Source organism: Lutra lutra, chromosome 2, assembly GCF_902655055.1.
Source record: "Lutra lutra chromosome 2, mLutLut1.2, whole genome shotgun sequence".
Taxonomy (NCBI): domain Eukaryota; kingdom Metazoa; phylum Chordata; class Mammalia; order Carnivora; family Mustelidae; genus Lutra; species Lutra lutra.
The window spans coordinates 35,394,419-35,464,977 of record NC_062279.1 but is presented as its reverse complement, the minus strand read 5'-3'; the positions used below and the strand labels follow the sequence as shown (position 1 = coordinate 35,464,977).

At 45.5% G+C, this 70,559-nt stretch overlaps 2 protein-coding genes across 11 annotated transcripts; both read left to right on the top strand.

The window, feature by feature from the left end:
• Window positions 1–27,754: 27,754 nt before the first annotated feature.
• ADRB3 (adrenoceptor beta 3) lies at window positions 27,755–45,540 on the top strand. Of its 7 annotated transcripts, none has more exons than XM_047717086.1 (4): window positions 27,755–29,134; window positions 35,296–35,421; window positions 41,533–41,769; window positions 45,186–45,540. In XM_047717086.1, the coding sequence occupies exons 1-2, from the start codon at window positions 27,945–27,947 to the stop codon at window positions 35,378–35,380; spliced, it is 1,275 nt and encodes a 424-aa protein (XP_047573042.1). In that variant the 5' UTR covers window positions 27,755–27,944; the 3' UTR covers window positions 35,381–35,421; window positions 41,533–41,769; window positions 45,186–45,540. The 7 variants fall into 7 exon arrangements, 6 of the variants coding, with proteins under 6 accessions (XP_047573042.1, XP_047573041.1, XP_047573039.1 ...); XM_047717085.1 differs by lacking the exon at window positions 45,186–45,540 and adding an exon at window positions 35,994–36,772 and having other exon boundaries at window positions 41,533–41,595; XM_047717083.1 differs by lacking the exon at window positions 45,186–45,540 and having other exon boundaries at window positions 41,533–43,609.
• Window positions 45,541–45,726: 186 nt separating this feature from the next.
• Window positions 45,727–53,513, top strand: GOT1L1 (glutamic-oxaloacetic transaminase 1 like 1). Of its 4 annotated transcripts, XM_047717082.1 has the most exons (9): window positions 45,727–47,127; window positions 47,857–48,038; window positions 48,346–48,457; window positions 48,704–48,813; window positions 49,033–49,125; window positions 49,219–49,369; window positions 50,055–50,220; window positions 50,726–50,868; window positions 51,104–51,406. In XM_047717082.1, the coding sequence occupies exons 1-9, from the start codon at window positions 47,013–47,015 to the stop codon at window positions 51,250–51,252; spliced, it is 1,221 nt and encodes a 406-aa protein (XP_047573038.1). In that variant the 5' UTR covers window positions 45,727–47,012; the 3' UTR covers window positions 51,253–51,406. The 4 variants fall into 4 exon arrangements, with proteins under 4 accessions (XP_047573038.1, XP_047573037.1, XP_047573036.1 ...); XM_047717081.1 differs by lacking the exon at window positions 51,104–51,406 and adding an exon at window positions 52,932–53,513 and having other exon boundaries at window positions 48,346–48,813; XM_047717080.1 differs by having other exon boundaries at window positions 48,346–48,813.
• Window positions 53,514–70,559: the final 17,046 nt, after the last annotated feature.

Sequence of the window (70,559 nt, the reverse complement as noted above, 5' to 3'; positions counted from 1 at the left end):
ATAGCCCAACCTCCTGGGGCATAGAGCAGGACAGAAGAGTGGAGATTGAATCTACAGCACAGTGGAGTAGAGAACACAGCAGGAGGGGAGTGCTGTGTGGAGCGATCCAGGGCAAATCCTAGTCTGGCAAATGCGTGTGCACGTGCCGGAAGCGTGCTGAGTCTCACAACGCACTCTTGTTTTGGGGTGATGGCAATGACCCGTGCCTACCATCCCCTTGTGTACAAGGTGAGACGTCAAGGTCCTTCGTCCCCAAATGTTCCTGCAAACCCCCAAGCGTCTTCTCCACTCACAGACTGGTGTTTGAACTTCTTCCATTTTAGCTTTTATCTTTGAGCTGAAGGTTCTGCTAAATGTAAACTGTCCTTGACAGTCATGACGCCACAAGTAAGGAAAAAAGGAAGCGAACATTTCCTGAGTTTCTACTCTGTGCATACACCCAATGCAAGAAGTTTGACATTGACAAAATCAATAAATCACACAACAACCTCAGAAGGCAAGTATTATCCACATGGCAGGCACAAGAGCAAGGGGAAGGGGCAAACGGAGAGGGAGCAGGGAGCCTGACTTGGCCCCGGACCCTGGGATTGGGGCCTGACCAGGAGGTAGCCGCTTAACCAACTGAGCCATGCAGGTGCCCCTCTCCCCTCTTACAAGGGCACCAGTCTCACCAAGGGAGCCCTACCTCATGACCTCATCTAAACCTGATTACCTCCCAAAGGCCCCACCTCCAAATACCATCCCACTGGGGCTTGCCATCACTTGTGGATTTGGAGGCTGACACAAACATTCAGCCCTTAAACAGTTAGAAATCTTTTCTTTTTTTCTTTTTCTTTTTTAAAAGATATTATTTATTTATTTGACAGAGATCATTGGAAGGCAGAGAGGCAGGCAGAAAGAGAGGAGGGAAGCAGGCTCCCTGCTGAGCAGAGAGCCCAGATGCAGGGACTCAAATCCAGGACCCTGGGATAATGACCTGAGCTGAAGGCAGAGGCTTTAACCCAATGAGCCACCCAGGCGCGCCAAACAGATTGAAATCTTGAGGACTTTTGCCTAGAGGAGGTCCACCCTGGTCTTCTGGGTGGTGACAGTGCCCTTGCCCAACCTGTCCAGGAAGGGCTCCAGTATAACAATCTTTTCTTTCCTTTCCCTGACTCTAGTTGAAGGCCCAATTTCAGTCTTCTAATCTCACTGGATCTCACAGAAAGCAATGCTCACGGTAGTACCATGTTTGAACTCAAAACCGATGCTATGGTGTTAATTCCATGGGTTTGTAGACAAAGCATCCTGGGTTCAAAACCCACTTGTAATCCTGTGACCTTTTCCAACCACTCCGAAATTCAGTTTTCTCATCCGCAAAATGGAGGTAACACTACCTGTCACGCAAAGATTACAGCACAATGTTTGGCACAATGTTACAGCACAATGTTGAACTTCTAGTGAATAGAGTTGTCTGGAAACCCGCCTCCTGATTCCCAGGTCTGGGCTTCTGCCTCTGACTCTCCATTTCCCTTCTTTGAAGCACGAACTGTGACATTTATTAAGTGTTCTAGCATGTCGGGGGCGGGGGGGTGGCTCGCACTGCTGGTAGATAGCCTGTGATCCTAACATCTGCGCCAGAGAGCTTGTCTGGTACACATGAGAAAACGTACAGAAAAATAAAAAAGAAAGAAAGAACTGGGAGTATGATGGGAAGGGGGTGGTGATGGCTTGGCTTTACTCTTTTATAGCCACCCTAGGGCGTGGGAAGTGCTAGGGAAACCCGAGAATTCTCTCAAGGGGGAGAACAGTTAAGCCTGCCGCAAGTCACCCAGTCTGTGAGCTAGCTGCTGGGCTGGAGCGCCCTCCGGTGGCCATTCCGCTGAGCCTTGAGGATCGGCTTTGTAAATTTTTCTTCTTTTTCTTAAGTCCAGTTTCTTGGACAGTCTGCCCCTCCTTTCATTCACTCAACAAATTTTTACTGAGAATGTTCCTTGCCAGGGGATAGTCTAGGCACTGGGAATATAGTGGTGAACAAAACAACCAAATCTTAGCAGTGTTCTTTCTCTAAACTAACTTGATATAGGCTTAGTAACTTCCATTTAGATCCCTGAAGCCTATTTTTTAAAGATTTTGTTTATTTATTTGAGAGAGAGAGAGCGCACACGGGGTTGGGGCAGGGAGGGGCAAAGAGAGGGAGAGGGAGACTCCCCGCGGAACAGAGACCCCCCCCCCCCCCAATGCTGGACTTGATTCCAGGACCCTGGGATCGTGATCTGAGCCAAAGGCAGACACTTAACAGACTGGCGCCCGGGCGCCCCTGGATCCTTGAAGCCTATTATTCACTCCTTCTTTTATATTGCCAAAAGTGATTTTGTAAAAAACTGGCACACATACAGCTTAAATAAAGGGAAATGTAATATTGGTGTAAATTTGAGGAGTGAGGTTTTTGGCTCAATTTTAAGTGACTTGGCAAAGTATCTTAGTGCTTCCTTCCTTTATTACAGATTATGCTTCTGACTTTCATGTGCTTTTCAGGTTTGTTCTTGAGAGCATTTACAGGGGTTTTTCTAGGTCTGTGCTGTCCAATACAGTAGCTGCTAGTCACACATAGCAAAGATTAAATTAATTAAGATTAAAGTTTCATTTTTTTTTAGTTTCACTAGTCACATTTCCAGGGCTTAATACCCACATATGACTAGTGGCCATCTTACTGGACAGGGCAGATATAGAATGTTTTAACTCATTTTATGAGGTCAGACAAAAACAATACCAAAAAATAGAAAATACCAAAAATAAAAATACCAAAAAATAGAAAACTATAAGCCAATATCTGTATAGTACTGGAATTCCTAGCCACTGCAATAAGGAAGAAAAAGAATAAAAGGCATACAGAGTGGAAAGGAAGAAATAAAACTGTCCTTATTTGCAAATGATATGATTGTCCTTAAAGAAAGTCCCCAAATAATCTACCAAAAAAAAAAAAAATTCCTTTAACTGCTGTATGAGTTCTGCAAAGATGCAGGATAAAAGATCAACACAAAAAATCAACCACAGTTCTGTATACTAAAAACAATCATGTAGAAACTGTAATTTAACGTAATTTACCATTGGGGTGCCTGGTCGGCTGAGTGGGTTAAGCCTCTGCCTTTGGCTCAGGTCATGATCTCAGGGTCCTGGGATCGAGCCCCGAATTTGGGCTCTCTGCTCAGCAGGGAGTCTGCTTCCTCCTCTCTCTGCCTGCCTCTCTGCCTGCTTGCAATCTCTGTCTGTCAAATAAATAAATAAAATCTTAAAATAATTTACAATTTATAATTGTCCCAAGGAAAATGAAATATTTAGGTATAAACTTAACAAAACATGCATAGGATCTATATGCTGAAAACTACAAAATGCTAATGAAGTAATCAAAGAAGACCTAAATAAATGGATATACCGTGGTCATAGATTGGAAGACTCGACATAGTAGAGATGTCAATTCTCCCCAAGTTCATCTATAGGTTTAATGTAGTTCCTTCAAAATCCTAGCAAGGAAGCAAAATAAGTCAGTCAGAAAGAGACAAATACCATATGATTTCATTCGTAGGTGGAACTTAAGTGAAAAAACAATTAAAGAAAAAGAGACCAAAAAACCCCCAACCCAGACTCTTTTTTTTTTAAAGATTTTATTTATTTATTTGACAGAGAGAAATCACAAGTAGGCAGAGAGGTAGGCAGAGAGAGAGGAGGAAGCAGGCTCCCTGCTGAGCAGAAAGCCCGACGTGGGGCTCGAACCCAGGACCCGGGATCATGACCTGAGCCGAAGGCAGCGGCTTAACCCACTGAGCCACCCAGGCGCCCCAGACTCTTAACTATAGAGAACACACTGCTGGTTACCGGAGGGGAGGTGGGGGGGGATGGGTGAAATGGGTGAAAGGGATCAAGAACACACTTATCCTGATGAGCACTGAGTAATGTATTGAGTTGAATCACTATATTGTACACCTGAAACTAATAATAATATCGTATGTTAATTACACGGGAATTTAAAATTTTTAAAAAGACTTTATTTATTTGAAAGAGATCACGAGCAGTGGGGAGGGGCAGAGGGACAAGGAGAAACAGTCCCGATGCAGGGCTCCATCCCAGGACCCTGGGTCATTACTTGAGCCCAAGGCAGATGCTTAACAACGGAGTCACCCAGGTGCCCCCCCCCCAACCCAACTAGGATCTAAAAAAAAAAAAATCCTAGCAAGGTATTTTGTATATATAGATAAGGTTATTCTAACATTTAGATATAAAGCACGGGCCCTAGAATAACTAAAACAATCTCGGGGTGGGGAAAGGAATAAAGAGGAATTTCTCTACCCCATATAAGACAAAACATACTGGGAAGCTCAGAATGAAAGGGAAGGAGGACCAAACCCTGGCCAGCCCTTCCCCTAAAGATCACAGGGGCCCTGGAAGGTCGCAGGGGACACAGGAAGTCCTATTTCCCAGAGAAAATTCCCCATCCTCTTTGAACTCCTTCATGAATGGCATGGACTTTCTCCATGATGCTTGGGAGGGAGAATCTGAAATGCTGCTGTTTCCTGAGTGTGCCTCATGGGGAGTCATATGTTCTCCTTTCCTCAAGTGCACCCATAATTTATTCATTTTATTTTTTAAAAAGATTTTCTTTATTTATTTGAGAGCAAGAGAGAGTGAGAGAGAATGAGAAAGCACAAGCAGGGTGAGCGACAGGCAGAGGGAGAAGCAGCAGCAAACTCCCCGCTGAGCAGGAAGCCCAATGCTGGCTTGGATCCCAGGACCCGCAGATCATGACCTGAGCCTAAGGCAGATGCTTAACCGACTGAGCCACCCAGGCGCCCAGCACCCATAATTTGAAGGTAAACTGGTATCTTCTCGTTCCTAGTTAATAGTTGTGTGCTAGACATGATTCTGAATATATCATTTGCTCTTTGCCTTCTGTGAACTCTCATTTTAAAAGGAGAAGAGAGTGGTGCAGTCCCTTTCAAATTTAGGTTAAGAGGCAGGATTGAAATTGGGGCTCCTTAGAACAAGTCACACACACAGGTGAAATCAGGAATCTTGGTGATTGTTTATTTCTAGTTTTCTATTTGATTCTTTTCCAAATCTGTTAGTCCTTTTCTAAAAAATATCCTGTTTTCTTCATTACAGGCTGTATTCTGTTATCTCTTTGATAACTTTAATCTCTCTTGTTGTATAGTGTCTTTCAGATTATTGTTTCTAATTCTTGGGATGCTAATTCTCCTATTACCTGTGTCTACTGAATAATCTTCAGGTGGTTCACTTCTTGTGGTTTCTAAATTGTTACTATATATTTAGCTTCTGCCAGGACTCTTTTACTTTGAGTGAGAATGTTCTAGAAGTAGAGCTGTTTTGCATCCCCTTTTGCTAGAGCCCTGGAGTTAAACAGAGCCTGGGTGAACTTTAGTGTTAATTTCTTGGCCTAGAATTCTCATATCATGGGACAGGTAGTGCAAATTTAGATCCACACAACATAGATTTGGGTTGGTAACTTTTTTTTTTCTTTTAAGATTTTATTTATTTGACACAGAAAGAGAGCCCACGTGGAAACACAAGCAGGGAGAGCTGCAGGGAAGGGGAGAGGGAGAAGCAGGCTGCTTGTGGAGCAGCCAGACCAATGCAGGGTTCATCTCAACACCCTGGGATCATGACTTGAGCTGAAGGCAGCCGCTTAACCAACTGAGGTACGCTGGCGCCCCTTATGTAATTTCTTCTAAGAGTGTATTTCCGTTTTTATCTTGAGCTCTGAGACACAGCAATCTTGCTTTCTGCTTCTTTGGAGTGGTGGGAAGAAATTTTCAAGTCCCATTTGTGCTGCTTTATGCAAGGGTCTCCGTTCCAGCCCGCAGGCTGGCCCAGCCCCCACCGGCTTCTTGCCCACCACATCAGACTCACGTGACTGCTCTCTTTAGCTGTGAGTTTCAGAACTTGGGGATTTCCCTCCCCCACCCCCCCCTTTTTTTTTTTTTTTTGACAGAGAGAGATCACAAGCAGACAGAGAGAGAGAGAGAGAGAGGAAAGCAGCTCCCTGCCGAGCAGAGAGCCCGATGCGGGACTCAATCCCAGGACCCCGAGACCACGACCCGAGCCTATGGCAGCGGCTTAACCCACTGAGCCACCCAGGCGCCCCAGCCGCCACCCTTTTTTTTTCCCCTTTCCTTTTTCTTTCTTTCTTTCTTTCTTTCTTTCTTTTTTTTTTTTTTTTTACCTTGGTTATATATATAATGAGAGTGTGTGTGTGTGATGTGTGTGATGGTTTATCCAGCACATTTATATGGTTTAGGTATTTGATGGGTCAGGGGACCTGTTGCCATTAACCCATTCCTACATGTTATGGGAACTTCTTCTGAGTAATTTATTTAACAAAATAACTTCTAGGGTATCCAAAATATATCTTGGCATAAATATAAAACCCTCCTGGGATTCTAAATAAGCATGATCTTATATTTATTAGAGTAAGAAAGAATTTGTAAACACACATTGTTATAAAAAAAAGAATTTTGGGGACCTGGGTGGTTCAGTTGGTTAAGCGGGTGCCTTTGGGTCAGGTCATGATCCCAGGATCCTGGGATCGAGTCTCGCATCGTGCTCCTTGCTCATCAGGGAGCCTGCTTCTCTCTCTGTCTCTGCCTGCCACTCTGCCTGCTTGTGTGCTCTCTCTCTCTCTGACAAATAAATAAATAAATCTTTTTTTAAAAGATTTTATTTATTTATTTGAGAGAGAGAGATCACAAGTAGGCAGAGAGGCAGGCAGAGAGAGAGGAAGGGAAGCAGGCTCCCTGCTGAGCAGAGAGCCCGATGCGGGACTCGATCCCAGGACCCTGAGATCATGACCTGAGCCGAAGGCAGCAGCTTAACCCACTGAGCCACCCAGGCACCCTAAATAAATAAATCTTTAAAAAAAAAGAATTTGATTAACTAGAACATTCTATTACACCAACAATTGCAATTAATTACAATCAGTCTTCCATCAGTTCAACCCTGGCATTTATTGCTGCAAAAGAATATCTTTGGTTTTAAAATTTTTCTCTTGTGTTCTTCCTTCTCTAAATCCTTTTTTCTTTGCAGGAATATAACACATTACTTTTAATCCTCAACTTCGTATATATACCTTTGCCCCCTCATCCATCAAGAAAAAATTCAAAATTGAAAACTCACCTCCCCAAACCTCCTGGCTTAGCTCCGACACTCCTTAATGTGCCCCTGCTCATATCCTTACTTGAATTGCATCAAATGACTTTGCCTTTGTTAGCATGAGGGTTAGTGACTATTCCTAATTTTTTTTAGATGTGTCTTCAATCATCTACAATAACATGGTGAGGGCATTGTTGCATCTTCTACTTATTCGCATATGTCACTAGGCTCAGGAAGGTGTTCTGTACCCAGTGGGTGTTTGGTTATTTTGCAGCTAGAATAGCCTGAGACGAATATTCTCACCCTACTCTTCTCAGGGCCTCTTGGTCCCCACCAGGTATCCTGTCTCCAGAGGCCATCAGCAGCCCAAGGTCCCAGCTTGAGACCTCAGAGGTTTCATCTCTTCTCTGTCCCAGCCCCCAGAGCTGGACAGGAAGAGCCTCTTGAATAATGATGACATCAGGACAATCCCCCTTCCCCAAGGCAAACTCTGCTTTGGAGCCAGTGAGATGACCAGTCTCCCCATTGGGCTGGAATTTCCTCTTCTGGTACTCAATGGCTTATTAAGGGGTGGGGTCGGGAGGAGGGCAAGAGAAATGGGAACAGTAGCTGAATGAAAGACAGTGGCCAGTGACCCTTTGGTCTCCATGCTGGATATATTTATGGAGAGGCAGCGTTTCATTGTGATATTGGGGAGATGGAAGAGGTCATGCAGGATTGCATTATCAAATTTCTGTAGCCTACAGAGAGGATCCCAACACTAGAATTGGCTAAAAAGATAATTCCCTAGCCCATGGAGTAAAGGGCTCCTATTCCATGGGCTCCACTGTGTTTCCCTGTTGATTACAGAGGGTGTCTGAGTGCTCTTTCCACTCCCCACAAGCCTCAAAATTCCTGACTCCCACCACACTGTCCTCCAATGACTTTCTCTCTCTTAGGGCTGCTGCCTTTGGTCCCAAATGGCATCCCAACACTGGGATCACTTACTAATCTGAGGCAGATGTGAACTCAGGAATGGGAGTGGAACATAAGGTAAACCAAACCAAGCAAAGAAGCCTGAGTAAGATATGAGCCCTAAGTGACACCTAATTGGTCAAGCAAGACCTGGGCTGATTTGGTGGCTGCCGTGGCCCAGTGCGACACGGAACTGACTGCGCCACCTCATCACGTGCTTCCCCTTGGCCTGTGTTTTTCATGACCCTGCTCCCTGCTTCACCCAGGGAAGGCTTCCAATCAAAGAGACAGCAGTATCTGGCATTGGAGGCCACTGTCCCTTTGGCTTGCCAGCTTTCTCCCAGCCCTCACTCGGAGGTCCAGAAGGGGGCCAGTCCAGCTCACACCCCCAAGCCGCCACCCTCTTTCCACTCTCAAGACAACTCACCCTCAGGGAAGCTGAGGGGACAGAAGGACCGTCCCTGGAGAAGACCTTCCCAGTAGGGCAGAGGTTGGACAGTTTTCTGCCAGCATGAAATTTGGGAGGCAGTGGGGACAGGCAGCTGGGCTGTCAGAAAGAAAGTTTCTGGTACTTGCCTCCTCCTCCTCCTCTCCTCCTCCTCCTCCTCCTCCTCCTCCTTCTTCTTCTTCTTCCTCCTCCTCCTCCCCCTTCTTCTTCTTCTTCTTCCTCCTCCTCCTCCCCCTCCCCCTTCTTCCTCCTCCTCCTCCTCCTCCTCCCCCTCCTCCTCCTCCTCCTCCTCCTCCTCCTCCTTTTTAAATGTAGATAGGGCACTGGGGGAAAATGTGGGGGTAGGGTACAGACAGGAAGGAGGGGGTATGGAAGTAAGTCAAAACCCAGCAACCACCCATCTGACTTGCTGCATTCCTAAGGATAGACTCATTCTACTCTGCTTGCAATAGCAAAGGACAGATACGGGCATTGCAGGCTGCCTCCGAGATTGCAGATAGACTGTGCAGACCTGGGTGTCCCAGGGGTCCTGGTTGCAATGGCCCTGAGGAGCTTAGGCAAACCGCCTCATTACACAAACCCAGAAACTCCTCGGGAGGTCCCCACTTGACTTAAATTTCCCCGGAGGGCTGGTCAACTCTAAAAGAGTCCCCCACTGGTCTACAATTGGAGTTTGGCCTATAAGCACCAATGGAGCTGTTAAAGGTTTAATATTCTGTTATTATTTGTTATTATTATTAATATTAACAACCCTGAATTAGCAGGTTACTCTTATAGATCCAGATCAGTCTTGGGATTCTCCAAGCCTTACAAGGCTGTTTGGTGGCAGATTTTTCCTTGGACTCCACTGCTGTGTCATGAACCCCGTGAGCACGGGTGTGGCTGTGTTTCAACCAGACTTTTTGTAGGGACGCTTAAATTGGATTTCATATAATTTTCATGTGTCACGAAATACCCTTTTGACTTTTTTTATTGTGGTTAAAAACACTTAACATGAAATCTATCGTTTTAATAAATTTTAAGTGTACAGTATATATTTTTTTGGCTATAGGTCTTTTGATTGTGTTTCAACTCATAAAAAGTTTAAGAACTCCTTTAGCTTTCAAGTCATACAAAAAAAATGGATGGTGGCCCAGAATTGGCTCCTGGGCTGTTGTTTGCCAGCCCCTGGTCTAGAAAACCTGGGTAAGGAAGCCAACTTTGAAGATTCTGTTTCAGCATCACTATTGAAAAGCAAGGACAACAAAATTTGTGTTTTGTGAACCCGAGGGCCACTAGTGAAGAATCCCTAATTGCTTCTGTTACTTCTCTCTGTGTCGATGAACCTTCAAAAAAAATTTTTTTAAGTTTCACATAGGAAGAGTCAATGAAGTTTCATTTTTGCTTTGTATAAGAAAAGAGTGTACATGTACCAGCAATTTTATTACAGGTAGAGCAACAGCAAAACAACAGACATGGAACCAACGGTCTTGAAGCTCTTCAAGGATAAAGGTAGGGTCCTCTCACTCTGCAGAATTCAGCTTCTCGATCTGTCATGGTGCTCACTGAGGCAGGCAGATGGGTCCTCATTCAGAACAAGGACCTGGGTCTTGGTTTTCATACTTCTGCCAGACCTTTAGGAAGTAAGAGAATTGGAGGAATACTCTTGTATAGTCATTCCCATCACACCTGCCCCATGCAGACACTAGTGGTTTCTAACATGGCACCATGAACCTTTAGCTCCTTTTTGGTACATGTGTTTCCTGACTTCAGTGCCTTGATTCCTTTTCTATTTTCTTCAAGGAGATCAGTCCATGTGTGGCTATCACAGAAGCAGATTTGAAATGGAAATCTCTCTGTATCTTCTCTACCATGATCCGGTGGCTTCTCATTTCCCACTGGTTTTAGAGGCTGGAATCTTCAAAATAGACCAACTAAGCTGGTCAGTGCTTTGAGCAGATTTGCATCCCTGGGTTCAGCTCCACATCAAGGATATTAGTAGAAGTCTCTTTAGAAAGGGTTGGCTGGTCAGTGGCCGCTCAATTGCTCTAATGCCCAGTATTTTTCAGGACACTAAGCATTACTTATGGGCCTATGCAGAGAATCCTACCTGGTAGTCGGGTGGGATTAAGTCCATGAGTGTCAGGGGCTGAGCTCTCTGCAACCCTCTTGGATGCTCTTCAATGTTGAGGAACAGGTTTTCTTGTGGGGAAGAACTTTGCCTCTCAGTTCAGTTTGTTTGTTCCCTTAAGGATTTTCCAGGCATGCCCAGAACAACTGTAACACAGCCACTTACCCTCCAAAACAAACCAAACTAAACCAAACCAAAATCTAAAAAACTCCCAAACTCTTAAGACTATCTTTACTATTTCTACACTCAGCAATACTGAACAAATAGCTCTCTTAATCCACCAACTTCTTCATGCCCCCGGATCTCAGCTTATGCAGTTCCAGACTGTTCCCTTTACCTAGAATGGCCTATTTCCTTTCATCTGGCTAACAGCATCCTTTCCCACAGAAAGCCTTCCCTTACCCCTGCATCAGAACATACACCCTTCTCTCCACCCCCCATTTCCTCTACATATCTGAATTTGTACATTTCTCTTACCCTAGAACAAGTCCTTCATCAGCCACATGACAAGAAAAAACAAAAACAAAACCACCATAATCTGACTCCAGTCTGGACCAAAAAAAAGCAAAAATAATTAAGAAGAATACTTGAAATAGGTTTCACATCCTCTAAACTTAATGATGTACTTCTCTGTAGGTGTAGAGCTGAACTTAAAAGGGTAACTACAAATAGTTTGAGGCCACGGTGCATGGTCTGACATTTGAAACCCTTGCTTTGGGAACATTTTATTCATAACATCTTGTTAGCAGGTACAAACTAACTTTTGAATTATGACAGATAAATAAAATCTTAAAATATTGTTTATATTTTTCTCATTCTTTTTCTAAAAGATTTTATTTTTATTTATTTGAGAGAGAGGAGAGAGAGAGCAGAAGGGCAGAGGGAGAGGGAGAAGCAGGCTCCCTGCTCAGGCTTCCTGCTGAGCAGGGAGCCAGGACATGATGTGGGACTCCATTGCAGTACCCAAGGATCACAACCTGAGCCAAGGGCAGACGCTTAACCGACTGAGCTTCCCCGGTACCCCTGTTTATCTCATTCTTATAAGATCTCAATTTTTGTGTCTTTTTTACAATGTAGTAATACATGTAGAGCACTTAGAATGGCTAGCAGGTTTGTTATCACTTTTTATTATGGAATATTTTGAACAAACACAAAAGTATGAGAGATACTATTTCCCCTCCCATCTACCCATTGCCCAGCTTCCAGAACTGTCAATACATGGTCAGACTTGTTTCGTCTATATACTCACTTGATCATTTTTTTTTAAAGATTTTTATTTATTTATTTGAGAGAGAGAGAAAGTATGAGAAGGGGGAGGGTCAGAGGGAGAAGCAGACTCCCCGCCAAGCAGGGAGCCCGATGCGGGACTCGATCCCAGGACTCCAGGATCACGACCTGAGCCGAAGGCAGTCACCCAACCAACTGAGCCACCCAGGCGCCCCACTTGATCATTTTGAAGTGAAACTCAGTGATCCTACCATTTCACATATAATTATACAGTATTGCTAAAAGAGAAGGGCTTTTTATTAAAGAAACATAACCACAAGGACATCATCATACCTAAAAAAATCAGTAACTAATATCATCAAATACCCTTTCAGTGTTCAAATTTCTTGGATTCGCTCATATTTTTATTCAATTTTTTTAGATTTTTAAAATTTTTAAAATCTAAATTGTAGTAAAACATATATAACATAAGATTTACTATTGTAACCACTGTTAGATGGACAACTCAGTGACACTGATTACATTAGTAATATTGTGTAATCGTTACCATGATTTTTTATTTTTTTCATCACCCCAAACATAAATTCTGTACCTATTACACATTAACTCTCCCCTTCTTGTCCCCTCAGCCCCTGGTAATTTCTTTCTTTCTTTTTTTTTTTTTTTTTTAGATTTTATTTATTTATTTGAGAGAGAATGAGAGAGAAAGAGAGAGAGAGCGTGAGAGGGGGAGGGTAAGAGGGAGAAGCAGACTCCCCACTGAGCAGAGAGCCCTGGGCGGAGAGCCCGATGTGGGACTCGATCCTGGGACTCCAGGATCATGACCTGAGCCAAAGGCAGTTGCTCAACCAACTGAGCCACCTAGGTGCACCACCCCCTGATAATTTCTTTCTTTCTTTCTTTCTTTCTTTCTTTCTTTCTTTCTTTCTTTCTTTCTTTTTTTTTTTTTTAGATTTCATTTATTCATTTGACAGATCACAAGTAGGCAGAGAGGCAGGCAGAAAGAGAGGAAGGGAAGCAGGCTCCCCGCTGAGCAGAGAGCCCGATGTGGGACTCAATCCCAGGACCCTGAGATCATGACCTGAGCCGAAGGCAGAGGCTTTAACCCACTGAGCCACCCAGGCGCCACCCACCCCCCCCAGTAATTTCTAATTTACTTCCTGTCTCTACGACTTTACCTATTCTAGATATTTCATGTAAGGGCAATCATAGCATATTTATCCCCTGGTGTCTGGCTTATTCTGCTTAGCACAATGTTTTGAAGTTTCATCCATGTTTTAGCATGTGTCAGAACTTTATTCCTTTTTAAGGCTGAATAATATTCCATTGCACATATATATGTATATACTGCATTTTGTTATCCATTCATCCGTCAATGGATGCTCGGATTGCTGACAGCTTTGTGAATAATGCTGCTATGAACATTGGTGTACAAGTACCTATTTGAGTCCATGCTTTCCGTCCTTTTGTGTGCATACCTAGGAGTGGAATTGCTGAGTCATCTGATAATTCCGTGTTAAACTTTTTTTTTAAAAGTTTTATTTTATTTATTTGACAGACAGAGATCACAAGCAGGCAGAGAGGCAGGCAGAGAGAGAGGAGGAAGCAGGCTCCCCGCCGAGCAGAGAGCCTGATGCGGGGCTCGATCCCAGGACCCTGAGATCATGACCTGAGCCGAAGGCAGAGGCTTTAACCCACTGAGCCACCCAGGCGCCCTCCGTGTTTAACTTCTGAGCAATGGCCAAACTCTTTTTCACAGTGGCTGCACCATTTTACATTCCCACCAGCAAGCAGAGGGTTTCAATTTCTCCGGACCCTCTTCAGCACTAGTTATTCTCCATTTTCAAAAATTACAGCCATTTTAGTGGATATGAAGTTCTGTCTCATTGTGGGTTTGATATAAATTTCCCTGATGACTTACGATAGAGAACATCTTTTCCTGTGCTTATTGACTATTTGTAAGTCTTCTTTGGACAAATATCTATTCAAGTCCTTCGCCCATTTTAATTTTTTTTTTAATTTTTTTAAAAGATTTTCATTTATTTATCTGACCGACAGAGATCACAAGTAGGCAGAGAGGCAGGCAGAGAGAGAGAGAGAGGAGGAAGCAGGCTCCCTGCCGAGCAGAGAGCCAGATTCGGGGCTCGATCCCAGGACCTTGAGATCATGACCTAAGCTGAAGACAGAGGCTTTAACCCACTGAGCCACCCAGGTGCCCCTTTGCCCATTTTTAAATTGGATTGTTTGTCTTTTTGTTGTCGAGTTGCAGAAGCTCTTTATAGATTCTGTATGTTAAACCTTTAACAGATGTATGATTTACAAATATTTTCTCCTACACTGAAGATTGTGACTTCTTTCTTTTTTAAAGGTTTTATTATTTATTTGACAGAGATAGAGAGCACAAGCTGGGACAGTGGCAGGCAGAGGGAGAAGCCGGCTCAATGGTGAGCAGGGAGCCCGATGTGGGGCTCGATCCCAGGACACTGGGATCATGACCTGAGCCAAAGGCAGGTGCTTAACTCACTGAGCCACCCAGGCACCCCTGTTATTTCACTCTCTTTATAGTGTTCTTTGATGCACAAAAATTTTTAATTCTAACAAAGTCCAATGTATCTATTTCTCCTGATGCCTGTGCTCTTAGTGTTATATTTAAGAAACTGCCAAATCTAAGGTCATAAAGATTTTCCCCTGTGTGCGTTTTTTTTTTAAGTTTTACAAATTTACTTCTTAAATTTAGGTCTTTGATTCACTTTTAGTTAATTTTTGTATATAGTGTGTCAACGTTCAGAAATAGCAGAAGTAAAACCAATGAATCACCAAAGAAGTAATTAGTAGAAGTTTACTGTCCACCCACAAAGAGGATACTTCGTGAACTGGGAGCATTCAAACCAAACATGCAATGAGATTCAGAGGTATATTGTTATGAAGCAGCTTATATAGTGAGAGGGCAGGGACTGTTACTCTTCTCAGTGATTGGTTACAATGTTAGAAAGTTTTTAAATCATAGGGAGTTGGTTAGTGGTTACCTCATATCAATTTTGGGGAAGGGTTTTAAGTTTTGCTTATGTTTTTCAGAGGCATAAGCAAGAAGTGACTCCGGTCAATTTAGTCTCACTTGTCTTGCAAAATAAGCTAAAGTAAGCTTTGCTTGTATGATTTAACTGGTTTTGTCTGCTCAGGGAATTTTCAAGTTTGGTCTCTATTTGTGTTTGATTTTAACAATTGTAATGTAAAGATCCAAGTTCATTATTTTATATGTGCATACCCAGATTCCCTAGCATCATTTGTTGAAGAGACTGTTCTTTTTTTATTGAATGGTTGTGCCCCCTTCTTAACAACCCATGGACCATGTAAGGGTTCATTTTTGGGCTCTCAATTCCATTCCATTGGTCTGCATATTTATCTTTATGCCAGTACCACACTGTTTTGATTACTGTTGCTTCATATTGAGTTTTGAAATCAAGAAGTATGAAGCCTCCACTTTGTTCTTTTCAAGTTTGTTTTGGCTCTCTGTAGTTTCTTTAGATGTCATATGAATTTTATTTATTTTATTTTAAATTTTATTTTTATTTAATTTTTTGAGGGGGAGGGGCAGAGAGAGAGAGGGAAAAAATCTCAAGCAGGCTCCACGCTCAGTGCAGAGCCTGACACAGGGCTCAATCTCATGACCCTGAGATCATGACCTGCACCAAAATCAAGAGTTGGATGCTTAACTGACGGAGCCACCCAGTCACCCCTACTATGAAAAAAGCATCATTGGGATTTTTTCCATTGGGTTTTGTTTTTGTTTTTTGGTACTCTACCCACCCAGTGTGGGGCTCAGACTCACAACCGCAAGATCAAGATTCACATCCTCTTCACATCTTCACATCCTCACATGCTCTTCCGCTGAGCCAGCCACACACCTCTCCGTTGGGATTTTGGTATGGATTGCCTTGAATCTGTAGATTGCTTCAGGCAGTATTGTCATCTTAGCAATAGTGAGTCTCCCAATCCAGGAACATTGGATTTTTTCCATTTTTTAAGGCTTTCCTGATTTCTTTCAGCAATTTTTTATAACTTTCAGTGTACAGGTCTTTTGCTTCCTTGGTTAATTTTATTCCAAAATATTTAATTCTTTCTGATGCTATTGTAAATGAAATTATTTTCTCCATTTCTTTTTTGGATTGTTCAGGGGTAGTGTATAGAAATACAATGAATTTTTGCATGCTGATTTAGTATTCTACAACTTTGCTGAATTCATATATTAGCACTAACAATTTTTTTTGTGTGGATACTTTAGTGTTTTCTACATGTAAGCTCATGTTATTTGTGAATAGAGATAGTTTACCTTTTCACTTAGAATGCCTTTTATTTCATTTTCTTGCCTAATTGCTCTGGCTAGAACTTCTAGCAATATGTTGAATAGAAATGGTAAAGTGGGCATTCTTTTTTTTTTTTAAAGATTTTACTTATTTATTTGAGATAGAGATCACAAGTAGGCAGAGAAGCAGGCAGAGAGAGAGAGGAGGAGGCAGGTTCCCTGCTGAGCAGAGAGCCCGATGTAGGGCTCGATCCCAGGACACTGGGACCATGACCTCAGCCGAAGGAAGAGGCTTTAACCCACTGAGCCACCCAGGCGCCCCTAAAGTGGGCATTCTTATCTTGTTCCTGATTTTAGGGGAAAAGCTTTCAATCTTTTATCATGTTGAGGAAATTCCTTTTTATCTTTAGTTTATTGAGGGTTCTTATTTTTTAAAATATTTTTATTTTTTAATTTGAGATAGAGAGTGAGAGAGAGAGAGAGCATGAATTGGGGGAGGGGCAGAAGGAGAGGGAGAAGTAGGCTCCCCACAGAGCAAGGAGCCTGATGTGGGATTTGATCCCAGGACCCTGAGATCATGACCCGAGCCAAAGGCTGACCCTTAACCAACTGAGCCACCTAGGTGCCCCTGAGGGTTGTTACTATGAAAAAGTTATGGATTTTGTCAACATCAATCTTTTTCTGCATCAATTGAGATGGCCATATGGTTTTTTTTCTTCATTCTATTAATGTCATATATAACATTGATTTCAAATGTTGCATTCCTGGAATAAATCTTACCTATTCATGGTATATCATCCTCTTAATATGTTGCTAAACTTGGTTTGCTAGTATTTTGTTGAGGAATTTTGCATCTATATTCACAAGGGACATTATTCTATAGTTTTCTTTTCTTGTAATCTTTATCTAGCTTTGGTATCAGGATAATGCTGGCCTCATAGGATGAGTTAGGAAGTGTTCCCTTCTCTACAAATCTTTGGAAGAATTTGAGAAGCATTAGGATTAATTCTGCTTTAAACCTTTGGTAGAATTCACTAGTGAAGCCGTAAGATTTTGTTTTGTTTTTTCTTTGCTGGGAAGGGTTTTTTTTTCCCCTTTCATTAAGTTTTTACTTAGTGGTAGAGCATTTGACTGCATTAAGTTTTTACTTAAATACCAGCTAGTTGATATGCAGTGTAATATTAGTTTCAGGTGTAGAATTTTTTTTTTCAGGTGTAGAGTTTAGTGATTCATAACTTCTATAGAAGACCCAGTGCTCATGACAAAAGTGCCCTTCTTAATTCCCATCACTTATTTAACCCATCCCTCCACCCTGTTGGGAGGTTTTGGTTACTGATTCAGTCTCCTTGTTATAGATCTATCCAAATTTTCTATTTCTTCTTAAGTCAGTTTGGTAGAGATTTGCGTTTCTAGGAATTTGCCCATTTCGTCTATATTCCACTTTGTTGGTATGTAGTTCATATAATCCTTTATAATCCTTTTTATTTTTGTAAAGTTGGTAGTAATGTCCCTTCTTCCATTTCTGATTTTAGTAACTTAAGTCTTCTCTCTCTCTTTTTTTTCCTTAGTCAAGGTGCTATGCACTTCTATCACATTACATTGGGAGGAATGTAAAATCTGGCTGTCTCTCTTTTGGCAATTAAACTTGATTATTGGGTTTGGGTATTGTCAGTCCAATTGGCTCATTATAAAGCTCTCCTTCAGCTCTCACTAATGGTTTTGTCAGCTTTTGACAATCATTACCTACATCCATATTTCATAAGAGAATGCTGAAGTTTCAAAGAAGAACATATTTTAATGAACTCAAATATGCCAAGACAGAATGAAAGATATATTTTCAAAGTCCATTTTTCTGGTTCTGAAACTCAGTGTGGTAGAAAGCAAACACATCCAAGAGTGAAGAACCTGGAGACCAGCCACATGCTGTAAGATCTTAGATAAATCACTTGCCTCTTAAGCTTCAATCTGTAAAAGTAGGGCATTGACCAGGATGACCCGTCAAAGCACCTCACAACTTTGACTCTCCAGAGGTCTATTATTTTAATTTTACATGTAATCATAGTTATGACCAGTTAGTCTAGTGTTCAGAATGCTGAACCCTTAGTTCCTCCACCTTATTTTACCCAGACTTTTGTTTTAAGTAGTCTCCGTGCCCAACATGGCACTTGAACTCACCACCCTGAGATCAAGAGTGTCATGCTCTACCAACTGAGCCAACCAGATGTCCCCCCAAGAATGTTTCTTGATTCAAATTTTCATTGAAGATTATGGTTCAGGGCACCTGGGTGACTCAGATGGTTGGGCATCTGCCTTCGGCTCAGATCATGATCTCCAGGTCCTGGGATCAGGTCCCACATTGGGCCCCCTGGCTGTTTCAGCAGGGAGTCTGCTTCTCCCCCTCCCTCTCTCCCTGCTTGTGTGCTCTCTCTCTAAAATGAATAAATAAAATCTTAAAAAAAATAAGATTATGGTTCATTCTGCTGCACTTCCATGGTTATGCTTATCACATGAGACATCACTTCAGACAAGCTATTCAAAGACAAGGGACTATCTCACCCCTTTATCAAAATGCTCATTCCCCCCAAACACTGCCCACACTTGGGCCATGCAGAAAGAAATTTCTCCCCTTGTTCCTAAGATTGTCAAATATCTTCACATGTTCTACCTACCCCTTGGGCAAATTCTTGTCAGGAAAGCATCTTGTAAAATCATTCACCCCAAAGTATAACCGACCCAGGGACTTTCCCTTTCAGAGTCTTTTCATTTTAATACAAGCTTCAGTAAAAAGTATACACTTATAATGATGGAATTTTAAGAAGATTTTTTTCCTTGAAGGAAGGCAACTTTCTATCTTCCTGAAATCATGTTATATCATCCTTAAAACAGGAGGATTGACAATGGTTCTAACAACAATTCTTTTCTTTTTTTAATTAAAAAATTTTTTATTTATTTAAATAATCTCCATACCCATCATGGGGCTGGAACTCATGACCTCAAGATCAAGAGCCACACACTCTTCTGAGTCAGACAAGCTCCTCATCCAACAACATTTTTTGATCCATTGTTCTTCCTGGTGTGCTACAGTATCTTGGAAGCTGAATCCAGGAAAGATCCCCCTTGGGAACTTCTCCAGAGGGGATTCTTCACCATCCTCTTAGGCTAGTGAAACAGGCAAGAAAGCTACCCTTGGAGGAGGTGATAGTGGATGAAGAGGGCAAGTCAGTCATGGAAAGAGTGTTCAAGAAAAACTGGTGGGATATCTAGCCTTGGGAATGAGGAAGCTTTTCAACAGGAAGGTATTACCTTTTGCCAAGTTCAAAGTGAGAGCAGAGAACCAAAACTCAATGAGTGTCATATCTGTAAGTTTGAATGTAACTAGGGATGAATGGATAAGGGTAAGGCATCCAGGATTGAGGCTGAGAACAGTGAATAAATGTCAGTGTTTTGTGTGCCTGGTGTATTAACCAAGGCAGGCAAGGCAGCTTAAAGAAGCCACACCAATCCAGAATGTTTGCTTATGCCAGTCCTACCATCTGGGATGCCATTTTTCCTTTTCCATGCCTTTCTCTGTCTCAATAAGCTGCTGAACACTCAACTCCAATTCCCATCTTCGTGAAGTTTTTTCCTGACCACCCCCATCTGGAAGCAATTTCTTCTTCCTCAGAATCTGGCTATCACTGATGTCCACTTCCACCCTTCTGTCCTCATCACGTGGCTGTTATTCTCTTGTGTGTAAGTCTTACCTTCCAGAATGGAACCTGTTTGAAGGGCACTCCCATGTCTGATAGCTCTTGGCATCTCCCAGCACCTAGCCTGGTGCCCAGCGAATGGCTGTGGGACGTAAGGGCTGACAGATGGATGGATAATCAACGCAATGGGGCAGGCATTCTTTCTAAGACATCTTCCAAAAAAAGGACTTGCCTGCGGAATTTCCCTGGGACCGATGACAATGAAATGGGGAGAGCTGGCTAGTCAGTGACTGGTTCCTTCTGAGCAAGCAGGGCTGGGGCTGGGTTTAATTTAGCCTGCGCTGCCTTTCATGCTTTAAAAGGACTTTCCCACGACAGACTCGGGACCTGGAGTTCTTGCTGTTAGCACCACTGCGGAGAGATGAGTGGGGAGAGACGCAGCCAAGTGTGCTGGCCTCTGACCTGGTTCTGCTTCTGCGCTCGGCAGGAGCTTCTTGTAGCCCTGTGGTTTGCAGCTTCATTCCCAGCCCGCCAGATGGAGGGTGCCCATGTGCACACTCCGGGCTTTGGTGTGGGGGTGCGGGTTTACATCTGTGGGTGGTGGACTTCAGCCAGGCGCACTTGAGTCTGCATATGGCTGTGACGACTCTCTTTGGTGTACATCTGAGTATTTGCGTTTTTGTAGATTGTGTGTACGGATCTCTGAGTGTGCGTGCCTCTGAAGGTGGGGTGTGCTTATGGGCACATGCGTGTGTGTGTGTGTGTGTGTGTGTGTGCCTGTGACACCTGTAGCCATCCAAAGTGAAGGTAAGCAGCTCTCCAACTGGTTTGCAAGAATAATGGCTCCTTTTTGTCCTCAGACCCAAACCGTGGTACCACAGGAAACAGATTCCAATTGGGCCATTGGCTCCTCCTCCTCCTTCCTGAGAGGGGAATGAAGGAATGGAGGGGGCCCACCATGTCCCTAGCAAGGACTCTTTTCCTTCCTAATGCCATTTTTTCTTGGTACTCTGTGGTTCTGAGAGGGCCCCGGGACCCACAGGAGCCCTGGGCTTTGAGTGTCCCTGGCATCATTTGGAATATTTTAATGGGGTCCAGATGCCAAAAGGGAAGACCCTTTTAAAAAATCCAGGGCTGTCTTCCACTGCCCCCACCTCCCAGGAGAGAACAGACATTCTTAGCACTGTTTACATTTTTTTCCTCCTTGCCTCTCTGTTACCCACCCCTTCCAGGACCTTCTCACTTTGGGCTTGGAGATAAACTGTACCCCTATAAACAAAGCCCTCCTTCCTGGTCTGGAGGAGCACAGCCCCACCCCGACCCAGAGCAGCTCAGAATCCCACCCTTCCTTTACCCATTCTTCTTCTACACACTTCTTCGCCACTGCATTAACTCCTTCATCTCCTTGGGGGTGGTTTCAGGGGGCAATTCCAATTCCAGGAAGCAGAGGAGATCAATGTTAATGACCTTGCTTCTGGTCTCCAGCCCTCTCTGCACCTCCACTCCCCTACTCTAAACCCCAACTGTTCTCCAGCAGAGAACATGGAACAAGCCACCAGCCAAGGCCAGAGGCTGGAGATCCAGGACAACTGGCTTTGCTTTCCAGCTTCATCGTGCCGTTTCCTTTGCAACCCCGAATAATTTCCTCACTTGGTCTGTATATCACAGTTTGTAAAAGATACTTGATCATCTGGCCTCCTCTCACTAATATCCCAGCTACCTCTCTGCTAATATCTTGTGGAGCGTCCAAGAAGCAACACCTGTGCAGAAGCCCAGGACTCCTGGGGACAAGCTCAGGCATGTGAGAGTTGACAAGGGTGACCCAGGCTTGAGTGCCGAGGGTTAAATTCTAGCTATCTCACCAGCAGTGGGAAAGGGCCTGTCTGTTCCTGGGCAGCTGGGTAAAATGTACAGCAGGTTCCCTTCTAAGATGTCACCTTGGTATCCCCAAGAGAGGCCCTCCTTTCTTTCTTTTTCTTTTTTCTATCATGGGATAAAGCCACCCTATCCAAGGCCTATGCCCAAAGCTGCCTACCACAGCACTGGAGGAATAAAGTGAAACCCAGCTCCTTCTTTGGGGCTTGGAGCTTTCTACCTGAGTAGAAAGGGTCCTAGTCACCTGACTCCCCCTGGGGACTGGCACAAGAGAAAGTATGCAGAGCTGTGACTGAGAGGCTGAGAGACCCAGGCTGCCACACCTCCACCCACGAGGTCCAGCCTGATGAATCAGGCTGAATGGAGAGCCTGAGGATGTCTCCTCCTCCTCCTCCTGTTGCCCATTTATCATGAGAGGGGAAAACAGTCCCCTCCTGCCTCCTGTTGCCCATTTATCATGAGAGGGGAAGACAGTCCCCTCCTGCCTAGAAGCAAAATGTCTTGCCTTCTCTTGGGATTAAAAAAAAAAAAAATGGCCTTTCCCCACCCATGACTTCTTCAAAAACAGGAAACACTTTCCTCTTTCCCCTGCCACAGCCTTTCGCCTGGCATCTGGATCTTAGCTACCCCCAGACTTAATTTTCCCCTGATGGGTTCATGGGGCTTGGCTTCCTTACTCTTTCTAGCCCGCATGACTCCTTGTTCCAGGCTCTGCTGGACGGGTCAGATCTTGTGAGGCATTGGTTTCTTTGTCGGAGGAGAAACCATCCTGGTTGTTCTGCTCCCTTTCCTTCCCAAGCACAGCCACCCTCGCCTCAGGATCTGCTTCCTTGGGGGAAAGGATGGGTTGATGTGAGAGAAGCAGCTGGAACACGTTCAGCTTGAGGACCAGGCTCCTGAGCCAGACCAGCTCCAGCCTTGTCTGAGCTTTCCTTCCCAGGGAAGGATAAGGAGGGAGATCACAGATCCAAGAGGTGTGGTGGATCTGCCCTCTTCCAAGCAGAATCTTTCTCTGGATCAAAGAAAGGAGGTGCAAAGAAATCAGCCAAAGCAGTATGCCTGGAAGGCCAGGAGAGAAACTTATCTGTGGGTGGGTGGGTACACCCTCTCATGCTCTCTCCCTCCCATAATGGATTGATTTCTCCCCTACCTCCCTGGAAGATGGTGCCTTACTGAACTCCAAAGAAGTCTTGTCTGGGCTGCAGGTAGGGTGTGTGACCTTTCCCAGTCCATGGGGAGCAGCTTCTCCTAGAGTCAAGGACCTTAATGATGACTCAGTGGGGCACCTGGGTGGCTCAGTTGGTTAAGCGTCTGCCTTCAGCTCAGGTCACGATCCCAGGGTCCTGGGATCGAGTCCCGCATCGGGCTCCCTGCTCAGTGGGCAGTCTGGTTCCCCTCTCCCTCTGCCTCTGTGCATGGTATCTCTTTCTCTCTCTCTCAAATACATAAATAAAATCTTAAAACAAAACAAAACAAAACAAAACCAAGAGACTAGAACAAGGATGTCTTTTTCTCCTTCAAGAGTGAAGGAAATATTTCCTGGTCTCTTCTTCCATTGATGGCCAGAAACAAACAGAAAAGACATTGCTAGAAAATCCTAAATGTGCACTCTCTCTCTGCCTGTATAAAGTCTGTCCCAGGGTAGCACTGAGGCACCAGAGGACCTTTTGTGTCCCAAGAATGGAGGCCCTTTCTCTGCCTCCCTTCAAGTTCCTTTCCTTGGGAAACATCAGATGTGTGTAGAATTGGCCATGCCGTGTTACAGAACACAAGGAAAGTCTTAGGTTAGGAGCTTCCTTTCGGTTCCAGAGGCAGGGCAGTGGTCTATTCCAGGGCCCAGCTGAGAGCGGGGCTGGGGAGTTGGGGGGCTGGGGGAGTACTTACGGAGAGGTGCTCTGGAAAAGGATCCAGCTCCTTGGATGCCTGTGCATCTGATAGGAATGCTTTACTGTGGGATCATGGCCAAGACTCAGTTTCCCCTCTGGGCCTTGGCCTTTTAATTCTATAAAATGTTGTGTTGGATTTGATCTTTAAGACCCCTTTATCTCCGATTCTACGTCACTACCATCTTATCTCCCTGGACTAATTGGAGGAGATAGGCAGGGTAAAGAAAGGGAAGAAATTTCCTCCATGAACTCATGGTCTCTTTTAACAACTTTAAAGCAAAATGGAGAGATTACAAATCATAGACCATAACACCTCTAACACATGAACACCTCTAATATATGTAGTCTTGGAGGAGATATAAGCCTCAGTCATCTGAACTCCCCACACTTTTTTATACCCTATCACACACACACACACACACACACACACACACACACACACCCAGCTGTGATGTGCATTAAGACTGACCACAAGCTACTCAAGCAAGGAAGGGACAGCCACCCCCCTTCCTTACCCCTACAACCCTGTTATCAGAACTTCTACCCATCAGGCAGCCTCTGCCTCTTCCAGTTCTACTGACCACGTATTCTAAATCACAGATCATCACACAACTGCCCTCTTACACTACAGGATTCTTTGCATGCCTGGAACCCCCAACACATCAACAGTCCGGGGGGCCTGAATTTGGCAGCTTCAGAGGCCCCCATTCACTGTCTGCTTCCAAGGGCACAGAACAAAGGTCATCTGGGGCCCAGGGCCAGGGTAAAGCTCTCCCTGGGCAATGTGTGCTTCTGTCCAGAGCTGGATGACCTTTACAGACTAGGCAGCACTAAGTCCCCTGGGGCCAGTCATTTGGACAACCTCCCAGAGCAGCAGGTCACTTGCCTCCACTCTCCATCTGGCCATGGCCAGAGTATACATGGGTACATTTTCTGGGGAGGGTAATTAGGCAATAAATCTTAAATTGCAAATATATGTGCCTTATGCTACAGCAATTCTATCTTTAGGAATGTATTCTACAAATACAGTTATACACATGTGAAAGGACACATTTCAGGTGATTCAGTGCAACATCATTTATGAGTAGAAATTGGAAATGAATTGGATATCCCCTAGTGACCAACTGGTTTCATAGGGTATGGTATAACTATGCAATGAAATATTAAAAATGGGATGCTATTGTGTATTGTATGGAAGGATTCCTGATATACATTAAGTGAAAATAAGCAAGGTGCAGGAGAGTGGGCATAATTTACTACCATCTGTGTAGAAAGGAGAGAATGAAAACACATATATTCATATTGACTTGTTTACATATAACATATTACTGGAAGAGAAAACAAGAGACCAAGGGTGATTACGCATAAGGGAGTTGAAAACTCCTTAAGAAAGGCAACTTTCTTTCTTTCTTTTTTTTAAAGATTTTATTTATTTATTTGACAGAGAGAGAGATCATAGTCAGGTAGAGAGGCAGGCAGAGATAGAGGGGGAAGCAGGCTCCCCGCTGAGCAGAAAGCCCGATGCGGGGCTCGATCCCAGGACCCTGAGATCAGGACCCTGAGATCAGGACCTGAGCTGAAGGCAGAGGCTTAACCCACTGAGCCACCCAGGTGCCCCTGAAGGCAACTTTCTATCACATGCATTTTGATGGCAGAATAACATGAATGCATTAACCTATTCAAAAGATTGAGTGAAAATAACACAAAAGTCCAGAAAAGAGAGAACAAAGTGGCAAAGGAGGGAGCCCTTCTCCCTGGCAGCCGCTTGGGCAGGGGGAGGCCAGACTAGAAATGGGAGCAGGAACTGGGGGGTGAGCAGAGGGAAGCACACCAGGTGCTTAAGCATTTCTCTGCTTGCTCATAAAACCCTTCTCTAACAGGGGCTTGGAATTCCTCTACTCATGCTCTCCTTTGGTTACTGGCCTAATCAGTCCCAAAACTCAAGCATACTCATGTGGCTTGGGAAATCTTGTCTTTTTTGAAAATGTAAACATTTTTAGACCCTTGGTCAAAATATCGAGGTCACCCGCTAAAGCAATGACATCCTTTTAAGTTGCTTGACTTCCTTGCCCACTTATCCAACTCTGATGTCCTGGAAAAAAAAAATTGCGGAATGACATGTATTTGTTTTAGAGATTATTCTTTAAGAATCTTATGACACCCCTTTGAGATAACTGGCAACACTCTGGGGTGTTGCAAAACCCAACTGGGGAGTGATTGCCCTGATGACCTGCAGGAGGCCATAGCCAAGACTCAAGGCCAAGTGGGGCCTGCATCACTTGGGGGCAGAGGCTAGGCTCTGGACCTCTACTCATTGGGAGCTCCATGGATCCAAAGACCTGCATGGATGTGGAAGGCATTGGTGTGGGGGCCAAGGACAAACCCTGCTTGTGGGTGAGCTGCTGGGTCCCTGGGAGACAAAACTGGTTCTTTCTCCTCAGGGATAATTTTAGGTCCTCACGTCCCCTCCCAACCCCTGGCTCAGCCTCCCAGAGGGATTGCTTACACCAGTGACTATAGAGTGTTCTTTTGAAATATAGAGCTGTTCAAATGAGACATGTGAGGGTATGGCCCTGGAGGCATTTTCCATGATAATTTTTCCCCTTTTGTCCCATTGTTACAGGCGGGGAAGCAAGACAGCTCCAGGATCAGGTTCTCTGATAGAACTTAATAAAGGTATTAAGTCTTCCTGCCTCTCACCTTGAACCCAGGGGCTTCCTTTGCAGCCTCACCTCCCCACACCTTGCTTGACAGCAACTGGCTTAGAGATTGGGAGAGCTTGGCTGGCAGAAACAGCCTGAAGTCTGGGGGAGAGAGAGTTTTAGGCTTGTCAGGTGAGGGAGGCTCTGATGGGGCTGTTGGAAAAACTTCAAGAGGCCTTAAAATACCAGGCCTGGGGTGCCTGGATGGCTCAGTTAATTAAGCCTCTGCCTTTGGCTTAGGTTATGATCCCAGGGTCCTGGGATCAAGCCCTGCATCAGGCTCCCTGCTTAGCAGAAAGCCTGCCTCTCCCTCTCCTCCCTGCTCATGCTCTCTCCACTATCTCTGTTTCTCTCAAATAAATAAAATCTTAAAAAAAAAACCCCACCACAACAAACCAGGCCTATCCTTCCACACAACAGAAGATGCAACATGTGAATTCCTCAGCTGAACATCTTCTAATTTTTGAAAGTTCATAAATAAAACCTTCAAGGAAGTAGAGTGAATATTTTACTATCGGGAGGGTAGTGATGGAAGATTTGTGGGTGGCTGGGTGGTGACGGTAGATAGGCTTCATGCCTCAACCTCACACCCGTCCATTCACTTTCAACATGTCTTTGAAGAATTTTTAAATGGAAAATTTTGAAATTTAAAAATTTTAAAGAATTTTAAAATAAGGGACTGCCTAGAAATTGTCTAGGTGGAAAAGTGTGCGGAAGGGACCATGTGCAATGGGGAAGATGCAGAAGTTGAAACTCTCAGCATTCGGGACTACATGAAGCCAAATCAAAATTTACATGAGTAGGCAATGCTAAAGACTCCTGGAAAATGTCGAATTTCTCCAGTAACTGCAAAGAACAAGAACAGCAAAAAGACAACAGAAAACCGGAGGGGCAGGGAGGGTAAAGGAAATAAGAGAAGGGAAGGGGCCCAAATCTCACCGGAATCGAGGTCTTGGGAGAAGAGAGAAGACACTACTGCCCTCTTTTACTTACAATATTTTAGAGAAGGACACTCAGGTGGATGAGATGCTACTGTGGATCATTTTGCTTGCCCTGGGAGGGTTACCTTTTCCTCTAACAAGATAAGGTGGTGGCCGCACTGGTATGGAGGGAGCGGTCTTCGTTACCCATCAGCCGATGTCGCTGCTGGATCTTCCCGGGAAACTGGTGCAGAGTTCCAGGAAATCAGGGCTGAAGGAGTGCTGCGCTGGATGCGTGCGGTGGTATGGCAGGAGTGGGCACAATGTGGCAGAGAAGTCCAGGTGTCGGAGCTCTAGACATAGTCAAAGGAAAACTCAGGCATCCATCTGTCTTCCCTCCCCTCCCTCCAATTCCCTTCCTGACGCCCGGCACGCATCGAGACTACTGGCCGCTGCCCCTTTAAGGGCCTCCACTCCTCCCCCCACTACCCCACCCCAAGCGGTGGCATCAAGCGGGTGGGGTGGGGGGGAGGCTGAGCATTCTCGCCCGGTCAACTAGGGAAGATGGCCCAGGCCGAGGAAATCGCTCCCACGCCCCGCTGTCCCCTCCCCTGAGCTGGGGGAAGGGACCCATCTAGAAGGGAGACCCTCTCTCTCTTTCCTTCCCGGCCCACGTACGCCCTGGGAATGTCTCCGTGGTCTCACCGGAACAGCTCTCTGGCCTCGTGGCCTGCTGACCCCACCCCGACGCCCAATACTGCCAACGCGAGTGGGCTGCCAGGGGTGCCGTGGGCGGTGGCCTTGGCGGGGGCGCTGTTGGCGCTGGAGGTGCTGGTCACCGTGGGAGGCAACCTGCTGGTAATCGTGGCCATCGCTCGGACGCCGAGACTCCAGACCATGACCAACGTGTTCGTGACTTCGCTGGCCACAGCAGACCTGGTGGTGGGACTGCTGGTAGTGCCGCCGGGGGCCACCTTGGCCCTGACCGGCCACTGGCCCCTGGGAGCCACTGGTTGCGAGCTGTGGACTTCAGTGGACGTGCTGTGTGTGACAGCCAGCATCGAAACCCTGTGCGCCCTAGCCGTGGACCGTTACCTGGCAGTGACCAACCCGCTGCGCTACGGTGCGCTGGTCACCAAACGGCGCGCCCGGGCAGCAGTGGTGCTGGTGTGGGTCGTGTCCGCCGCGGTGTCGTTTGCCCCCATCATGAGCAAATGGTGGCGCGTGGGAGCCGACGCCGAGGCACAGCGTTGCCACTCCAATCCCCACTGCTGCGCTTTCGCCTCCAACATACCCTACGCGCTGCTCTCCTCCTCCGTCTCCTTCTACCTCCCGCTTCTGGTGATGCTCTTCGTCTACGCGCGCGTTTTCCTCGTGGCTACGCGCCAACTGCGCCTGCTGCGCGGGGAGCTGGGCCGCTTCCCGCCCGAGGAGTCTCCGCCGACTGCGTCGCGCTTTGTGTCCCCGGCTGGGCCGTACGCTTCGCCCGCAGGGGTGCCCTCTTACGGTCGGCGGCCCGCGCGCCTTCTGCCTCTCCGGGAACACCGGGCCCTGCGCACCTTGGGTCTCATCATGGGTACCTTCACTCTCTGCTGGTTGCCCTTCTTTGTGGCCAACGTGATGCGCGCTCTCGGGGGCCCCTCTCTGGTTCCCAGCCCGGCTTTCCTGGCCCTTAACTGGCTAGGCTATGCCAACTCCGCCTTCAACCCGCTCATCTACTGCCGCAGCCCAGACTTTCGCAGCGCCTACCGCCGTCTCCTGTGCCGCTGCCAGCGTGAGGAACACCAGGCCGCCGCCTCCCCGCCTGGCGACCCATCGGGCGCCCCTGCCGCACTGGCCAGCCCCGTGGGGTCCAGGCAGTGCCCACCGCTCAACGGGTAGGTAACCGAGGCGAGATGGTCATTTCGAATTTGGCGTTCGGTAGGATGAGGTGGGTTTGGAGAGGTCTCTACAGCGAAAGAAGGGGAGGCATGGAGTAGGGAACCAAAATGGGACCCAGGACCTTTTCTTTTCCCGCATCCGACCCACCTGCCCCCGGGCTGAAGCAAAGGAGGGCAGCGGATTGTTCAACCCAGGACCCAACCAGTGTGCGCCAGGAAGTGCGGCTGTCTCCTGAGCCTGCCTGGTCAGCTCTAGATTTTCTAGCTCAGTTGTTTGGCCTCCCCGATTTCTTGCCACCAGTTGGGCCGGCTTTGACTTGCAGAGAAGACTAGAGGCCTTCCCAAACTCTCAGTCTCAGCTCTGGTTTCTTTGAAAAGTTTGGTAGCTATGGAGGGATAGTGAGAAACCACTTGGGTATGAAGGATAAACAGGAGTGGGGGAACCCGTGAGTGAGTTTCGGTTCTCCCTGGAAGGAGCAGGGCTGGTTTAGGGTTGGGGGTGGGTTTTTGTGGCTGGGTGGAGCCCAGCCCGGATGCTCTTTGTGTGATTACATACTTATGCTTTTCAGGGTCCCTGACCTTTACTCCTTTCCTCTAGTGCCCCTGTCCCCACCCTGTGCCCCTCATCCCAAGATATGTTATCTCCCTTTTCCAGGGCTTCCTGGGGGAATTTCTTAGGTCCTGAGCGATGAGGAGAAAGAACTCTGTTGATCCAGAACTTTTGGAAAGCCTCTGGCCCCTGTTTAGAATGAGCCCTGTGGAGTGCCTCAGCTGGAAATCTCTGACTTCCAGAAACTGATGACTTGGCTTTGGGATGGGGAGGGGGGGCGTATGGGGGAGGGGAAATCCTTACCAAGTAGGTTTTCATCAGCCTCTTGTCTCTCTGAGTTTTCTAAACCCCATCCCTGAACTTCACCACTACCCCAGCAGCCTGAGCTCAGCTGCCCGCGGAGCTCAGGACTAGCTTTAGAGGTGCACCTATGACCTTGCTCACTTCCATGCTGTGTGCTTAAGGCAAAGAGAGCACTCCTCCTTCCACTCCTTCTGCTGCCTGGACCTGAGGGACCAGGCAGTGTTCTTCAGGTTCGGGGGCCTACCTAGGCTGGGAGCAGAAAGCTAGAAAAGTTCCGGGTTTGGGGTTTTGTACCTGACTCCATCACTAGGGATGTCTAAGCACTAGCTTCCCCACTTTGGTGCCAGAAGGACTTCTTCAGGGTTTTGGGGGGGGAGGCGGGGAGGGGCTGGAGGGCAAACCATTAGAACGGATCCCTTCTCTTCCTTGGAAAATCAAATTAATAAATATTACCAAATGTGGTTCATCCCCTGCCTTCTTTTCTCCATTTCTTTCCCCCATAATCCCCTTACTCCCTTCTTAGAGCTGGCTTGTGGCAGACACAATAAATTAGGACTAACCCCTGCCCCCTTCTTCCTAATCCGGGTGAAAGAAAAGATGAAAAGTCTGTTTGGGTGAAAGGGAGTGAGCTTGAGCCTTTGCCGCTCCTATATCCCCATCTTTCCAAAATTCATGGAATCCACTTGCAAGTGGGGAGCAAAGCCACGCTGCCCATGGGCTTGAGGGCAGTGCTCCTAGGAGGACACAGTTTGCTGTGCTCAGGATCAGGGCACCTGGGGTGTATGTCAGCCCCCATGCTATAAGCCAGGGGTGCATTTGTAAGATCCCATTGCCATGGGGAACCAGTTTTGTCTAGTGTTGCGTGTGTGTGTGTGTGTGTGTGTGTCTGGAGGCACAGAGCATTGTTTGTGTTGGGCAAATGTCTTTGGTTATAAATATATTCTGATGTTTCCCATCCTTTCTACAACCTCTCCCTTTCCTGGGCTGCAGAAATCGAAGTTATCCTTTTGAAGTAAAGCCGGAATTACAAGTTTGAGTCAGCTGATAATTTTTCCCCCTTATTCCAATTCTTAAGAACCTTATCAGGCAGTTTTTTTTTTTTTTAAAGATTTTATTTATTTATTTGTCAGGGACAGAGGGAGAGAGAGAGAGAGCGAGCACAGGCAGACAGAGAGGCAGGCAGAGGCAGAGGGAGAAGCAGGTTCCCTGCCCAGCAAGGAGCCCAATGTGGGACTCGATCCCAGGACGCTGGGATCACGACCTGAGCCAAAGGCAGCCGCTTAACCAACTGAGCCACCCAGGCGTCCCTATCAGGCAGTTTTCTATGGAAAGAAAATTTCTGTGGAAATCACTGAATCGTTTTTTGAGTTCTTATTTAAACTCTATAAGCAGAGAGCATTGTCCTAGCTGATTTACAGGGTGGCTAGTAAATCATCAAATGTTTACTGTGTGACAGCGAGGGGCAATGCACCGGCTAGGTTCCGGGGCTCCAGAGTTACAAAGTTTCGATCTGTCTTGAGGATAAGCTCAGTGGATTTCCACATATGGGTGTTCCCTGTGGATTGGACCTGGCCTCTGCAGCTCCTTTTTTCCAGGAGCCCAGGTTTTATATCTTCGGATGTTTGCATGCCAAAGATGACTTTCTCCTTCTCAATCCAGAACTGTCTGAGATCTCTGGTGTCTGCGGTGCTGGAGGTTTCTTGGCAAGGCCTTCATTTTTGAATCCTTAGTGGAGAAGGAAGTCTTGCTTTGGCCGGGGAATAAGTACCAGGGCTCATCTCTCCATCTCTGGGTATTTTTCCAACATTACCAAGGAAAGTTGTCCAGTCAGTCCTAGGCAGGGAAGAAGGATGATTTGGGGAGTGGGGGGGAGGAGTGGGGCTCTGGTTTATAGAAATGTCCTTGAACCTTATCCAAGAGCTCATACTGCCCAAGTCTTGCTTGACACACACCCATGTGCCAGCTGTCAGGCCCTTTTAGAGTGTTTAGACTTGCACGGGGCTGTGGACTCTGTCTGCAAATTGTCACCAGGGCATCTGACAGATGGGGAGTCAGCCATTCTGGTCATCCCTCCAGCAACTTGTGGCCAGGTGTCAGGGAGAGGGCGATTTACATCTTGGATGCTGAGCAGGCTGCTTTTGTTAGCACAGGGCCTGAGCACTTGAACTCTGAAAGACAAACAACCATCCTTCGAACCTAGAGAAGTGAAGACTTACAGACCAGTGATAAGGAAAGAGCCCATGGAACCTTGGCCTTCCCAGAGGCTGTTAACAGGGGTTGGTGTGGGCAGAAATGACTGGGTGAAGGGGGCGGAGCTCAGTGGAGAAGGAATGAGTGACTGGGTTTTCCAGAGGTGACTTACCTTCTGCATTAGGTCATCAGGTGGAACCGCTAAGGAGCAGGCAGAATTAGGGTAAGGAGGAGGTTGAGAACAGGCTTTTCCTAGGACTGTCCCTATGGTAGATTCTTCTGGAGGACGGTGGTAGTTGCGGACTGTGGGTCTCATGGGTAGTCATAGGGCTACCATCCCACACCAGCTTCATTCTTCAGCTCTTAGAAAGTAGGGGCACCTTCTCCCCTTTCATTCTAGGGGCACAGGTGAAGGCCATGGGAATAGTGCTCCTTTAGGTTTTGATCCTGAAAGCCAATCCTCTGTCCCGACCCCCCCCACCCCCATGCTTCCAGGCTGCTGATCTGTATTTGTGTTTGCATGTCTCTCCAGAAGTGGGGGCCTGCAATGGGGAGGGGGTACAGCTGATGCTCTCCCCCGCCCCATGCAAAAAGCCCTGGATGTGGTCCACCGCAGGCCAATTAGTTGAAACATAATATGCACCTCAGTTAGATTAGCAGAAACTCCAGGAGGCAATCTAATTATGACATTAAGGAAATTCAAGACGCTTTCCTCAGCGTCCTCATCTATGAAGTAAAGGGAGAAAGGTTGACTTTCTTCCTCTCTTGCCTTTAGAGGGGGAATGAGTGTGTCTGGGATAGCTGGCTCGCCTAAATCTCTGCGAGGCAGTCCGCAGTCCAAGGAAGAGACAGCTTTGCGGCTTCCGGCTTTGCTCCCCGCGCCCCAACCGGCCCCCGCTACGGGAATAAGCGGTGCTGGGCGCCCCCTGATGGTGATAGGAGGTACAACATGTGTGGGTTTGGCCGTGTCGGTCTCGAGAGGGGCAGCAGGAAATGCGTTTTCTTAAGGGACTCTCAGAGCTGGGAGAGATCATAGAAATGATTTAGTCCAGTCCTTTGGTAAAGTAGACGAAGAAACTGGCCTCTAGGGAGGTGAGTAGCCAAGATTACTTTAGTCAGAGAAAGGCAACACTGGTAGCATAGAGAGCACCAAATTTGAGGCTGGAGAAGCAAGGAAAGGAGAAGGAAGGAAATAGCCATTGATTGAGCACCAGTCCGCATGCCGATACTGTAAGAGGGGATCTGCAAATGTTATGTTGAAGTGATAATAAATAGTAGAGCCTCACAGAAATCACATAGCTTCTAACTCAGTCTACCGGGCTCTAAAGTTCATCCCTACCCCCCACCCCAAACACACACACTGATAATCAGTTATGTGACACTGAGCAGGTTACTTGGCCTCTCTGACATTTTGTTTGCCTGTGAATCAAATAGAGATTCTATTATTGTTCTACTCAGCTCACCCAGACGGGTTTTGAAGACCAGATGAGAGACCGCATATAGAGTGTGGAAATGGATAGGGTTCCTCTGGTGTAAACAGTGTCATCAGAGTAGGGAGCAAGGATTCATCTCAAGCCTCCTGGTTTTAATCTATGGGTAGTCCTGCTCCCACTGACAGCCTAGATCTTGGACTTGTCTTTGGCCTGGGTGGGTATATCCTGCCTGGTCTTTCTTCTGCAGGTTCATCCCTGCCTCAGACAGATGCCCCTGGTTTCATATCCACGTCACTGCGCATGCACACACACGGCTCTTTTTTCACGTTCAGACTCTGGTCTGGCCTCTGCCTGACATGTTAGTCCTGGTTTGGCTTACCCTTTGTTTCCCACACAGCAGTTGTGATGAGCTAAATCTTAAGTATGGATGGAAGTTTAGGACACAAGACACTTCCGGATGTCAGGGCTTTATGGCACATTATAGGAAAGATGATTAGAATGGGGCCCTAATGAACCAGAAAATAAGATGGCCCCTTAGTTTGCTAGGGTTGGTGTAACAAATTCCTTTTCTCATAGTTCTAGAGGCTGGAAGTAAAAAAATCAAGGTGTTTGCAGGATCACACTCTCTCTCTCGAAGGCTCTAGAGGAGGACTCCTTGGTTGGCTCTTGTAGCTTCTCATGGTTGCAGGCAATTCTTGGCATTGCTTCTCTTGTAGCTGCATCATTATAACTTTTGTCTCCATCTTCACACGGCCATCTCCCCCTGTGTGTCTGTGTCCGCATTTTCCCTCTTCTTATAAGGACACCAGTAATTGGATTAGGGCCCGACTTAATTCAGTATGAGCTCATTTTAACTTGATTATATCAGCAAAGACCCTATTTCCAAATAAGGTCATGTTCTCAGGTTCTGAGGGTTAGGACTTCAATGTATCTTTAAGGGGTATCAGAAGGTATCATGGGGAAGGAGGAATACTATCCTTCTAGCTTTTCTGTGTTCATATTATTCCTGCTGTTTTATTATTTTTTAAAAGTCTTTTTAAAAAGATTTTGTTTGTTTATTTGACACACAGAGAGAGATCACAAGTAGGCAGAGAAGCAGGCAGAGAGAGAGGGGAAGCAGGCTCCCCGCTGAGCAGAGAGTCCGATGTGGGTCTAGCTTATGGGGGCCTCGATCCCCAGACCCTGAGATCATGACTTAACCCACTGAGCCACCCAGGTGCCCCATTCCTGCTGTTTTAAACCCACATTTTCAAGGTTCTGCTTCATCCTGTACTCAGAAGTGCAGTAGGGTTGCTATCTATTCATGGATTTCCACTTCTGGATCTTTCTTCCCTTCTCCCTGGGCCCCAGATTTGAGAAGCCACTGAGCAAGTCAGAACTGTGTTTGTTGTCTCCTATGGACAGAAGTTGCTCTCCATTCTTCCCTCCTTCCTTTAGTGATAGAACCCCTAAGTTTTAGCTGGGCACATGGTCTTGCTAAGACATTGCAGCCTCCTGGCAGACATAGGTGTGACTATGTAAGTTCTAGCTGACTGAGGTGTAGAGCTTCCAGGTCTGCCATTAAAGGGAAAAGGCATATCCTCCATATCCAATCCTCCCCTTTGCACTGGCTGGAATGCAGGTGTGATGGTAGGAACTGAAGCAGCCACCTTAGGTCATGAGATGGCAACTATGTTTTACAGGTGGAAGAAGAACCAGATAGGAGGAGGAGCCTGGGTGTTCAACAGTGTGGAGTCACCATGTCCACCATGGATTGCTTCTGTTTAAGACTCTTACATGGAAGAAAAATAAATTCCTATCTTATTTAAGTGAGAGTTATTTTAGTCTTTTTTTTTTTTTTAAATAGCAGCCGAATCAAACAAATTCATCAATGAAGGGATAATAAAAGGGTATAAATGAATGGGAATCTGCTGACCTTCTGTGATGAATGTAGCTTGGGTGACAAAGCTGCCTTGCTTTAGTACCTCTTAGGGCATCCCTGATCTCTGGGAATTGGTATCTCTATAGAGTCGGAGTTCACGTGGCACTCGACACCACCAAGTCTGTCTCTTTGATGTTGATTCGCACGGGAACAATTATCAATGAGTGTATTCATTTTCCAAGGCTGCTGAAACAAGTTGCCACTATCTTTGTGGCTTAAAACAACAGAAATTTATTCTCTCATGATTTTGGAAGCCAGAAGTCTGAAAGCGAGGTATCAACAGAACAGGCTCCTTCCGGAGGCTCTGAGGAGGAGTCTGTCCCATGCCTCTTTCCTAGCTTCTGGTGGCTCTGGAAATTTTTAGCATTCCTTGGCTTGGAGACATATCTCACTCCAATCTCTACCTCTGTCCTCACTTTCTTCCTGTGTCCATGTGTGTCTCTTTTCTGTCTCTTATAGGGACACACGTCATTGGATTTGGAGCCTATCCTAATCCAGGATAACGTCATCTCAAGACCCTTAATTGTATCTGCAAAGAACATTAATCCAAATAAGGCCACATTCTGAGATTCCAGGTTAACATATATTTGGGGACTACCATTTGACCCAATATAGTGAGAGACACTTGTAAATCCTTTAACTGAGAGTTCTGGTCTTGAAGATTATCATCCACTCTAGTCACCCCTCAGGAAAGGGCTGTGTTCTCCAGAAGCTCTTAGACTCTGTGGGAGGCAGAATTCTGAGAACTCCCAAGGACCCCTGTCCTTGTCTAATTCCCTCTGCTTAAATGTGGGTGGGACCTATAATTTGCTTCTAAGAAATAATAATATGGCAAAGGTGATGGGATATCACTCCTGTGATTAGGTTGTATTACATGGCAGAGGTGAAAGGACTTTAAAGATGTAATTAAGGTCTTTAATCAATTGATTTAGGTTAATTAAAAGGCAGATTATCCTGGGTGGGCCTGACCTAATCAGGCAAGCCCTTTAAAAGAAGGTCAGAGGTCAGAGATGGAAGACATCAGAAAGATACTCTGGCTGTCCTCAAGGAAGCTAGCCACCTGAGTTCCACAAGCACAAGGAAGTGGATCCTGCCAACAACCACGTGAATTGGAAGAGGACACTGAGCATCAGAGGAGACTGTGGCCCTGGCTGACATCTTCACGATAGCCCGGTGAGACCCTGAACGGAAGATCCAGCTCCCCCATACACAGACTCTTGAGACATGGAAGCTGTGAGGTAATAAATATATGTTGTTCTAAGCTGTTAAGTTTGTAGTAGTTTATTACACAACAATAGAAAACAAATGCAGATTCACTGCACAATTCTGCCCAAGGCTGTTCTTTCTAATAGTCCTTCTCTGGTGGTGTTTTGTTTCATTTCTTTATTTACTTAAGCAGTCTCTACCTGCAACAAGGAGCTCAAACTCATGACCCTGAGATCAACAGCTGCACACTCCACTGACTGAGCCAGCCAGGTGCCCTTCTCTGGTGGTGTTTTTAAAGGTTTCCCATCAGAAACCAAAATCCAGTGGAACCACAAGCTCAGGAAAGATCCCATGACCAGATATGGTTTACTATTCTTCCAAAGGACTTTTGGAGACTCTTGCTTGGGTGTCTGAGGAACAAGGTCCTTTAGATTTTGTGTTTGATGAAGCCCTGAGGGAACAACCAGTCATTCTATGATTCCTTGGCCCACACATACCTTTTTAAGAAAATGAGGAGCTAAAAGTTCAAAAGCGATTTATTTCTGAGTTGCTAGTGAGGAGCCACCCTTTTTAACCACAAAAACACAGCAAACATAGTTCCCCAAATCTCTTCAGCAAGAACCAAGAAATGTTGCTTCCGCTGTTGGTATTCCCAGAAGGGAGAAGGGATGGGTCACTCCTTCCCAGGGAAGAGAGAAGTGGGAACAGGAGAGCTTTGCAGCAACTCCGTGCCACCCACAGTGTCTCTGGTTTCTCACCAGTCACTGGACCACATGAGTGAACCCTTCCTTCCAGGCCTCCCCTGGGCCCAAGTCTGAACCTAACTGATGTTGGAACATTCTCCCAGAACCACAAGGAGGGAGACTGGGGAACTAAGGGAAGACGCTTAGGCAGCTGCTTTTCCAATGGAGAAATTCCTACCATTCTTGGGGAAGAAGAAACATATAGAGCTGATGGTGAATTTTACTGCTCCAACAACCTCAAGATCCTGAACCTAGCTGAGTGATGGCTTCCTCCCATTTTTGAGGGAGGAACTAGTTTTTGTTTTTTTTTTTTTTAAGATTTATTTATGAGCGGAAGCAAGAGAGTGTGCTTGAGCAGGGGAGGGGCAGAGGGTGAGGGAGAGAGAGAATCTCAAGCAGAATCCCCATTGAGTGTGGAGCCCAATGGACAGACAGATGGACGGACAGATGGATAGGACACAAGGCTCGATTGTAGGACCCCGAGATCATGACTTGAGCTGAGATCAAGAGTCAGATGCTTAACTGACTGAGCCACCTAGATGCCCCGGGAAGAACTAGTCCTAAGAACAAACTAGTTCTTACTCCTAGTCCACTCTCATGCTCATCTCCTTGGTAGGGTTGCTGGCTAGCTGGTATCAACCTGGTTGGTCTGCCATTGGACTTCTGACCTCGTGAAATGAAAAACATATTTAAACTTTGCTTTTGATGTCCTTTAACATTTTTTGCAAGTTGTTGTATTGAAAAATTCTTTAAAAAGCAAGAGATAGAAAAGTGTCACAAAAATAAGTGGAACTTATTACTGATGCATAAGATATTGTTTAAATTAAGTGGATATTTTTCAGGATTGCCCTTGCTTGCTAGCATCTCCCTTAATGCTTGGTCTGTTCCTGGTATTTTTAGGGGGGACATGTGGCAAGTCTACCCATTAGCCACTGCCATAGCTCAGGTCCTCATCCCTTCTTAACCAAATGAACTAAAGTAGTTTCCACTTGGCCTGCCGAGTTCTGGCTATCCTCCAATTCATCCTCCATAAGACCCCAGAGAGATTCTTCTAAAATATAAATCTGACAATGTTATTCCCTTTCTTAAAATCATTCAATGGCTTTCTAAAGCATTTGGGGTGAGATTTGGAGCCCTCCATACAGAGTGTGGCATTAAATGGACAGTGCCTACCTTCCTTACTGATTTCTCACCACTCTCCTCCTCCATACACTATTATTCCAATCACACTTATATTTACTAATGAACTCATTTTCTTCTTTATCTTTGTGTCTTCACACAGACTGTATCTCTGTCCTCCATCTAAACACAGATTGTACACTGTTTTCATCCACTCATCCATCCATCTCAGCAGTAATAGTGAGAAGAGTCTCTAGAGATATTACAAGATAAAAAGGATATAGTTTGCCAAGGAGTTGAATGTAGGGTATAAGAGAAAAAGAAAGATGTCAGGGATGAGACCAAGATTTTTGGCCTGACCACCTGGCAGAATGGACTTGCCATTGACCAAAATGGGGGTAGGACAAGGGAAGGAAGTGAGATATGAAACTATGAGTTAGTTTTTGGACACAATAAATTTGAAAAGTCTATTAATTATTTGTTGGAACATCAATAGGCATGTGGATTTCCAAATCTGTAGGTTAGGAGGAAAGTTGGATCTGGATATATAAATTTGACAGATGGATATTTAAGCTCATGGAAGTGGAATGAGCTCACGGGCATGGTGACCATAGACAGAGAAGAGAAAAATTCAGAGTGTATTAAATCAATACCTTAAACTTACACAATGTTGGCTATATGTCAGTTAGATCTCAATAAAGTTGGAAAAAATAAAACAACTTCAGGCATTAAAAAAAAAAGAATACTGAGGATCAAGTCCTGGAGCATTCTAACATTTAGAGGTCAGAAATAGAAGGGACCAGAAAAGGCAACTGAGGAGCAGCAGCAGTGGGGTGAAAGGAGAAGCCACAGTAAGTAGCATCCTGGATGCCGTGGGAAGAAAGTGTTTCAAGGAGTAAGAGTCCTGTTGTGTCATACGCTGCTGACATCTCAAATAGGAGGACGAAGAATGCACCATTGTCATGTTTGACCTTGATGAGAGCTGCTTTGATGGCGTGGAGGTGATGGAATGGGCGCAAGAGAACTTGGGAGATGAAGAAGTGGAGATAGAAAATATAAAACAGTCTCTCCACAGCTGCTGTTCTGAAGAGGATCAGAGAAATGTGGTGGGTGGATGATCTCCTTGTCATCTTAATTAATCTGGGCACCTGTTTCCCAGAATTCTTGTTAGATTCTGGGTTAGAGTTGACTAAAAGAGGAGAAACCTGCCAAAGATGTGAGAGGCAGAAGAGAAGTGGCTCCCACTTAATACCGCAGGGACTTCAGAGTGAGAATAGAAAGCACACGTGTTGGGGTGGGCTGCTTGTCTTCAGACTCTCCTCCATCCCAGGCCCAGAGCAGGTGCTCTGCTTCCAGAGTGTGGGCTCTGCCGACTGTGGGATGCCACACCACTGGGGACTTGGCTGCACGACCCGCAGATGTGGGAGCTGTGCAGAAGCCCTATTTCCCATAGACCCCTCCACGCATTACACCTTCTGAGTCCCAATTCTGCAAATGATGTGTCTGGCTTCTCAGATTTCCCTGTAGGCTCTGATTTGTCCACCAGGGGGGTTTCAGGCAGCCTGACAAAGGATTTTTCTTTAAATCTCCAACTCCCTTCTGGGGACCTTCCTTTCCCTGGGTCCTCTTGCAATTGTGTGAAGTCTAATTCCCACAATACCCACATCGCTCACAGCAGTTCTGCTTCTCTGGTTGAACCCTAACTGGCTCATGGGGTAACAGCTGGAGAGGGGAGGGGAGGTCACCAGAGCGGTGTTTATTTTTAAGACGGGAGTTTCGCTGCCTGTTTGTACGCCCGAGAGAATGTTCTAGGGAAGAGGGGTGATTGGCGATGGAGAAGAAGGACAACTGCAGAACAGTGTAGCCAGGACCCAGGCAACAAAGGCAGAGGGTGGACTGAGATGGGGCCCAGAAGAGGGGGGCTCAAGCACCCTAGTAAGAGAAAAGAGAGTAGGTGGGTACTTACATCAGTAGATGGGGAGCTGTGATGGGCGCCCATGAAACCCTTTTTTTTTTTTTTAAGATTTTATTTATTTATTTGACAGACAGAGATCACAAGTAGGCAGAGAGAGAGGAGGAAGCAGGCTCCCCGCTGAGCAGAGAGCCCAATGCGGGGCTCGATCCCAAGACCCTGGGATCATGACCTGAGCCGAAAGCAGAGGCTTTAACCCACTGAGCCACCCAGGCACCCCTGAAACCCTCTTCTGATAGCTTTTCCTGTCTCTGTGAAATAAGTACCCTCAGTAGTGTGGGAGGAAGTATAGGGGTGTTGGAGAAGAAAGGGAAAGGGGTGATAAAATTGTGAAAATTTGTCTTTTTTGGATGCCCAGCCTGTGTACCTCTTTCTAGAAGAAAGTCTTCCTTTTCTGACTCTCGTTGGAAGGAAGCGCCCACCTGCCCTAACTGAAGCTGTAATCAGACCGGCTCTCCTCCCACCCCTCAGCTAGAGCTTTGGGGGCGGGGCACGGGATCACGTGAGTGGGCTCAGCCAATCAGGCACGGACTTCCTGGTCCGTGGGCCTTCGGAGATGCGAGTTGCGACGGAACTACCGTGGAGGGTCCTGATCTACAGCAGTAGCTGTGGCAGCCAAGACCCATGTCTGGGACCTGCAGTGGCAGCCGGCCTTCTGGTGGCCAAGCAGAGGACTGTGAAGGTGGGGCCAGTCACTGCGTCGTCTGCTGTTCAGCAGTAGGATCCCCACCTGCTTCCTTTCGTGGTCTGATGGTGGCCGTGCTTTCTGCTCCCAAATCTCCAGCCTCCCTATCGCTTACGCGAGCTACCATAGATCTTTTCTATAAATTCCTCTTATACACGAACCAGCTAGAGTCCATTTCTGTTGCTTGCCACCAAGACCCTAAACGGATACTGACCGGAATCAGAGACTTGAGCCAACTAACAGACATTCTTCTTTTCCGATTTCTTTTCGCAGGCAGTTGACTTCATTTTGGGGGTTTCCTACGTGGCGGGGCCAGTAGCTTCTGAGAGCTTTAGGATCGTTTGCATACAGCTCTATGACTAGAGAGTAACGGACAGCTCTTCTCTGCCAGCTCCAGTAGGACTCCAGGAGCCCAGGCTTGAGCCACGTGCCTCTTCTCCCAGGAAGCGCTGTCACTCAGGATTCAAGGACCAAACCTGCGGAGAGGGCTGGGGCCTGCTATCAGAAAGAGTAGGAAAAGGGTTTCTGGATGGACTTAGAGAAAAATCACTACCTTCCACCTTTTGGAAGCTCATCAGCCGATATTTTTCTCCAAACATGTAATTTTAAGAATGGTCAAAACTAACAGAAGGCAGTGTTTCTGCATGCAAGTAAAAACTTGCTCTCTCCTCCCAAAAGGAACAACCCAAACTCACATCCAACATCCAGCACAGAGTTAGGATCTCTGGGTGAGGTGAATTTTCCTCATCTGAAAGCGGCTACCCATAATACTGCAGCTTATGGACTGAAACAGAATTTAACTATTCCCTAATATATCCAGTGTTCAGTGCTGGGAGGGAAATGGCTATGAAGGCCATCTAGAAAAGCAGGGAAGGGGAGCAACACACAGTGATCACTGGTCCAGAGCACATACCACGTTTATGTGGACAGGGACATAAGGAGAAACCATTTGTTTGATCCGCGTTCCTAGCAATGGAATGAGCTCTTTGGATCAGTTATAAGGACACCCCTCTCTCCCAGCCCATTATGATTTTTCTTTACCCTTTGTCCTCCTTGACTGAGCCTGAGGGGTCTATGGGGAAATTTCCCCATGAGGATTACTCCACTTTAGCAGCCAACTTCTGTGACCATGGTTACTAGAACCTGAAGATTGGGGTCTTGCAATTTCCTGTGGGGGGGGGGACCCTTTAAAAACTAGTCTGTTCAAATGTTAGTTTGAACTTCCCAATACTTTGTGTTATAAACTCTAGACTCAAAACTTCCTTGGATATTGATATGGTGGTTTCTGTCTCTTGGTAGCCTGAGGGGCATGCTCTTTTCCATAATAAACCTCACACAATTCTATAATATTCGTTGATCCCCATTTAAAAATGCATAGGGGCTCCTAGGTGGCACAGTCAGTTAAACATTGGACTCTTGGTTTTGGCTCAGGTTGTGATCTCAAGGTCATGAGGTTGAAGCCCATGTTGGGCTCATGCACACACTCATGCTCTCTTTCTATCTCTCAAAATAAATAAATAAATCTTAAATAAAATGCATACACTGAGGTGGAGAGAGTTTAAACCACTTACCTAAGGGTATATAAGTATTAAAGGGGAAAGCTGAGATGGAAAGCTAGATCTGCCTAGCTCTTCTGTCCACTCTACTATGAGGCCCTAGTTGACAGTCGGGGGGGCAGGGTTGGCGGGTCTTATGTCTGAGTGCTGTGGCCAAGAGGGAAAGTAGGTAAGAGCTGAAGGAACTATTTCCAGGGGACTCTGAGGGTTACAGACATGTACTGACTGCTCTGGTAGGTGAGAGTTTATGGCTTTGGAAGCTTTAGGAGAATGGGTCCTCGGCGTTCACACTGGTGTCCTGTAGTTGTCAGAGTGGTCACTGGTCACTGTGGCAATAAGGAAATGCTGGACCCAAGTGATGTCCTACGAAACAGATGTGGATGAGGGGTATGACTGCACTGGATGAATGTGAAAGAACGTTCCCCAAGTCACACAAGAACACCCTGAGAATGGTCAGGAACAATTGGGGAAGATTAAGATCAGCTAGTGGTCCATACTGTGTAGGAAAAGGCAGATTATTCTAATTCGTTGAACCATGTCTGTACCTGGGCTGCTGAGAGAAGCGAACATGGGGCCATAAACACTCCACTCCAGTTCTCAGCTCCCAGACAGAGCCTCTGGCATGAGCCAGCCAACTCCTCCATGGTGACTGCCCTCCTGCTGTCACACTCCATAGCCTTGGGGTCATCCAGAGAGCACCTTCCCTGCATCCCATAGCTGCTGAGACAGCAACGGAGACCCTGGAAGTTTAACAGATTTAGAAGTACAAGGACAACACATATAAAAATAGGCATTAAAACTGGTGGTTTTTTTTTTAAAGATTTTATTTATTTATTTGACAGACAGAAATCACAAGCAGGCAGAGAGGCAGGCAGAGAGAGAGAGAGGGGGAAGCAGGCTCCCTGCCAAGCAGAAAGCCTGATGCGGGGCTCAATCCCAGGACCCTGGGATCATGACCCGAGCCGAAGGCAGAGGCTTTAACCCACTCAGCCACCCAGGCGCCCCAAAACTGGCGGTTTTTAAGACTTCAGAATGGATTATGCAGTGAACCCTTGCTGACTGCTTTCCTAGTGTCCCTTCCCCGCCCATTCCCATTTTTAAGAACACTGGAGATCTCTTTTAAGGAAACCTTCTGTCCCCTCTCTCTGGTGTGGTCTGGAAGGGATCCACCTCAGCTCCAGCTCTAGGCAGTTGGTTTAAACCCACTAGAGTATCCCATCCTCCCCCATGATCAGGTCAGAGATGGGCCAGTGACTCAATGCAGCCAAGAGAAGGGAAAAAGGAGACTGGGGGCTTCAGGGAAGGAAACGTTCTTATTCCTCCAGGGACTTAAGAGAAGAGGTGCTCTCCCTTCCTCTGGATTATAAGGATATAATGTCTGGAAAGGCTGCGGCCATTTTTAAAAACATAAACACAGTATTTGAATGGGAGATCTATGTGTTTGGTTTAACATTTCCCAAGTACAAAATGGTGTACAATGAAAAGCAGGTTAGTCTTCCTCCCTGTCCTTATCCATCAACCAGCCATTTCTACTCTCCAGAGGCAGTCATAGTTACCTGCTACTGGTATGTATCCTTCCAGAGATTTTCCATGCATATACATGCAAATGTATTTTTTATTCTCCCCACACCCTCCCCCCAAATGTTCCTCCACTTTGCTCTCTATTCTGTACCTCCCTGGTTTTTACTTAAGGTGGTATCTTGGAGATTTTTCCACAAAGGTACACAGAGGGCTACTTTTAAAAAAAATTTTTTTTTAATTTTTAAAATTTCTTTTCAGTGTACCAGAATTCATTGTTTATGCATCACACCCAGCGCTCCATGCAATACATGCCCTCCATAATACCCACCACCAGGCTCACCCAACTTCCCACCCCCCACCCCTTCAAAACCCTCAGATTGTTTTTCAGAATCCATAGTCTCTCATGGTTCATCTCCCCCTCCAATTTCCCTCAACTCCCTTCTCCTCTCCATCCCCCCATGTCAGAGGGCTACTTTTAACAGCTGCATAGAATTTTATTATATGGATGTTCCATTATTTTTTTTAAAGATTTTATTTATTTATTTGACACAGAGAGAGAGATCACAAGTAGGCAGAGAGGTAGACGGAGAGAGAGAGGGAAGCAGGCTCCTCGCTGAGCAGAGAGCCTGATGTGGGGCTTGATCTCAGGACCCTGAGACCATAACCTGGGTGGAAGGCAGAGGCTTAACCCACTGAGCCACCCAGGCACCCCTATGGATGTCCCATTATTAATTCAAACATGCCTTTAGTAATTGGCATTGTTTCTTTACAAATAGAACTGCTCTGTAAACTTCTTTCAAATGTGTATCATATTGTACTTGCTACATTCACTTTTGCTCCTGTGCCCAGAGTTGGCTGGAGAACCAAACTGAAGCAGAGTCAAGGAAATCACAGGGAATGAAGCTGGAGCCCTGGCGACACACTGACACTCTGGACTGAACTGTGGTCGAAGTCAGATGTACGGTGGGCTGCCCGGTTACAGAGCAAATAAGTGATCTCTCTTGCTCAGGCTAGTTTGGGTTGGGTTTTTCATTACTTGCAACGGAAACAGTTCTGTTTGGCACACATGTTAGAATTCTCACAACTGAAATGTGAAATGAAAACTGTGTGATGACAATGACATGTACATTTTGATTTCAATTGTCTTAAAATATAAACATCACAGAAGAGAAACTGGAAGAGGGTAACACCAAAATGTTAAGTGTGGTTGTAGATTGTTTGTAGCAAATCAATGTTCTTCATTATAGTTGTTTCTTTTTAAAAATATTTTATTTATTTATTTGACAGAGAGAGAGAATGCAAGCAGGGGGAGCAGGCAGAGGGAGAGGGAGAAGCAGGCTCCCCACGGAGCAGGGAGCCTGACGCCTGGCTCAATCCCAGGACCCTGGGATCATGATCTGAGACAAAGGCGGACGCTTAACCGACTGAGCCACCCAGGCGCCTCTTCATTATAGTTTCTTGAGGTTTTAAAATTTTCTACAATAATGGGGATGATTTTCATAATCATTTGTTGCAAGGCAGGTTCCCTGGAGGCACAGCCTGAGATAGGGATTTGGGGTTCATGATTTGCAGAGGGAGCACACTGTAGGAGGAGACTGTAAGAAGTAGCATTGTGAAGGGGAAATGGGCTTTTCAAAGATGTGGTTCCAAGTCAAGTCTAGCCTTGAGCTGATTTGGGGGGTGGGCCGTGGAGTGCAAATTGAGCCAAGAGATACCCCAAGACAAAAGGCCTGGCCTTTTGCATGCCTGGGTTAGAGAGTCATTGGCTGCCCCCCGTTGGTGAGGACGTAAACTGCAGGTGGTTTTTGGGTGAGCAAGTCCCTGTCAGCAGAGGGCTACTTTTCAGAGAACTGGATCTGGAAGAGGAGCCTTATCTGCCAGCAGGGCAGGTAAAGGATATCTGCGTGAGACACCAGCAGTGTCTACAACAATCACTTACAAAGTTATTTTTAAGAAATAAAAAAAGAAAGCAAATCGTAAGACTGATCCTCCAGAGGTTGGCTCTTTGCGCCCTTGGTTTCTGCCATCTACACTTGCTGCTGGGCCTGATGAAATGGTTAACCAATATAGAAGTCTTGGCTCTAGATCTGAGAGAAAATAGGATTGGCCTACGGAATTGCAGATTATCCTGTTTCTAAACATAGGAGTCTTTATTTAAAATAACTATGGAAGGAAACAGTGCTTTCTTTCTATTCCTTTTAAAATCCGGGATCCTTAGCAAAACAAAAGTAGGAGCTATTTAAATGTATCCCTCAACTTGGATTGTTGCTGGGTCTGAGGTTTTCACTTCTGCACCTGCCTTCTGGGCAGCCTGCCTTGCCCTGTCTTCCAAGGGCTGCCTTGCTACTTTGGTCTGGGCAACAGGGGGGCCAGAGAAGGCAGTGAGTTAGAGGTGCTTGGGAATTCCAGGTCCACCCCTCTCCTCTCCCATCTCTGTGCGCTCTCTCAGGGAATGGTCCTCAACTTCCATGGAATATTCCCATAGCCTTGGGGACCGCCACCACAGAGACTGGGAATTGTAGCGTTCTGTTGCTCTGGTGACCAGTTGTCCAGAGCTTCTGCATTGGATCTGCCAGGGTTCTGGAAAGAGGCAGGTCTGGCTGGGCCAGGCTTGGAGGAAGGCTTTGGAGCAGGAGCCCAGAACAGCCTAGGCTTGGCTGTACTTGTGTTTCAGTGATGACTACCCTTTCGGTGTTCATGGATGTGCCCCTAGCCCAGAAGCTAGAAGGCAGCTTGTTAAAGACCTACAAGCAAGACATTTGTCCTAACAAGATTTTCCTGGCTTTTAGAGGTAGATGCCTTGTGGTTTGGGAGTGTTATAAGACTTAGTACTCATATCCTGATTGCCTCTAGGAGGACAGTCTGCCCCTGCTGCAGAGGAACCTGGAGATGGTCACGCCTCCACAAGAGGAGAGCTCTGTTTTTGTTAACAGAATTGCCCTGTGGGAAAAGTACAAAAAATGCTCTGGGTCATTCTGTGCCCTTTAACCTTAGCTGGGGGCTTCCAGGGGTTTGGTAAGAGCTACGTCTTCTCCTCCAGCTCCATGCTTCGGGGTCTGCATGGGCACTATACTTTCTTCAGCCTCTTCCTTCTCCCCTTTCCTCCCCTTTTCTGTTCCTGAACTAAGAAGGGCACCCCAAAATGACTCTTCTGAAATGCAGCCAGCCCTTGCCACTGTGAAAGTCAGGGTTACCTTTGTTTAGTCTCATGGGTCTAGAACTCCCACGTGATATGTCATATTTGCCCTTTAAAATGGCACAGGCTTAAAAAAAAAAAAAAAAAAAAAAAACATGGCTTCAGCTGTCTACTTTAAAAAGACAAAAATTAGACATTCACTCCCAGCACATTGTTTTTATAAAGGGGAAGGAAAAAAAAGAAAGAAAGTTGTCTTTTCCTAGGCAACTTTCCAAAGCCCCAATAAAGCCAGGACCGATGAGTTGTTTGTGGGCTGTCTGCAGAGCCCAGACTCGGAGGCCCTGAGGTCGGCCATCCAGAGCGCCCCTGTGGCTTCCCTCACAGTCTGCCAGACCAGCAAAGGCCATCCCTGGGTGTCTTCTGTGGTGCCCAAGATGCGCCTGCAGATCGCCCAGGATCCATCTCTGAACTACGAGTACCTACCGGTGAATGGCATGAAGTCATTCACTGAGGCGGCCTTGAAACTCCTTTTTGGAAAGCACAACCAAGTCATTGTGGAGAACAGGGTGAGAAGAAGGGCCCCTTGCTTACTTATCCAGACACAGGGAGTGGAGCTCTGGGGTTACACAGTCCTTAACCAGAAAGGGGTGCCTTGGAGGGCTCCCAGGCATTGACAGAGGGGGCCCTGAGACTCAGAGTCCGGAGACTTAATAAGTGGAGGACGGAGTCAGGATCCAAACCTGAAGCCACCATTCTTTGCATCACTCTGCTGATGTCCAAGCTCTTTCCAGAAAGGAATCACTTGGGTCTGAGGCAGGACTTCATCATTATTACTCTTTTAAAGAGTTATTTCTGTTTATTTTCTGCTGGCAGGTAGGGGGTGTGCACACTGTTGGTGACAATGGTGCCTTCCAACTTGGGGCCCAGTTCCTCAAAATCTGGTGTAAAGATTCTCAGATAGTTTACATTATTTCTTCTAAAAAAGGTGAGTTATTATGCAAAATGGGGGTGACAGAAGATCCTTCCCTCCTGTTCCCGAGTACCACCCCATTTGCCATCTTCACTGTTGCCCTTCTCACTCTCTGTCATGAGCAAGATGGCGGACAAGCCAAGTATGCTTGTCCTTTTCCTGTTATCGTCCCACCTTCTACCAGTGACCCTCAGACCCATTCCCTGACACGTTTGCCTCCATTTCCTCAGTACCAGCTGGAGGGGGGCTGTGTTCCCACAGAACCCTATGGACTCGTCTTCCAGGACATGGGCTTTACAGTTCGTGAATACTCCTTCTGGGACTCCAAGCAGCTGTGCATGGACGCCAACGTGCTCCTCAATGTGGCGGAGGTAGAGAGGCCCCACTCAGAAACTTCTCCTCAGACCTGATTACAGTTTTATTTGCCTTTTGTCCCCACTGACCCTGTTGTCATGAAAGGCCTTTCCTAGGCTTGAATTTGCCTGGCCCTTTAGTGGGAACCAACATGGAGGACGACTTCTCCTCCACATGCCCTGGTGCCACTCCCACTTGGTGGGGGAAGTGCCTGATGAGACGGTGTCTACCTGCAGCAGGCCCCGCATGGCTGTATCTTTGTGATTGGGAACATTTGTGACTGCAACTTGACACAAAGTCAGTGGGCAATGTTGATGGCTAGCTTGAAGGTGAGCCTAACATCTGCCCAACTTTCTTCCCTTATGCTGTCTGTCATCTCTTCCATCAACCTCATTCTTTTCCCATTCTCCTTTCTCCTACAGAGCAAGCAGATATTCCTATTTTTTGACATTTCCAGTCAAGGTTTATCCACCGGGGACCTGGAAAAAGATACTGGATTCTTACAGTACTTTGTGTCTCAAGGCTTTGAGTTCTTCTGCAGCCAGTCTCTGTCCAAGACTTTTGGCATCTATGGTACAGAATGGGCAGAAAGGAAAGGAAAGGCCTTATGCTGAAGTGGTGACTTAGCCATGGCACAAATGATGTGCTTGGTAACTCCTATGCTCTGGAGAGAGCCAAGGACTCCAGAGAGAGCACCATGGAGGCAGAAGGGAAGAGCATTGAGCTACAAGTCAGGTTTTGTGGTATCATCTCAGCTCAATTCCTAAAACTGGCTACTAAAACTGACCCTACTTCTTTTTTTACATTTTATTTATTTGTTTGTTTATTTGCTTAGAGAAGGGGGAGAGGGAGAGAAAGAGAGAGAGAGAAACTCAAGGGGCTTGATCTCATGACCCTGAGATCATGACCTGAACTGAAATCAAGAGTCAGACATTTAACTGACTGAGCCACCAACGTACCCCAAGACTGACTCCAGTTAAATCATTTTGCCCCTTTGGGCCTCTGTTTCCTCATCTATAAGATGAGGGGGAGGGCTTAGTGATCTTTCAAGTGTTTTCCATCTTTGAGGCTCTTACTTATAGCTACTTTTTCTGGAAGAAGAGCCTCTGGCCACTTCCTGGGGTCTGGATACAGGCTTGGCTGGGAAGCGGGGGGGCCCAGTGGTTCAACCCTCTCTTCTGCAAGGTTGGATGTAAAGTCATAAGAGAAGGCTCTGGTAACAGAGGACACTGAGGGGCTGTCTGTCCCAATGCTACAGATGAAGGAGTAGGGATCCTGGTTGTGGTGGCACTCAACAACGAGCTCCTGCTCTGCGTCCTCTCCCAGCTGATGAAACTCACCCAGGCCCTGTGGCTAAACCCTCCTACTACTGGTGCTCGCATTATCACCTCCATCCTCTGTAACCCTGCTCTTCAGGAAGAATGGTAAGAGTAAAGTATAGGGTGGGAAAGGATGGCAGAGCCTCTAGACGTATGTACAGACTTGCCCATTCACAAGATTCTTCCTGCTTAGTTGCCTTGAGGAGGCAATTTGCTTTGACTCCATTCATTCACCAACATTTGCTGAGGACTCATTGTCTATCAGCAGCAGGGGCTGTGCCCAAGGTTGCCTTACCTTGGGGGAGTGGGCCATGGGACGTTCTTTTCGGACACAGTCCAATGAATTATTTGAACTCTTCCAGGTGGAGAAGATTAGGCAGCCTCAAGGACTTGCGACTCTGGCAAAATCTGCCTATGAGCCTGCTTGGCTTGCTTAAATTAATATGGGCTGAAACTCCTCTCCCACTTGTAACAAGATCCCGGGCTCCACTAGGACACCCTCAGGCACTGTGGTTGGGACTTTGGAAGGCAAGAAGAGTACAATGGCAATGAGGAGTTTAACAGCAGGGAAACCTCATACTTTAATTTCCTGCTGTCTTTTCTTTGGCAGGAAGCAGAGTCTGAAAGGGCTTGTAGAGAACATCATGCTGATCAAGGAAAAGGTAAAGGAGAAGCTCCGACTCCTGGGAACGCCTGGCTCCTGGGATCACATCACAGACCAGAATGGGTCCCATAGCTATCTCGGACTCAATGGTAAGTGTCTAGGAGAGGGTAGCTCCCTCTTTTCTGACCTTGGGATTGTGTTTGAGCATTAAACTTCACTGACTGGGTGACCAGTCCCTAGCTTCACCTCAGAGTTTGATTGGCAGGAAGATGAGTTGCTTTAAAGACCCTTCTGGATCCCCAGAAATGCTGACACTTCCTATCCCCTGTCATGCCCCCTGGGTTAGAGGGGAGTTAGTATCTCAGACCCTGGGATTATCACCAGTCCAGCAGGTGGAATACCTGGTCAAGAAAAAGCATATCTACCTCCCCAAGAACAGTCGGATCAACTTCACCTGTATCAATGCCCACAACATAGATTTTATCACTCAGAGCATCAACGAGGCTGTCCTCTCCACCAAGGGCTTGGACTAATGTCTTCAGAAAATTGATGAGCCTTGGTTGGAATAAAAAGCTTTAGTCTTCGCAAAAATTCTTTGCTGATTATTCATTGCTGCAGTTCATTTCTCTCTTCCCACCTGTTTATGAAGCATTGGTCTGGCCTCAGCAAAGAGAGGTTAAAAAGGCCCAGAGAAGAAGGGAATGTCTATCTTCAATGACCATCTCATATTTATTGAACACTATATTAAGGTCCTGATCAGGTGCCTTAGTTTGTTTGGGCTGCTATACCAAAATACCAACCATTCAGTGTCTGGTGAAGGCCCTCCTCCTGGTTCATAAACAGCGTCTTCTAACTAGAACATCACATGGTGGAAGAAGGAGGGGGTCTCCCTAGGGCTGCTTTCATAAGGGCACTAATACTATTCATGAGGGCTCTGCCTCCATGATCTAACCACATCCAAACACCATCACATTGGAGATTAGGGTTCAAAATATGACTTCTGAGAGAACACAAACATTTAGATCATAGCATCTGGGCATCAAAGGGAGGGCAAAAAAAAAAACAAACAGGTACAATCCAGTGCTTTTTCTCCAGAAGCTTATAGTTTAATTGAGAGATGAGCCTTAGTCCTATGAAAGTTAAGCAACATTTCAAGGTTGAATATAATAAAAAGCCACGTAGATTATATGAACAGTAAATATGTCAAGAATTTAGAGAAGAATAACCTTAATGTCGGCAAGAACAGTTGGGAAAGATCTCACAAGGAACTACAAACTGTTTTGGGTATTGATGGATGGCTAGGAGTAGTGATAATAGGTAGAAGGGAGCTAGAAGTATATCCCAGGCAGAGAGCAACCTGAGCAAGGGTCACTGGCATGATCGTAGAATCTGATTATTTATTTGGCATCTGCTAATATGTAATCAAGCCACCAAGGTACTAAAAAGTATGACAGTTGTTGTTCTTATGGTGCCCTCCACCCTAACTGGGGAGACTCAGCTTACGTGGTGAAAATGTAGTTAAGAATAAAAGGTAACATGGGACACCTGGGTGGCTCAGTGGTTTAAGCACCTGCCTTTGGCTCAGGTCATAATCTCAGGGTCCTGGTATGGAGCCCTGTGTTGGGCTCCCTGCTTCATGGAGAGTCTGCATCTCCCTCTCCCTCCCCCCCCCCCCCAGAATTCCTGCTCTCTTTCTCTCTCTCTCTCTCTCTCTCTCTCTCTCTCTCTGGTTCTATCTCTCTCTCAAATAAATAAATAAACAAAATCTTTAAAAAATAAGAAGTGACATGTCATATGTGTTAGATGAGTATGAGTAAATGGTTAACTCAGCAGGACTTGCTTGCTCAAGCTGTGTACAACTGAAAGGTCTTTGGGACCAGCCCTTGACTGGTTCCTGGGAAATGAACTCTGAGCCCTTGGAGTATCCTGCTTGATAAAAGAGGCTTTGCATGCCAAAGATCTTGAGACATGTTTGACCTCTGGGGGCCAGAGACTGAGTGCTTAAGGTCAGTTACACGGGCACTGCATACCTATGTGATTGACCCCCAATAAAACTTTGGATCCCAGAGTTTTGGTATCCCTGATTGGCAACACTTTATACACATATCACACATTGGTGCTGAATGGGGCTCTGTCTGTGCTGGGTTTAGCACAAGGATTTGGGCAAATACAATGCAAGCTTTCTTGTATTCCGTGAAGACTGTTCTTACAGGGCATGCAGAAGTGATCAGCCTCATGGGGCTGGGCTTCAGATCCCAAAGCCTGTCTGGCAAGACTAATGGGTTCCTGCCTGGGAGGTAAATAGCAGCTTTCCCATAGATTGTGATTCTTAGGCCAGGAGGTGGGGCCTCTGTCTACAGGTCTCATAATCGAGGAGAATTGCAAGCAAGTTCGTGGAGCAAGTAGAGCGAGCTTACAGATGGATTTATCTTGAGTCCCTGTGTTTCCTCACCGATGGATGAAGATAGAATTTATTCATCCAGGTTTTCTCAATCTCTAGGACTCTTGCTTTTGGAACCCAAGCCACTGATCTGTGGACAATCCAAGCAGGCTCACTGAGAGTCATGTGTGGGTATTTTGGCCCTGGTCCTAGTCGAGATCCCACTGACAGCCAGTATCAACAGTTAGACATGTGTTGATTCCAGCCTCCAACCTTCAAGCCATCCCAGCTGACTGAATGAAGCAGAGATAGAGATAAACCATCCTGCTGAGCCCTTTCCTTATTACCAATCTAAGAGCAAATGAAATGTTGTTATTGCTAAGACATGATGTTTTAGAGTGATTTATTACACAAATATAGCTATGTGGAACAAATATTTTGTCTTTTAATTCTGTATAGTTTCTTCTTCCATGTTTTTTTTTCCCCTAGTCTTGTGATTTTTTAAAATTGAAGAACTGGGTCTTTTGTCCTGTAGGGTTTCCCACAGACCGAGTTTTGCTGATTCCATCCCATTACTATAATTTAACCATTCCTTTGTCTCCCTGTATTTCTTGAAAATAAGAATTTAAGATGAGAGGCTTGATCAGATTCAGGTTACTATTATTCCTTATCTTAATAAGGTCACATCCTTGATGGTGGTGGTATGTTTCATCAAGAAACACATGATACTAGTTGTTTTTCTGTGATGTTAGTAGTTATTGATCATTGCCCAGCTCCATTAATTCATTAGTATTGCAGAATGGTGATATTCTCAATGTAACATTATTTGTTCATTTTTTAGCCAGAATATGTTTACAAATAGGAATTTCCTCTCACTGTGATTTGATGAATCTGAGCTGCATTTTATATAGGAAAGGCAGAATTAATGCTTCTATCCCACTGTTTACCAGTGTTTAAATCAATGAGTTATTGTACTAGCATTCTCTAAAGGTGATTGGTGAGGTATTTTAAAAAGTGTTATGAATGTATGGGCTTAAGTCTATTTTATGTGTTTGATTCCACTGCAAACAATACTCTTATTGATATTAAAATGTCCCATCTTTGACCTGTAGGAGCCAATTCAAATTAGTTTCTGAGATCTTTTGATACAACCCTAGTACTCTGATAGCTTCTCTGCTTTCTGGCATGACAAGATGTTCCAGGAAAATTTTGAACATCTTCTGCCCCAGATCTGGCATTAGTCATTTCTCAAAGGAGCTATAATCACTTTTAGCAGGAAAAAGTATTTATAAAACCACAATCTGGGCTCTTGAAGTGTTCGTTGCTGCTGAACTGACTGGTCATCACTTCCAAGCCTTTTCAGTAATATAAAATACATCGAGTGCTTACTGATAACTCCAACCACAATTCAGAAATTCATTGTTTTTACTGATCCCATTAATTTTGTATCTTCTTACAATCTCCTTTCTCTCATGCCCCAAATCCCAGCTTTTGACAACACGAATATGATTACTTACTTGCTTTAACTGACACTGTTAACACAGTAGCTTCTCAAACATAATTTCAATACCAGTACTGATATGATTACTAAAAACAGCTAAAAATATTTTTTTGGCAGAGGTTTTGTCCTTGGGCTACATCCCACTGGGGATATACATCCAAATTACTTGTTTTAAAGACACTTAGAATAGTTCCTCTGAGTGGTTATACCACCAGTTCAATCTACAGTTGAATTCATTTGTTTTATTTCACTGTTGCTCTTAGAGAATAATTTTTACTTTTCTTTTTTGATTATGTAAAATACATACATGGGTCCAAAGTCATATCTACACAACAAGGTATATTCAAAGAAGTCTGTTTGTTTTTTCCTATACCCTCCATGCTGCTCCCTTCTCCCTCTTAGATAACTTTTGTCAAAGTTTTAAAAAATTTATTTATTTATTTATTTGATAGAGATCACAAATAGGCAGAGAGGCAGGCAGAGAGAGAAGAGGAAGCAGGCTCCCTGCTGAGCAGAAAGCCTAATTCAGGGCTCGATCCCAGGACCCTGGGATCATGACCCGAGCCGAAGGCAGAGGCTTAACCCACTGAGCCACCCAGGTGCCCCAACTTTTATAAAAGTTTTATGGTTTATTCTTCCATTTTGTTTAAAATGGTAATCAAATATCTATGTGTGTGTATGTAAGAATTCCTAACTTTTCTTAGGCAGTAGTCTACCAAGCATATAAGTAGTATTTAATTGGTTGATCTCAAATTTAATGCTTCAGCCTCAAGTATCTACATTTACCCTATCCACATCTTATTTATTTATTTGAGAGAGAGAGAGATAGTGAGAGCAACAACACAAGCAGGGGCAGTGAGAGAGGGAGCCTGATGCAGGGGGCGGGTGTGCGGGCCTGATGCTGGGGCCAATCCCAGGACCCCAGGATCATGACCAGAGTGGAAGGCAGATGCTTAACAACTGAGCCACCCAGGCTCCCCGCCTCCTTTTTTTTTTTTTTTTTTTTTTTTTTTAGAGAGAGAGAAACAGAGAGGGCATGTGAGAATGGTAAGGGGAGGGACAGAGGGAGAGGGAGAGAGTGAATCTCAAGTAGGCTCCATGCTTGGGATAGAGCCCAACATGGGGCTCAATCTCATAACCCTGAGATCGTGACCTGAGCTGAAGTCAAGAGTTGGATGCTTCACTGACTAAGCCACCCAGGTGCCCCTTAAATTTCTTAAATTATCTTAAATTTCCTTAAACTGTCCAGAATGAAATATATCATCACCTAAAATCGCTTCTGGCTCTTAAATTCTGCAAGACTAGGTCAAGCATTTACCAGGCTGGCTTCTCTAGAAAGCAGATTTTGGGAATTAGGAAACTTTTGCTCTAAGATATTTCTGTATCATTTCAGTCATCATCCACAGTAAATTTTGAGCCTCCTTTATGTTTTGTATGAGGAATGTTTTTTGCTCATTGGGATATGAAGAGGTATAGGACATTATAAGTTGAGTTGTTTAAACATCATTAAAAAACAGCAATTCTGGCCAATAGTATTTGCTTTTGGTCCCAAAGTAAACACACACACACACACACACACACAAACTTGTTGATTTGCAACATATATGACATGAAGAAAAGGACTGCATACCTTGAGGTGGCTGGCTGGCTCAGTCTGCAAAAGATATGACTCTTCATCTCAGGGTTGTGAGTTGGAGTCCCATGTTGGGTGTAGAGATTACTTAAAAAGAAAATCTTTTTAAAAAAATTATTTATTTATTTATTTTAGAGAGACAGAGAGAACGAGTAGGGAAAGAGGCAGAGGGAATCTTGAAGCAGACTCCCAGCTGAGTGTGGAGCCAGACATGTGGCTCCATCCCATGACCCATGAGACCATGACCTGAGCCGAAACCAAGAGTTAAATCCTTAGCCAACTGAGTCACCCATGCACCCCCAGTTAAAACTAAAATCTTGAAAAAAAAATACCTTGATGGAAAATAGACATAAACAAGCAATTTATTAAAGGATTTAGGACATTAGCCAGCAATTTCCTAAAAAGGAAACTTTCAACCTGAAAAGATTATTACTGATCATTAATTAAAGAACGCAAACAAACTAAAATAATTGGCAAGAGTGTGAAGAAAGATTCAACAGAGCATAAAACAGTTAATCTCATCAGCATCTGAGGGCAGAAAATGAGATATATAGTCTGTGATACTGCATTGGAATTGAAAAATCAGGAATCAATACCCATTTCTCTCCTCTTTAAGAGTGGGAAGTATTAATTAATTGTAATAAGACTGTCTGCTTTTGTGGAATGCCCATTGAGTAAGGTTATATGGTTTTCTCCAGTAAAATTCAGTTACTTATATGCAGGCTTGGAGTAAGAGGGTAACCAGGTGTGATCAGGACGGGGAATCCTGCAGTAAAGAGTGTGACAGAGGAGAAAAAGGAAAGGGGGAAGAAAAGTTGACATGAGGGGAGGAAGTGAAGTGACATCAATGAGAATAGTGCTGTAAGGACCTCTGGGAATTCTCTCTTCCATAAGAGCAATGAGAAACCGGCAAAAATTATGAGAAGCAACTTTTTCATAATTCTGGAAATTAATCAACCCAGGGAGGTTTTTTTTGCAGCAACCTAGGGAGTGTTTATTAAAGAAAAAACAGCAAATTCTTGATAAGAGCCGTGAGCTTTGTGGGATTTTAACTTGCCTTGTTCCCATCCCCTGTCTCTACTCTGCGTAGTCTTAAAAACCAACAGTGAAAAAACACAGTGAACACCAGCAAGTTGGAGCTCCTTCAAAGCCTTATTCCCAGTTAGCATGCAGCTGTCGGCATTTCCCTAGTGCTTCTTGCACAAGAAATTGCACCTAAGTTATGTTCAAATTATTCCCTAACATATCAATTGTGTTGGAACAAATTCAAGTTCTCAAAACAAGCATTATAGCAGAACTGCTGTCCCACCAGCCTTTTTTAAAAAATAGATATTGGGGCGCCTGGGTGGCTCAGTGGGTTAAGCCTCAGCCTTCAGTTCAGGTCAAGAACCCAGGGTCCTGTAATGGAGCCCCACTTTGGGCTCTCTGCTCAGCAGGGAGCCTGCTTCCTTCCAGACAACAGCCCCGCCTGCTTCTCTACCTACTTGTGATCTCTGTCTGTCAAATAAATAAATTCTTTTAAAAATATATTAAAAAATAAAAAATAGACATTGAGGAGCTGATTCTAAAACTCATGTGGAATCAAAACTGACTGGGAAGTCATCAGAGAGGGAGAAAAACCAGGAGACTCAACTCTAGGAAACAAACTGAGGGTTGTAGTAGGGGAGATGGGGGGATGGGGTCACTGCGTGATGGGCATAAAGGAGGGCATGTGATGTGATGAGCACCGGGTGTTATACTAAATGGGTAAACTAAGGAACACTACATCTGAAACTAATTGGCTAACGGAATTTTGATTTTTTAAATGGAAAAAAAAAGTTTTGGAATCAGAGAAATATAGAATGTAAAGGCCTGCGGGTGGGAAGTTAGACAAGATTTCGATAATGGTGCATTTTCCGGTGGAGTTAACATGGGAAGGAGTAGGTTCCCACTTTTTGTTCTTATTGGTCTCTTTTCCTTTGTAACCCAGCGTAGGACACTGGAAATATGGGTACTTAGGTTGAGTCAATTGTCTGTAAATGCATCTGGTTCTTCCAATGAATTCAGACTGTAATAACGACCATTGCTGTCCTAGCTAACGGGCGTCCAACGCTCATCCCGAGCTGTACTGTTGTAAGCACTTCTCGTCCAGCATCTCATGTCCTGCTGAGCATCCGTAACCTGCCCAACTCAGGCCACACAGCTAGTAACGGGTTGCAGGGATCCACGTGCATAGTACCTTGACCTTTGCTGCCTTCCCCCACAGGCTGCTCCCATCACTCCTTCACTCTCGCCCTCCCCCCGCCCCAGAGCTCTTGCATCTAGCTCTGAGGAGGTAATAAGCCCGCAGAACAGGGCCCAGAGGGACACTGGTCCCGGGCGAGAGGAGCCTCCAGGCTTAGCGCACCCAGAGCCAGCGGTAACCTGTGCCCTACGGAGAATGAGGAGCTGCACAGCTGCGTCCCCTCAGAGCAGATAAAATCCTCTGCGCGGGAGGAAACCTGGCGCTCAGAGGGACTGATAAGGGAACAGGTAGGAAGGACGGAATGGTCGACAGCCTTTCTTCTAACGTGGAAAGCGCGGCGAAGGGACGCGCGGCGCCACCAGCTGCTGGGAGCGCCCGGAGGGCGGGCAAGGCTGCAGAGTAGCCAGGGTTCGCCGCGGAGACTCGAGGCGGCGTCTGCACACACTCTGCGACTCCGCTTTTTCTCGTGGCGGCCAACGTGGACCGCGCTAGCCTCTGCTGCTCGAATCTGTGCGTACGTGCTCAGCGCCCCAGGGGATGTAATCCAAAGTGCAGTCATCTGCGCCCGGCGCTGAGCCCCGACCTGCCGCCGGGGAGCTGGATCTTCAAGGGAATCCGCCTCTGAAGGTACTAGCAACTCCGAGGTTCTCCCCGTAGGGGCGCTGAAATTCTAGAAGGTTCCGTGGCATCCCAAGGACGTGCGCCCTCGTGTTTATTCATGGGTGCTGGCTCCCAAGCCCAGCAGTTAGTGGATGCGCGCGCTCCCGTTTTCCGTCGGCCGTGGGTCTCAGCAAGACCTCGTACAGAGTCAGAGCAAAGGAGGTGGGGCAGGTAGGCCTGCCCTGGTCAACAGATGGCTGCGGACGCACAAGAGGAAAGCCCGGCGCTGGGCGCTTTTTCCAGCCTGGGACCCCGCTCTCCACTCTCTGCAAGCAGTGATGGCTCCAGCCTCGGGGCCCAAATCCCATGTGTGTGTGTGTGTGTGTGTGTGTGTGTGTTGGCTGGGGTGACCCCTCGCTTCAGGGTGACCCCGAGAAAAGCCGTGGATGGGGTTCTGGAGCAGAGCAAGGGCACGGCCTCCAGGGCCACCAGGACCGCACGGACCGCGGGGATGAAGGCGTGACTGCTGGCCGCGCTTCAGACCTCGGGTGCTGGGGCGGACAACCAGCCTGCGGGGAGGGCGGGAGCCCAGGGGTGGGAGGAAGGCGTTTTGCACACAGGCACCTGCTTGGAGCCTGGGGCTAGCCAGAGCTGGGGCTCCTGTTTCCTGACAAGGACTGGAGGGCGAACCGCGGAGGAAGCCCCACAGCGGACCCGCGGAAGGCTGGCGGTTAGGGGTGCGGGTGGAGGACGGACTTGAGCGCCCCCAGCAGGCCTTCGCCTTTGCTCGAGGTTTCCATCCTGTCCTGGCTCTAGGGTGGTCCTGGGCAGCCGAATCCGCGTACTCGCCTACCCTTCTCCTTGGACCCGGAGTAGGGATCCTCACCGTACTCTGTGATGCAAGATTGAAGCGCTTCTCGCGCTTGTTCACCACACTGCGGCCGCACCGAGCTTCTTTCGGTTCTTGGAACAGGTCTTCCCGTCTCAGGCCCTTTGCCCATGCTCTCTTTTATGCCGGTAACACTTTCTCTGCTTTGGGCAAGATCAGCTCTTTCTCGTCGTGTGGGTCTCACTTCTCAGCTGAAATGTCTCCCCCTCAGAAAAGCTGCTATGTAACCCTCCTACGAAGTAAGGTCTCCACTCCCCACGAACATATTTATTTCCTCTTTCTTGTTTCCCTTTATGCCTGTTTGTGTACACCTTGTGTGTCTTTCATTTTATTCTCCGACTTTGACAATATAATACAACATAAAGCAGGGAGCATTTTTGCCTTGTCAAGCCTGTGACGGGCACATAACAGGTTCTGAAATTTTTTTGTGATCGCACTTTTATTAATGAATTGGCTCCTTGCTCCATAGAATACTAGAGCCGGAAAAATGCCTCCTGGGACGGGGCAGCCTCCCCAGCTCTGCAGAAACCTGCTCTTCCGCGGCAGCTGCAGTCTATCAATATGTAAGTTTGGCTCCCAGGTCCAGTCTTCATTTCCTTAGAGACCTAAGTCAGCTACCTCTGTAGGGTAGTGTTCCTGGGACCTCATACAGGGTCCAGCACTCAGGAGCTCAATAAATATGGGACCCTGAGTCTGGGTGGGCCACCCACCACCCCCAGCCTTGGCTTTTCACAATTCGCCCTTTGAAGCAAATTCAGCATATCACCCTATTTCTTCAAAACTCCTCTTACACCACAAAGCTGAAGCTGTCATGGGGACAGAGAAGTGAATTTACCCCATATGGAAAACTTTTTTTAGGGGGGTGCCTTGAAACGCCAAGATATAATTGAGTAGCATTTTCTTACAATCAAAAAATCGTTGATCCACCTAAAATCCTTTTCATCTTTTTGTGTTTAAGTTCACAGACCTTTATGTCTTTTTAAAATTAGTTTTGAGTTTTTCTTTTTTTTTTTAAAGATTTTATTTATTTATTTGATAGAGAGGTAGAGAGAGAGAGCACAAGTAAGCAGAGCAGCAGGCAGAGGGAGAGGATCCTGGAATCATGACCTGAGCTGAAGGCAGCCGCTTAACCAAGCCACCCAGGCGCCCCAGTTTTGAAGTTTTAATTCCGATATAGTTAACATACAACATTTTGTTAGTTTCAGATGTACAATATATGACTGAACACTTCTGTACGGCACCCAGTGCTCATCATGGTAAGTGTACTCTTAATCCCCTTCAACTGTTTCATGCTCTTATTCCCCATTCCCCACCCACCTCCCCTCTGGTAACCAGCAGTGTGTTCTCTATAGTTCAGAGTGTGTTTCTTGGTTTCTCTCTCTCTCTTTTTGTCCTTCCCTGAATTGCTCACTTATTTTGTTTCTTAAATTCCACCTAGGAGTGAAACCAAAGGGTATTTTTCTTCTCTGCCTTATTTCACTTAGCGTCACATTATTCACTTTAGCTATTTTATTCCTTTTATGGCTGAATAGTATTCATTGTGTATCTATAGATACTGCCTCTTCTTTACCCATTCATCTGTTCATGGGCACTTGGGTTGCTTCCTTAATTTGGCTATTGTTGATAATGCTGCTATAAACATAGAGGTGCGGGTATCTCTTTGAATTAGTGTTTGTATTTTTTTGGGTAAATATCCAGTAGTATGATTACTAGATCATAGAGTAGTTCTATTTTTTTTTTCTTTAAACATTTTATTCATTTATTTGACAGAGAGAGATCACAAATAGGCAGAGAGGCAGGCAGAGAGAGAGGAGGAAGCAGGCTCTCCACGGAGCAGAGAGCCGGATGCGGGGCTCGATCCCAGGACTCTGGAACCATGACCTGAGCCGAAGGCAGAGGCTTTAAACTACTGAGCCACCCAGGCGCCCCTAGAGTAGTTCTATTTTTAAATTTTTGAGGAAACTCCATAATGTTTTCCGCAGTGACTGCATCAGTTTTCTGTCCCACCAACAGTGCACGAGGGTTCTTTTTTCTCTACATCTTCGCCAACACTTGCTGTTTCTTGGGTTTTTTATTTTGGCCATTCTGACAGGTGGGAGGTGATAACTCAAGAAGTTTTGATTTGCATTTCCCTAATGATGAGTGGCGTTGAGCATCATTTCATGTGTCTGTTGGCCATCTGGATGCCTTCTTTGGAGACATGCCTGTTCATGGACTTCTGTCCTTTTTTAAATTGAATTACTTATTTTGGGTGTTGATTTCTGTAAGCTCTTTTTATATTTTTGATACTAACCCTTTATCAGAGATGTCATTTGCAAATATTGTCTCTCATTCTGTAGGTTGCTTTTTAGTTTTGTTGATTGTTCCCTTTGCTGTGCAGAAGCTTTTTATTGTGGTGTAGTCCCAGTAATTTATTTTTGCTTTAATTTTCTTGCTCCAAGAGACATATCTAGAAAAATGTTGCTAAAGTTGATGTCAGAAACATTACTGACTGTGCTCTCTTATAGGATTTTTATGGTTTTGGGTCTCACATTCAGATCTTTAACATATTTTGAGTTTATTTTTGTTCATGGTGAAAGAAAGTGGTCCAGTTTCACTCTTCTTCATCTAGCTGTCCAGTTTTCCCAACACTGTTTGTTGAAGAGACTGTCTTTTTCCCATTGGATATTCTTTCCTGCTTTGTTGAAAATTAATTGGCCATATAGTTGTGGGTTTGTTTCTAGATCACCCAGTGATCTAGGTGTCTGTTTTTGTGCCAATACAATATTGTTTTGATTACTACAGCTTTGTAATATAACTTGAAATCCAAAATTGGGGTACCTCTGGTTTTGTTTTTCTTTTTCAAGATTGCTTTGGCTAGTTGGAGTCTTTTATTGTTCCATACAAAAGTTAGGATTATTTGTTCTAGTTCTGTGAAAAATGTTGTTGATGTTTTGATAGGAATTAAATCTGTAGGTTGTTTTGGGTAGTATGGGCATTTTAACAATACTCGTTCTTCCAATCCATGAGCATGGGATGTCTTTCCATTTCTTTGTGTCATCCTCAGTTTCTTTCATTGGTGTGTTTTATAGATTTCTGATTACAGGTCTTTCACCTCTTTGGTTAAGTTTCTTCCTAGATATTTTATTATTTTGGGTGCAGTTGTAAATGGAGTTGTTTTCTTAATTTCCCTTTCTGCTGCATTATTATTGTTGTATAGAAATGTAATAGATTTACTAAAGGCAACCAAAATATCTGTGAACAAGTGAATGGACAAATTGTGCCATTATCTACAATTAATGCAATAATACCATGAGGAGAAAATGAACCACTGATACATGAATCAATATGAATGAATTTCAAAATTATGTTAAGTGAAAGAAATCAGACAAAGAGAATTCAAACTAAATTACTTATTTTACTAATCTAGCATCACAACAGCCATTTCCTGGGATGGAGAACAGGGAGGGAGGAGTAGGAGGGAAGAATTAGAAAGAAAAACTTTTTAGGAGTGACAGATAAGGGCATTGTATTGATTGTACTGGTGATTTCCTGAGTGTTTATATATGTCAACACCTACCAAATTGCATATTTTAAATATGTGTAATTTCTTATATTTTGATTATTTTTCAATAGATCTTTGTTTTAAAAGCTTGTCTGTGCACAATTAGATTTTCTTTTATACTGTGAGATACATTTTTTAATGTTTTTAAGAGTGTACTCTGAATCCGCTTTGATGACCCTGAGCATTTTCAAAAGTGGTAGAAGCCACCTTCACAGACACCCAGTGGATGTGCTCTGAAAGGGACAGGTTCTGTGGGGTCAGAAAATGTTAAGTAGAGTCCTTATAAGATCTATTTCTGGCCCCAAGGGACTAGGAAAATGTGTAGCCACAGCTTCTAGAAGGAGAGTCAACTAATGCAGTACCAGTGTTTTTCCAGCTGTACCTCTCATCTCTGAAAGTGTCCCCAGCTAAAGTGATAATGGGACTAGTATTTGCCATCTTTTCTGTCTTTGGAGCATTCCAGAATCACATTCTTCTGCTTCACTTGCAAAGTGAAGGAGCTGCTTGCTCTGATTCTAACTACTGTTCAAAAGAAGAACATGAGGGACGCCTGGGTGGCTCAGTTGGTTAAGCAGCTGCCTTCGGCTCAGGTCATGATCCCAGCGTCCTGGGATCGAGTCCCACATCGGGCTCCTTGCTTGGCAGCGAGCCTGCTTCTCCCTCTGCCTCTGCCTGCCACTCTGTCTGCCTGTGCTCACTCTCGCTTCTCTCTCTATGACAAATAAATAAATAAAATCTTTAAAAAAAAAAAAAAAAAAAAAAAAAAAAAAAAGAAGAACATGAAACCTTTATGTCCAAATCTCTTCCTGAGATATTGCACTTGACATGTAACTATATGATGATTTTTAATGCAATTTTTTGTTTGAAGTTTATATTTATGAGTTTATAATTGTGACAATAATTGTATATCTAGTTCCTATTCAGTTATCTAAAATGGTTTATACATATTATCTCATTTTAACCTTAAAACAGTTCTGTACATAGTATTGTGTTATTTTTGCTCCATATTACAGATGAGGAAAACAAAAGGATTAAAAGGTTATTTGCCCAAGGTAAATACTGTGCTATTTTTGGAACAGGGATTTAAACTCAAACCCAGCTCACTACAAAGCCAATGATTCAATATACTTTTCTACTGTGTCTCCTTTATTGACTTATTAATTTAATCCTTTTCTACAAAAAAATTGAGATATCTTATTGTAAACATAATATAAACTAGTAAATCTTTCATTTGAAGTCATACCCCAGAGGAAGTATGTGTATGTTTCTTCCCATGGTTTGTGAGGGTTGGGGGTACCTCTTTTTTATTTTTATTTTTTTAAATCACGCATGATTTGTTTTTTGCTTTTTTGCCAAATTACCAATGTATTGCATTCATATTTTGTATTAGATTTATAAAACGTTTCCTTACCAAAAAAAAAAAAAAAGAAAAGAAAAAAGAAAAAAAAATGCAACAGATTTCTGAACAACAGATTTGGTGTATCCTGTGACTTTACTAAATTCATTTACCGGTTCTAATAGTTTCCTGATGAAGACTTTAGGGTTTTTTATAGATAGTATCATATCATCTGCAAATAATGAGAGTTTTACTTCTTCCTTAGCAGTTTGAATGCCTTTTATTTCTTTATGTTGTCTGGAGTGGTGGACCTTAGGCACTATGTTGGCTTCAAGTAGTGAGAATGGACATCCTTGCCTTGTTCCTGACCTTGGCAGAAAAGCTCTCAGTTTTTCCCATTGAGTATGATGTTTGCTGTGGGTTTTTCATATATAGCCTTTATTATGTTGAGGTATTTTCTTTCTAGACCTACCTTGTTGAGGATTTCTATCATGAATGGATGTTGTATTTGGGCAAATGCTTTTACTGGGTCTATAAAAAGGATCAAATGATTTTTATCCTTTCTCTTATTGATGTGATGTATCACACTGATTGATTTGCGAATATTAAACTACCTTGGGATTCTGGGGAATAAATCCCACCCATCATGGTGTATGACTTTTTTAAAATGTATTGTTGAATTCCACTTGCTAGTATTTTGTTGAGGATTTTTGAATCTATGTTCATCAGAAATACTGGCCTCTTTTTTGAGGTGTGTGGTGTCTCTATCTGCTTTTGGTAGCCCATATGGAAAACTTATTAAATTCCCTATTAGACTTCCCTGTTGCTCCCTGAAAAGTCCCCAGCTGGTTACTAGCTGGTTCCTTTTCCTCCCTTCCTCTCTCCTTTTTACACGTCACAAATTTCTTAATGATCTTGAGCAGCTTAGTTCACACACCAAGCTTATATTCTCTATTCAGCAGAGTCCCGCCTTTAGAAGGCAGTTTAGAAAGTACCTCTTGGGGGGCCTGGGTGGCTCAGTTGTTAAGCATCTGCCTTTGGCTCTGCTCATGATCCCAGGGTTGTGGGATCGAGACCCACATTGGGCTCCCTGCTCAGTGGGAAGCCTGCTTCTCCCTCTCCCCCTGCTTGTGTTCACTCTCTCTGTGTCTCTCTTTGTCAAATAAGTAAATAAATAAACTCTTAAAAAAAAAAAGAAAAGAAAAAGTACCTCTTGTTGGAGTACCTGGGGGTGTACCTGGGGGCAACTTACTTAGTATTTCCCCAATGAAGATGGATTTCCATGGAGGGTGTGGAGAGGAGGTTGACTGTATTCTGCACTTAAGAGAAATGAGCTTTTCTCCATTTTATTACAATTAAAAAAAAAACAAACCAAGGGATAGCCTCGTGATCAGGAGGATGTGCTTAGAAGTGAGGCAAACCTGGGTTCAAATCTGTGCTTTGACCTTGTAAAAATGACCTATTAGGCTCAGTTTTCTCCTCTGTAAAATGAGGATTAAAATACCCACTTATATGGGTTGTGGTGAGGATGAATAAGGTCATGTCTGTTAAGACCGTAATAAGTGCTCAGTAAGAGTTATTATCCGCAGAAATCTTCCAGAGGTTCCTATAGGCACTAAAGTCACTAGGTGAGAACTCAAGGAGCCACCCAAGGCCATGTGAGGTATGAAAGGCCTCTGTTTAGCCTCCTTACCTCTCTGGCTTCCCAGGAACATCTGCAGATTATAACCTTCCCCTTGTGATTCCACTTTAATCTTTCTTTCGAGTACTCTGCTGCAACTTTCCTTCTGGGATGTCCTTGCCACTCTTTGATGTCCTTACTCACTCAGCCCACACTGGCCCATACAAGGCAAGGATACTGTTGGGCATCATGTGGTTCACAGCCATTGGTTGTTCAAGGAAGGAGCTGGATAAAATGAAAGCTCCAGACACTAATCTCCACGGGTGGTGGTCGGTGGGTGGCTCCTACCTTTTTCTGGCTTTTCCTAGCTTTCCTCTTTGAGAATCTGAGGAAAGGTAGAGAATGTCTCCTTAAATATACATATCTATATGTTCCTGGCAGGCACATACAATCTGCGCATAATACTCAGGGAAGCCCAAGGATCCAGCGCCCCCTAGGGGACTAGTTCTCTAGCTCCTTCCTGGGCCCAGTCTCTCAGAGCTGCAGCAGCAGAAAAATGAACAAGCCTCTTTTCTCTTGTCCTGCCTTCTCTTTGTCAGGAGGTGTCAAAACAAGGAACTGAAACAGCTTTAAGAGGGGAGAAGGAAAAACAAAATAAACTAGTGTTTAAAGACAGCAGGTGGGAAATTGAGAGATGGCTAAACTAATGGAGTATATTTTGTGAGCTCCACGAGGATTCGAGAGATCAATTTAAAAATTATACGGCAATGAAGAAGAACTTGAGTTAGGGGAGGGGCAGGAGGGGTGGGAGTGGGGGGAGAATGGTGTGGAAAACGGTACCACGGTCAAGATGAAGAGTTGTGGACACTGAATTACCTGCCCCTGCTGAACTGCACATTTGAAAATGTAAATTTCAGGGGCGCCTGGGTGGCTCAGTTGGTAAGCACCTGCCTTTGGCTCAGGTCATGATTCCAGGGTCCTGGGATCGAGCCCCACATCAGGCTCCCTGCTCAGCAGGAATCCTGCTTCTTCCTCTCCCCCCTCCCTCATAATCTCTCTCTATCTCTCACTCTGTCAAATAAATAAAATCTTTTAAGGAAAAGAAAATGTAAATTTTGTTAGGTGTGCTTGAAGGATTAAGAAAAAATTACTGGGGGTGCCTGGGTGGCTCAGTGGGTTAAAGCCTTGGCCTTCAGCTCAGGTCATGATCCCACGGTCCTGGGATCCCTGGGATGGCCCCCATGTCAGGCTCTCCGCTCAGCAGGGAGTCTGCTTCCCCTCCCCACTCTCTGCCTGCCTCTCTGCTTACTTGTGATTTCTGTCTGTCAAATAAATAAATAAAATCTTTAAAAAAAAAATTACTGGGCAGCGTGTACCCCGCAAGAACATTTAGGGGTCTACCGCCCTACCAGACCCTAAGCAGTTAACCACCCCTTCCCACCAGGAAATGCTGAAGCCAGGGACAGATTTTGGGTCCAGGGCCTGCTTTATCAATGGTTAAGTGGATGTCAGAGGGATGGTTGAGGTGGTGCTGGTGATAGAATTAGCAGAAAGCTGTGGGAAATTGGGGAGGACTGGTGTGGAGGAGGGAGGCAGGGGCCGTGGAGGAGAGGGCATAAATCGGGCCTGCAGGGGTGTCCTGCCTTCCCCCTGCTTTTCTAAGAGTCTTACAGGCCCTGTGAGGGAGAAACGCGTTCCACCCCAAGTGTTTATCTGCAAGGCTCACACACAGTGCGGCCCTTGCCTGTTACCTGACTTAGGAAACAGCAGGTGGTGCTGTTGAGTAAAATTGGGAGCCCGAGAAGGGGAAACCTGAACCTTGAACTGGAAAAGTCAGGCGTCTCTACCCTGGTAAGTCTCTCCTTTCCTGGGGCTGCAGCAGAGGAGGGTGTGGGAGATGGGAATCTTCCTTTTCAAGCTCTTCAGGGCTCCTCAGCTGGCCCCGGAAGGAGGGAGGGCTGGGATCTGTTCTCTAGTGTGGTTCCCACCTGTGCTGGTATCCCAAATGTCTTTGGAATGCCGCTCAGGTGAAATCCTGGGTGGTGGCCACCAGCAGTTTGGGAGGAGTAAAGAAATTCGGAGGCATTCTTCCACACCCCCTCCATCAGCCGGGCTGACTCGCCCTGGACCCAGCTTAAGGTAGCTTCCATGGCTTTGCCCGCTCCTCCAGCTCCTGGAATTTCCCCCTCCCCACTCTTTAGAAAGCTCAGGCTGCTCTGAGGAGTCTGGGACTCTGCTGTAAAACAGACCAAACCCTTGGGAAACCTCTCCTTAATTGTAGTTTTAAATGTGGGGGTCGTATCCAGTGAGCTCAGGTTCCAGAAAGCATCCATGGGGACTAATTAGGGAACCGGGTGCTTTGTGCTGGGTTACGGCACTGGATGAGGTTGGAGGTCTCCCTCTATCCAGTGAATCTGGATTTGATTGTGTCGCTGGGCTTTGTCCCCGACAATGACAGGATTCTGGGGAATGCAAACACAACATTGGTTTGACAGCTTCAGCAAGTTTTTAAAAAGCCCAACATGCCAAAACCCAGTGTGCCTTTGGAACTCCACGTTTGCCTGTTTCACTCTCCATGCGTTCATGTCCCCATCCTTGTTTTTCTCTGCCTCACCTTTCTCAGGGTGTTCTAATTTATGCTGTTTGACCTCACTTACGTGATTTTGTAAACAATCTTAAATCCTTCTGGAGACAGGGCCGGGTACAAATAAACAGAAAGAAAAACTGGACTCCGAAAGGTCAGATGTTTTGATATTGGCTAAACCTTGTGCAAATGCAAGAAAATGACTACACCCCTTAGTGACCATAGCATCCAGAATCTTCCACAACTCACAGTAGAGAAAAGATCTGTCTCCTCATGGAAAGAGTCGACAGGACGACAGACTTGACCTTAGACTCCTGGCATTCCCTGTGCCTCCCCCTGGGCATCTTGCTAGGGTTGCTGCTGTTACCCACCAGCTTTAGTGTGGGGTGAGGGCTGGGAATGCTGTGCCCCTTTAACCATTTGTTACTGTGAACTCATGACCTTTCCCTAATGCTCCCTGCAGAGCTCTAAACTCATAGACCGGACCGTTTGAAACGACTTCGAAAAAGACCATTAGATGAGCAAAACGTAAGTAGAAAATAACATGAAACTAGGTCATCTAAGTGGTAGCTCCAGATATTTTATTTTCCGTTACGCAACACGTGGTGACTTTAACATTCATATGAAAGCTGACCAGGCTGGTGGTCTTATTTATTTACTTATTTGAGAGAGAGAGAGGGAGAGCGTGCATGAGCAATGGGGAGGGGGAGAGGGAGGGAGAAGCAGACTCCCTGCCCAGCAGGGAACACGATGCAGGGCTCAATCCCAAGACCCTGAGATCATGACCTGAGCAGAAGGCAGACACTTAACGACTGAGGCCCTCCCCTTTTTAAAAAAGATTTTATTGATGTATTTGAGAGAGGGAGAGCACTGAGGGAGAATAAAAGGGAGAGTAGGCTCTCTACTGAGCAGGGAGCCCTATGCAGGGCTTGATCCCAGGACCCTGAGATGATGACCTGAGCCGAAGGCAGATGCTTAATCAACTGAGCCACTCAGGTGCCCCAGTTGTCATATTCTTACACTAGGTACAAACCAAAACAATTGTCAAAGTGCAAGACTTCATGTTCCCCTTCCTCAACAGGGTGGTCCTTCTAGCACCCCTTCCTAGAGCAACTTCCAAACCACATGATGCTTTAAAACTCCAGCACCAACATTGGCTTTCAGTTTTAAGTCACACATTCTATACTCCCCCCACCTCCGCCCCAGCCCTCCTGCAATCTTAGAAGATGAATGTAGCCATACTCAATACTTAGAAGCATTTACTGCTTCCTCCTAGGTATTTCAATCAAAGGTTTGCAGTCGGAGGCATCGAAGTGTTGAAAAGCCATTTTTTACTATCAAATTGGATTTCAAAGGATCTTGGAGATGTAAGAGACCATAGAGACCATTTATCGCCATTTGTGCACAGTATTCAGGCTGGAAGAGATTAAATTACTTGCTGATGGTCCCAGAGCTGAAGAACGTAAACTGAGATTTATTCCTGTTGTTACCCAAACCACTCCTTTTGTCACTGCACTACCCAGATTGG

Bases quoted from the DNA above. Each gene is read 5' to 3' on its own strand.
- GOT1L1 (XM_047717079.1), top strand. From the start codon at position 47,013: ATGACTACCCTTTCGGTGTTCATGGATGTGCCCCTAGCCCAGAAGCTA. The intron at 48,814-49,032 runs GTAGAGAGGCCC...GTCTACCTGCAG, and splicing joins TGCTCCTCAATGTGGCGGAG to CAGGCCCCGCATGGCTGTAT. The intron at 50,221-50,725 runs GTAAGAGTAAAG...TTTCTTTGGCAG, and splicing joins CCTGCTCTTCAGGAAGAATG to GAAGCAGAGTCTGAAAGGGC.
- ADRB3 (XM_047717086.1), top strand. From the start codon at position 27,945: ATGTCTCCGTGGTCTCACCGGAACAGCTCTCTGGCCTCGTGGCCTGCT. The intron at 29,135-35,295 runs GTAGGTAACCGA...TATGTTTTACAG, and splicing joins CAGTGCCCACCGCTCAACGG to GTGGAAGAAGAACCAGATAG.